The 60,948-nt window shown below is 39.8% G+C and overlaps 2 protein-coding genes and 1 long non-coding RNA gene across 3 annotated transcripts; 1 reads left to right on the forward strand and 2 right to left on the reverse strand.

Moving 5' to 3' along the window:
- Positions 1–4,175: 4,175 nt before the first annotated feature.
- On the reverse strand, positions 4,176–51,646 carry nrip2 (nuclear receptor interacting protein 2). Its single transcript, XM_040035657.1, has 6 exons — positions 50,574–51,646; positions 24,568–24,882; positions 14,852–14,934; positions 13,176–13,282; positions 9,605–9,657; positions 4,176–7,695 (listed from the first exon to the last, which is right to left on the reverse strand). The coding sequence occupies exons 1-6, from the start codon at positions 50,727–50,729 to the stop codon at positions 7,579–7,581; spliced, it is 831 nt and encodes a 276-aa protein (XP_039891591.1). The 5' UTR covers positions 50,730–51,646; the 3' UTR covers positions 4,176–7,578.
- LOC120735894 lies at positions 43,496–60,595 on the forward strand. Its single transcript, XR_005696369.1, has 3 exons — positions 43,496–43,507; positions 59,170–59,175; positions 60,380–60,595. It is a non-coding gene; the product is annotated as an uncharacterized LOC120735894 (long non-coding RNA).
- Positions 53,497–59,579, reverse strand: klhl42 (kelch-like family, member 42). Its single transcript, XM_040035655.1, has 3 exons — positions 58,399–59,579; positions 58,132–58,325; positions 53,497–56,001 (listed from the first exon to the last, which is right to left on the reverse strand). Exons 1-3 carry the CDS (start codon positions 59,160–59,162, stop codon positions 55,547–55,549), a joined length of 1,413 nt encoding a protein of 470 aa, XP_039891589.1. The 5' UTR covers positions 59,163–59,579; the 3' UTR covers positions 53,497–55,546.
- Positions 60,596–60,948: the final 353 nt, after the last annotated feature.

Consider the following 60,948-nt stretch of genomic DNA (forward strand, 5'->3'; position numbering starts at 1 on the left):
AATTCAGTTTTATTTATAGAGCGCCAAATCAAAACAACAGTTGCCTCAAGGCACTTTATATTGTAAAGTAAAGACCCTGCAATAATACAAAGAAAACAGAGAAAACCCAACAATCATATGACCCACTATGAGTAAGTGTTTTGGCCTTAGTGGGAAGAAAATTTGTTGAACTGATCATTTTCTGGTATTGCACAATGTTGCCCCTAGGCAACAAAAATATTTGGGGGAGGGGGTGTCTGAAATATAAAATTGTTTTTTGTAAATAAAATGGCCCAAAGCGAGTCAGTAAATGATGTTAAGTAATTTTTAGTACGTACTATTAAAATGTGTACAGTAGAGGGTTACATTCGATTCTAGGTTTAACAGGGAACGTGAACAATAAAGGGAGAATGAAGAAAAGACATTATTGGGAGAAATACGCTCTCTCTTTCCAGTGTTGTCAGTACTCTAACTGTCACGGGACCGAGTGGCCTGTACTGAACAGGACTCAGATGCAGAAACCCAGAGCAGAGACAGCAGATGATGTAACAATAATTTATTAGGCTTAAGTGCAAGAAACGTAGCAAGGACAAAAAAAACAATAAGACATGGAGTTTGAAGTGGCGTGGCCTGGGAAACGTGGCTAGGGCGAGGGAACGGGGCCTGAGATGCAGAGTGGAGCTGAGCAGGGAACAGTCACATTGCAGTTGGGGACATAGTGTTGAGAATCCAGAGGAGCTGAGTGGCGTGACAAGGCTGACCTGAGATCCGGGGTCTTCAGATGCAGTGTGATGGCAGGAGGGCAGGCAGGTGAGGCACAGAGTGATTTTCAAAATGGTTGCTTGGTATCCTGAGTCCAGAGGTAGAGAGTGAGCCAAAGTGAATCCAGCAACTGCAGCACAAGAAAGTCTTGTTAGTAAGCTAAATCACAGCGAGAACTTGAAGCATAAGGCCTGTTATCAACATGGGTTATGACAAACTGACAGTGAATGAACATCAACGTGTGGCTTAAATCCCTCTGGCTTGATTGCCTGCAATAGGCTCCAGGTGTGCAGGAGCTGGAGGAGTTGGCCCTGCCCAGGGGCGGATCCCAAGTAAGTTCAGGAGCTTTATGGAAATTCCAGCCACCCACCGCAGACCATGACACTAGCTGCAGCATTTTGGATCAACTGAAGGCTTTTCTGCGAGGTTTTAGGACATCCTAATAATAACGAATTACTATTTCATTTCATTTATTAATTCTAGTCCAGCCTATAAGTAATAAATGCATGAACAGGTTTTTAGTCATCACTCTGAGATAGGATGGTTCTCATTTTAGAGCTGTTGCACAAATGTGAAAAATCTGTCCTACATATTTGTTTAATATGGACACTGAAGGACATATGCTTGTCAAAAAAGACTCCCTCACAGTGCTACTGGAGGCCATCAGTCCCTACACCAGCCCTCAGCTGCTTGCCTGCAGCTGGCCGTGAGGCTCCCTCTGTAGCCTCTTTCTATCAATTCTCTTTCTGCATCTAGCTCTTTTTCTAGAGGAAGACAGAGCTAGTCCATATTTGGAACCCTGTGCTTCATCTGTAAGAAAAAGTATGTAAGGAGAGATTCATCAGGGCATGAATCAAAAGCTATTTAGTTAAAACCAAAAACTGTCATCGAAGACAAAGCTTTAGCTGCATTAACATTTAGGAAGTTTTTATTACACTCAGTTATGCAATGACTGTGAATGCTTCTCCTCTTCTGTTTGTGTGTGACTAAATAGGACGAGATGAACCCACAGGCACACCTTTGAAATAAAAAAAACCTCTGTGATATCTGACATGTTATCAGCTCTTTTAATTGTATCATCAGATGGAGGGACCAAGCTTTTTTTTCTTTTCTTTGGAGTAAGCTCCACTAGCATGTAGCTTGTCCCATGGCCTTATCAGATACTTTCACGCAGTCCAGAAAAGGGTTCGGCTCAGATTCAACAGTCTAAAGAGTAAGGCCAAGTTATATGAAACTTCCTGTACCACCATGTTAGCATGAGTACGTTCAGGCTGAGGGCCTTTAACAACAGTTTCTCTTCTCCTTACATGGTGGTCCATACTAGTTATGGTTTACTGTGCAACTGGGCAGCTGGTTACCTTAAACACAGGCTTTTAAGACATTTTTTTAGGATATAAAATTTGCCTCCATGTTGGTCAATGAGAGTCTTATTGTGTTGCAATAATAAATGCCAAGGCACATGTAGACCTGCCCCACAACACAACCTCATTAACATCCATCACCCATCCAACCATTATCTGCTGGTATCTGGTCTGGTCACAGTTCACCTTCCTGGTCATCTCCTCCAGCTCCTTCAGGGAACACCAAGGCATCCCCAAGCCAGCTGAGAGATATAATCTTCCCAGCATGTCCTGAGTATAGCCCTTCTCCCAGTAGTACGTGTTCGAAACACCCAGCAGGCTTCCTAGTCAGAGGCCTGAACCATCTTAGCTGGCTTCTTTCCATGTAGAGGAGTAGCGGCTCTACTACGAAGCCTTTCTGAATGATCGAGCTCCTCGTTTTATTCTTAAATGAAATAAAAGCCCAGCCTATCTGCTATCTCATAGGTGAGCTAAGGAATGTAAATAGTTTTTTTTCATGCTGAATATTAATTGCTTTTTGTGCTGCTGTACAGTGCAGTGAAACAGCATTTGCCCCCCTATTTTTTTACATATTTGTCACAGTTTTGTCACACAAATTTTGAATATTAGGCGAAGATAAGCTGAGTAAGTACTAAATGCAGTTTGTAAATTATGATTTCACTTAGTATAGAAACAAGTTATCCAAACCTCCTTGTTCTGCCATGCTTGGCAGCAAGAACTGCAATCAAGTGTTTGTGATCATTTACAATCACTGGGGAGAAAATTTGTCCCACTCTGCTTTAAAGAATTTTTTAGTTCAGCACTGGAGGATTTCCCAGCAAGAACCGCCTTTTTAATGTCATGCCAAAACATCTCAATCAGATTTACACTTGGTGTTGGTCACTCCAAAACCTTCATTTTGTTTTTGAGCCATTCTGACATGGACTTGGTCTACCCAAGTGAGCTTAATCTTCAGGATATATTTCTGGTAGAGAGCAGAATGGATGGTTCCATCAATTACAGCAAGTCGTCCTGAAGCAGCAAAGCAGCCCCAGACCATTACATTACAACCGTCATGTTTGAGATGACTGTGGATGAATTTTAGCCCACTCTTCAATGCATAACCTTTTTTAATTCAGCCACATTGGAGGGTTTATGAGCATAAACAGCCTTTTTAAGGTCATGCCAAAGCATCTCAATCAAACTCAAGTCCAGACCATGTTTGACTGTTCCTATGATGTTCATTTTATGAAGTGTTGTGTTAGTTTTACTCCTGATGTAGTAGGATCTTTTCAAAAGAGTCCAGCTTTTGTCTCGTCACTCCACAGAATATTTTCCCAAAAGTGTGACAAATGTGCCACAAATTAAGAAATGAGGAAGTGGCAAAAAAATTTTCCACTCCACGTTATATTACATATATATATCTGACTTGGCCTATGGTATACATTTGATAGCTACTGTATATAGCATATAAAAAACACCACATTAACATGTTAACACATTTAATCATTCTGTGATTTTAATCATGCTTAGACGTAATTTACTGTAAAAGATTGGTTATTGGTGTGTTCCTTTGAAAGAATTTCTAAAAGAAACAATTATCTATAAAACACCAGAGACACAGCTCTCAGTTCAGATATAAAGACTTCTGTCTTTCTTCTGGTTTTCTTTAAAAACACTTGAAATGTTTTGTCTCATGCTATAGAGCTAAAAGGACTTGATCTTACTACATATTCAATGGGAATTGGCTTGGGTCTCTGTCATGGAAAAAAAGGGCAGTGCAGCAAGATGGGAACCTTCAATGCTCAGGCCAATCAACTGTCAAAGGCCCCTGGTGCTGTGGGAACATCTGCTTCCTCTATTCTAACATGACATGCTTCTTTATATAGCAAGATGTAGCAGTGAAGGGCACATACATGGGTGTCTAGCTACTGCAGAACATGGGAATCAGTGTTCAGGCTGGTCTGTCTAGTGGAGTCCTCCCACAGCCAGTCTGCTGAGATTTTAAATTAATGCCCGATGCTCCATTTTTCCAAATAGGCTCATCACTCCTCTGTGTTGTGTCTCCTTGTCATAAAATTATGAATGCCAAGCTAGCCAGAATACATACTTTATTAGGCAGAGAAAATACTGTCCAGAAGAAGAAAAACACCAAAAATAAATTTCTGTCATACATCGATTCCTCTCACACGTCATAGGAAGGTCACTAATACAACAAAGAGAAACAAATATTTCCAATCTGACCACCAAGAATAGGCTAGATGGTTGCTGTAGCACGGTCAAAAAGCGTGGCGCAGCTCGAGTGTTGTTAAAGCAGAGCATGATGGTGCTTTCGGTGAGCACATCTGAGGCAGCTTCCTTACTCTCCACACTATGAAAACACATACAAGAGAGGCAGGTGGCACTGTAGTGGGGAGGCAAATCAGCAAACATGAGGCATCAAGAGTGAATAACATCAGCCAAAAAATGGTGGCAAATACACAAAGAAGATCAGTTGCCTAAATGAAGATAAGCTTGAAGAGGTGCCTTGGCACAAGTGCAGCCTTAGCCGAGTGGTTAAAATCTCCTGAAAGAGTCAGAAAAGGAAGGCAGCGGGGGTCGGCTTTTGGCAGCTTGTTCTGACCGGAGCTCGCTGTACCAGTTTGGGGATGATGGGACCTGTTCCACTTTTTTCCCACGTGAAACAGAAGCTGCTGTTATAAGATGGCAGAAAACCCTGCTGTGCTTATAACACACACATCCAGCCCCTTCAGACTTTCAACATGACACAATCAGACTAGTACATAAACATGCAGACTTATACAAAGGCAGAACTTTACAAAGTCATGCAGATGGAATGTTTTGATATTTCTGACTCTTGATATATTTAACCGGCTGGCCTTAAGTCTATTTTTATATGAGGGGATTTATAGGGAACTACCATAACTCAGTCTAGGCCATCGTGATGGGCTGGAAAGTGTGCTCTTGGAAAACATAACCAAATCATCAGTCTCTTTATGAGGGAAAAAAAGAATGAAGGGACTTTACAAAGCTAAATATATCTACTTAAGAAATGTTTCCTTGGATCTCTTGAAATTCTCTATGAGAACCGGTCCGTGTCTTTTAAGGAGGTAGCCTGATCCACACTTAATTACACTAGAATCCTAAGCTTCTCAACATTTTCTTTTAACACTCAGGAAATAGCTTGAAGACTCTCTTTGTTTTATATGAGGCGTGTCGTGTCTTAAATGTAGTTTGGGAAATGTGCTTAATACAGCTTCATACAGCATACTGATGACAGCGAGAAGTCTGACACCACTCTGTCTGATAAATATAAGGCAGGAAATGTTGATTTACAAAATCCAGCCTGGCTTGGTCCAAAGGTGAGAAAAAGAAGCCTTCCAGCACCAATTAAAGCCTCACTAATGAACATGTTAAGGCAATATGTTAAATCCACTGATTCCAGGGGTACGAGGTAAGATAGGAAAGGACGTTTGTTAGCTTGACGATCTTCTTACACACAGGACCATCTGAAAGAATAAAGCTATATCATCCAATAGAGTTTAAGGAGTGCAGATAAAGATTAAAAATAAGTGGAAATAAATGTGCACTTTGCTGAATACATGCGTAACTATTGGAAACTGTTAGTTAAAAATAATGAGCAAACAGATGGGTACAAGTTAGGGATAGATGGAGGAAAACTATGTAGCTACAGCTGTGGAATAACAGGTTAAAAAAATGGCTAAAGAGTGGAAATAAAGCGTTTATGTAATTATTACAGTTGAGGATAAATGTGACATAATATGCAAAATTCCCACATTTTCATTTTTTACTTTTGTTTCCTAAAATTTGAAAATTTCGAGATTAACATGCAATGATCAGTTTGTATTTCTCTGTTTTCCATGACTTTATCTCTTGAACATGTCAAACTCTTTGTGTCTTTTGAATGACTATGGTTCAGTAACCATTCAATTTAGGTAGATACACGGACATTATTATATCACTGAGGGAGCAGGGGTTTTCCCCTCGTAGGTGAAAGTTTTGCTGGAGGAGGATTTGGGGAAAAATATTATGCTGTTTAATTGCTGTTTATGCATCAGAAACTGTTCGGTATACTGTGTTTTTTGCATTTGCAGACAGTTAAGATAACAAACAATGGAAATACTGTTTTTGTGCACAACTGTGATTATTTGTTAGCAAAACTGATAAAATAAATTGATAATACCTGAAACAGATACATAGCAATTCAAAGCCAATAGCTTTAAGTTATACATAACCAGGTAAAGTTACTGATATTAAATCAAATATTTAGGTAAAGAATTGAACTTTAAAAAAAAAAACAACTTTAAAATAAACATTAACTTTATAAACTGAAAGTTAGGTTGGAAATAGCATGGAGTAAATATGATAACTTAAATCACGGACACGTGAATTAAAGTTGAAGCAACAGATAAATGTCTGGGAAAAAATTCAGCTGCTGGCCACAGCTATGAATGAACAGTTGACACTGATGGCTAAAGATCATAGCTAAAGAGTGAAAACAGAGTAGCTAAAAGCTGCCAGACAAAATAATCAAAATAGGAGAAAGTTATAAATAAAGAGCTCAAACTTGGAGTGGTTGAAAAACACAATCATTATTTTGCCAAATTTATTGGAAAATGAAAGAATGGTTTGATGTTTCTAGCTAAACGTCACAGATGGTGTAAGCGGTGGATGCCTGTCTAAGTGGATCAGTCTTAATAGCTTTTCAAATAAATGGTCAACACACATAGTTGATAAATACTAGAGTATGACTAATGTTTTGGATCAGTTGCTAAGGTATTTGCTAGAAGAAAGTTAGGTTGAATTAGCAATCTGGTTTCATCTATAAAAAGCTTTAAAAAACTTTAATATGCTTATATTAGTTTTTGTCAGCCTTTATATTACGTACAACTTTTATTTTGTACATTTAGTGTTCGTATGGTCTTCAGAAATTAGCTGTAATATGTTAAATGGTGAGTTTTAATGGTGCTGATAGGCTAATGTTGTTGCTAAACGTTTCGAAATATAAAATTATTCCTTTAAGAATATCTTAAGTGAAGTTGTTTAACTTCACAATGAACTTGTTTTTCATTCACTCTATGACTCAAAGTATTTTTACAGTTAAATCACAAAATATTCCACAAAAAATCACTTTAAGGATTATTATGGTTTTCCCTTTTAGTGCATTGGTGTATTTGAACAGCTCAGCAGACGAATTGGTTTGAATATATAGTCTAATCACAAAGAATGATTAAACTTACAAGACTGGATTTTCCTCTGTTTACTAGACTAGTTTTATATAAGAGATAATCATGGTGAATGTCTTAATTCTACCAACACAAAGATGTAAACTCAAGCACAACTGATGCGAATGCTCATCCATGTTCTGGCAGTGAGAGACACGGTGACCCCACAGCCCAGACATGAACAGCATCGTGCCGCATTGCTGCAACCGAATAGGCTTTAGGAGGACGTGGTCCCTGCTGCGGAGTCGATCTCACAGGTTCTCGTTGTTGTCATGTTGGCACTGGCTGTCGGTCAAGGGGTTCAGGAAGGGCAGATCCTCACCGCAGCCCTGCAGCTTCAGGACCCGACTGCTCAGATCCAAACAGCACTATGAGAGGAGTCACATGGGGAGACATAATTAGTACGCTAAATATTTAACCACAGGTGGCCAATCTTGTTTCACAACACACGTGAAAAGTTGGATAGTTTATTGCACTTAATACCTCCAGATATATTTCAATTTAATAATCTAAGATGGAAAATTGTGTGTATTCTTAAATTCTGCTAGAGTAGTTTTGCATGATTCATATCCAAAATAATCAGCTTCTGAAAAAAGCAGCTGTAGGTCCCTTCCCTCTCCCTATACGCCAGTTTTCTTCTGACCAGAAGCAAAGTCGGTGTTGTGGCTTCTGAACTCAAAGCCAGAGCTGTGAGTCTTAGAAACAAGTTTGGAACCCCATGGCAACCACTGGTCACTATGGAAACAATGCTTATTCCCCAACCAGTTGACAAGTCGTTGCTGGAGGTTGCCAGCAGTTGCTAGGTGAAACTGGTCACAAAGAGGTACAGAGTGCTGCATAAAAAGAAATCTCATTAATTGCTTTGGTTCCTAACAGAATGCTGCAGCCTGTAGGTCACATGGAAGATACAGGCTTGTCTGCAACTACTTGCCATCTCTAAAGTAAAAGTTGCACCTTTTTAAATGTCTTGGTTGCAGCAGCAGTAATCATAAGGTCTTCGACACAGCACTGTTTTTGCAACCACTCGCCAACTGGTCAGGGAATATACTTTTTTCTCTAGTGACCAAGGCACAAAAAGGCAAAGTGGCATCATGTGACACCCCTTCGATGAGAATGTATTGGCTATTACTGGGTTCAACAAATGAAATTCAGCTGAAAGTAAACCAGGAAGCTGCATTTTGGGCACAGATTTACTCCATCTTTGATATGACTTAAGTCAAAAATAGACCTGGAGGGCAACCTGTGGAACGTTTCTGAAACAGGCCCCCGTATTTTCGGCATGATTAGCTCCATTGAGTGGGTGGAGACAAATGTCAGGGGTGATTTGTGACATAAAGATAGCAGCAAGCGTGAAAGGAAAGGTTAACAAGCTGGTAGTGAGATCTGCATTAATCCAGTATCGAACTTTATACAGTGTAATGGGAATTATACCATAAATATCCATTCATTTTGTTGTGTTTTTATTGAGTAATTTGCTTCATTTTTCTGATTCTTCTGTTGTTGGTTGACCATAAAGCCTCCCTATCATTGAACTTGATTATGTCATAAAGGTTGAAAAATGAATGATAATGAATTGAAATTTAAAGCGCAGTCTAACACTTTCTCTATGAAAACAAAAAGACTTGGAACATTGATTTATGAAAGCAGGGATGTTTTATTCTTCGTCCTTCTGTTAAGCAGCTTTTATATTACATTTGTGCTGGTGCACATCATTAATCACAATTACTAACACTGCTTATGAATATTTGCAGGGAAAGCTAAACACCGGAATGAGCTCGGAGCTAAAATGTTCATCTTACCTCACACAGTCCTTCAGGGCTGATCTACAAAATAGGAGCTCATGTTCTTTTCACACCACTTTAATTAGATCTTCCAGGAGATAACTAGTTGCCTGATTATGTAAAGCTGAAATAAACGAAGGACTGCTCTCAAACTGCCAGCTTGTCTTGTGATTGGATTTAGATGTCATATTTCAAATGTGAATATTAAACATTTCACATCACAGAATGTCCAGAATCTCCTCATGTGGGATTTATCTGCACAGCGGGCGCCCGATTAAATGCTGTGCTATAAAAACAACACGACCCTTATGCAATAAGAACCGGCATATTTCCCCCTTACATGTTCAGTTCTATGAGAGTATTTCTTCTTCTCCGCTTTTTGGTTATTTAAAGCTTTGTGACCATTACAGCTTAGCTGAGTCTGTAAAAGGCCACGCACACATCAAAAGATGCGATAAGGCTCACAAAATATGAGAAAATGAAATGAGGATCTTACTTTAAGTTCCAAAAGAGTCTGCAGACCCAGGCACAGCTCGAACGCCTCGTCCTCTGAAAGGGAGGAAAAGGAGGGGAGAGATAAGGGCAGAGGGAAGAGAAATACATAAACTGCATTTCAGTGCATTTTGTAAGCTGCTTCCATTTCTTAACACCTCATCTGAAAATGCATTCATTAGCCTGAATCCAGGTTAAGTCATCAGCATGCTCCATATTCATCTGTGTTAATGAGCGCTGTTAAGCATATGTACTTGTGTGGGTGGTGGCAACGTGAGAATTTAATGCGCACTAAGGACCCTGGATGCAGGTATAAGGGATTTAGAGTCGGTGGAGAAAGTCCACAAAAAATACAACAATAACAGCAAGCGGTCTTTTTTTGTCTGTGTGAGGGCTGAATGTTTTCACAGCAAGGGAAAGGTAAGTAAAGTAAGGGCAATTGCATGACTTAAGGGCTCTAGATTAACTTTAAAGGAGCATTTCAACATTTACAAAACAGATTCTAGCTCCTTGCAGGGACTCAGATGAGAAGACTAATAGCTGCATGCTGGAAGCAGCGTTTTTAGTTTTAGATTTAGCGTAGCTCTGTCCAAAGGTAACAAAATCCACCTAAAACCACCTCTGAACCTTTTATAAATAAAAAAAAAAATGAAATAAAAGTAACTACTACTTAGTTACTACTTACTACTACTACTTAGCTGTAGGCTAAGCTTGTAACAGGGTTTATTTAAGGTTATCTTAGACCCCAGTCACAGGAAGCGACAGGTGTTTGCAGGCAAGTTTTCCACGCAAACTACTTTGCAACAACGGCAAAGTTAGGAACAAGGTTAGGATTCATGTCAGTCTGTATGTTATCTACAAAGCTACACCAAGGAAACTGTTGAAGCTGTTTTGAGAAGCTAATGCATTTACATAAGTGCTGCAGGAAATAACAAATTCGGTCTACCACTCATTTACACATTTGTCCTGACAAACTCAACCCACCATTGGAGTGGGGCTGCCACTCTCACTATGGTTTTCTTCAGATCATCAGGTAAGTAATCCAATAGCGGGCGCCATATATCCAAAGAAAATATCATCATTGCCACTTAATTTTGCACTCAGTCTTTCCATTGGTAAAACTATAAATATTTCTTTATACCACTGAGTTATTGTTGGTGGTTTTTCATTAATCCAATTGAAAAGAATACATTTTCTTGCCAAAAACAATAATTTACATAGTAGTATATATTTGTTTTTATCTGGAAATTTGTTCAGAATTGACAGCCCCAATAAATACTGAGATGGATCTTTGTGTATTCTGCTTTTAAATATACCATTTAATTCTTTTGTTACACAGAGCCAGAATTTTGAGCAAGTCCAAAGACAGTGCAAGTAGGACCCCGCCGCAGATTTACATTTAATACATTGTGCAGACCTGCTCGGATCAATTTTATTCAGAAAAATAGGCGTTCTATACTGTCTATGTAAAATTTTATATTGTATTTCTTTAAATCTGTTACTAAGAAATAAAGAATGCACAGATTGTATGTATGCACTCACTCCAGGCATGATCATCACAATGACACTGGAGGTCACCCTCTCAACTCCTAATCAGTTTTCCAATATTATGTTTGTTTAAACCAGAGATGGGCAGTACTGTAATCAGATTACTTTTTTCAAGTAACGAGTAAAGTAAGGGATTACTATTGCAAAAACGGTAATTAGATTACCGTTACTTTCCCGTAGGAACGCTGCGTTACTGCGTTACTAAAACCGTGATTTTTTTGCTAGAATGTCTCATGACAGTGACGTAAGCGAGTGCGCCGTTCGTGACAACAGCTGTGTGCAGATCAACAGTGGATCATATATCGAGTGCGGGAGAGAGTATGAGCATGCAGCGTTTAAAGCGTGGAAGTACTGACCTTACTTTAAGTTTGATTCCATAAAAAGTGACAAAAACATTAGTGTCCATTGTGCGTGGGAAGAAAACTTCTTTTTACAGCGAAAAAAAACCCTAAACTTCCAAGCAAGCACCGAGTGCGCTACCACGTAATGGGAAACTCACAGAGAAACTCGCGGATTCTTCCACTGACCGCGGCACACCTGCACCAGGGTAAACCTCCGCCTACCCTACTCCTGTAAAGCAGGAGTAGGGTAGGCGGAGGGGCTCTTAAAATAGAGCAACATGACCGCTAGTCTTTGATTTTATTTATTTTCTGCTGTGTTTTACTTGCATCTATTTGAAAGAGTGAGTGTAAACACACACAAAAAATATTTTATGTGCTGGAATGTGCAGAAAATAGGTTTAAATATTAAACAAATTTCTTCCAGTCAGAGAATGTTGCATATAATTAAATTTTTGCTTGATGCATAAAGTTAAAAGATTAAAACTAGTAAAACAAGTTTTAAAAACAGACTTTTCCATTTGATTACATTTTGTATGATGGATTATGTAGAAAAAGTAGAATTGGGCTGAAAGATCTATCGCTTTGTTACCTATTCAGGTTGTAAATCGTGTTTTTAAAAAGTAACTAAGTAACTAAGTAATTAATTACTTTTGAAAATAAGTAATCAGTAAAGTAACGGGATTACTTTTTTGGGGAAGTAATCAGTAATTAGTTACTGATTACTTTTTTCAAGTAACTTGACCAACACTGATTATAACCTTGTAGTGTATTGTAAAACTGTCTTATAGTACTATTATCTGCATTTAAGTGTAAAAAGAAATTTTCCGTGGGTCCTAGTTGCATTGTATTGTGCAAAGTATCAAAATGTGAAGTAATTAGGTGACAGCCTGTAAAAATGCAAAAAAAATCCATTTGATGTATTCCATATTTCTTTTGGACCTGCTCAAAAGACACAAACATTCCCATTAAACACATCACCCACCACACGTATTCCTGCACCAAACCATCTCTGAAATATTACACTTTTCATTCCCGGTGTAAAGTGCCGATTATTTATAAAAGGTGTTAGATAACTCAGTGTAGGATTACTTTCAGTGTATTTATTCATATCACGCCATGTGTTTAAGTAAGTATCAATCATTACTTTGTTATGTTTTTTAATATATTTACTCACTAGTTCGCTTAGGAGATTAAATGGCGAACATGTCCAGGCTTCAAGGGGATTCTCTGTCTCTTTTAGATATGCGTGGATCCATTCATGTATAACTCTACTATGACATGACCAGTTATACAGCACAATGTTAGGAAAGGCAAGACCCCCTTTATCTTTGGGCAGCTGCAACGTTTTCATACATAATCTGGGTTTCTTACCCCTCCAAATGAACTTTGACAGATCTTTTCAATTTCTTTTACAATTTTTTTGGTAAGAGTTATTGGGAGCATTTGTAAGGGATATAAAAGCCGTGGCAACACAGCATTTCTATTCCTTAAAAACCATCGTGTCAAAAGTTTAATAGATTTTGGTGAAATTTGCTCCACACTTACCTCCACCCACACACGTGAGACCTTCAGTTCTCATTTATTGGCATCAAGAGTTCATACACAGCTAATGTTATCCAGTTTAAGTCAGCGGTGCACTTTAAAAATCTTGAAATGGTATTCATGATTTCACTGTGATATTTTTACCTTTAATGTAAGCTGAACACTGGACTCTCTGTGTTCCCAGCTGCAGCTGCAGCTCCGTCACCGAGCTGTTCACGTCGCATGGTGAACTGGCCTGTCTGGGCACCAGTCTAGCAACACACACACAGAGACACGCACACACACGGCGACAATGAAGAATATCTTCATCAGTCCAAAAACAGCCTTCGTGGGTGTATCATGTCAGTACACCTACCTACAGCAGCTTCACCTCACAAAAACAAAGTGCATCTGATTTTTATTAAAATGTCAATCAAAGGTTGGTGCTGCTGGGATTTTATTAACTAGGATCATAAAAAGCAACAGAGGAGCAGATTTTCACATTCACGTACTCGCAGACAAACACTTGTTTACGATTTGGAAAATGAAGTTTAACGAATTAACGATCAAACGTTTTTTTTCCTGTGTAGCAGTGGAAGTACTGAAAACTATCACTGAAAAAAAATCTTCAAATCGAGAGGATTCAGAGGGAGGTTCTGTAGCCTCTGCACTCCTTCAGTACAATATCACATTTTAGCAGCAATACTTTTGACACAAATATAATTCCAATACATAAAATCAAGAGAAGCACTAACAGTTGCGTTTAAGAGTGAATGTAAGAGGATTTCCACATGTGTAATGCAAAGACAAGTCAGAGGATTGGGACTAAAATATGTAGCCTTAAGAAAACCGCTCATCAGTGAGGCTAATCAGAAAAAAAAGGCTTCAGATTCTTAGGGAACATAACTTTTACCCTGTTCCAGAGTGATTGGCTCATCAGGGAAAGAAGAGAAGTCGATGACATGATGCTCCCATCATGCCTGGTGCTTAATGAACAAGCCTGAATAAATGTATGACCATGTTCTTCCATCAACTGATTTTTTTTTTCTTCCCTTATTCCTATAACAATGCAAGAATTCACTTGGCTCCAATTATGAATGAGTAGTTCAGGGAGCACGGATTGAGTCTGGACCATAACCTCACTGAGTCTTTGGGATGTGATGGAGAAGTCTTTGCATTGAGGTCCAACTCTCCCATTATTAATGGCTTGGTAAAAAAAAAATTAATTAAACTCTGACAGAAATAAATGTTGCGACATTGAAAAGGCCCATTAAAGCAATGCCATGGAGAATTACGCCGTCGTTAAAGTTAAAGATGGCCCAACAAAAGAATCTGAGTATGTGCTTTTTGTTTTTTTAAACTGTCTCTCAGCGTTAACCACATTCTACACAGGCATGCGGGTATTAACCTGAACTTTATCCACATTTGGCAAACTCATGGTGTAAACAGCTGCACAATATTTGTAGGGATAAAATGTAACTTTGTCATAGAACTGACTCCTTACTTTAAAATGGAAATGATTTTCTTTTTCTTAAGGAAAATTACGAAATAGCCACCAGAAAAAAAAGATCTTTATTATATATTTGAAAGTTTAAAGACGACATTAAGATCACATCTTTAACAATCTGGAGAAACTTAAGAGCTTTATGTTGTCATTCAGATTTCTCTTTAAAGCTCATTTATTTAAATCCACTTCTTCTGTGAAGTGTCCTTTCTTCTATCCTTGGTTACTTTTTTGATCACTTCAGTATTTGTACTGAGCTGATGTGTTTCTCAGAATAAATTAAGATGCTAATATTAGGTGCATGTGCAGTGAGTGTTTAGAGCCAGGTGTTTCTTACCCCAGCCTCTGACAGCAGGAGGTGGAGATGTGGTTGTGTTGGCTGCCGGTGTTGATGGATGCCTTGACTTCAGTCTCGCAGCACTGTGGGGAGACAGAGGGGTGATTTTTGGTGTCACAGTGTTATTTTTTACTGCTTCATTTTGGGACCAGTGCATGCAAGGAAACCAGCCAGCATGAACAGCACATTAGCACATTAACTATGGAGAGCGTATAAAGAACGCTGATCTCTCCTGTTTTGAATAAATCTTTTTGGCTGCCATATGCTCACGACTGCCAAACTGAAAAAATACTTTCAACTCTCAATCAGGTTGGGTTGTGCAAACAAAACAAATATTCCAGTAGTGGAGTATTTCTAACTCCACTCTTGTTTTTTGCTATTTTGTCTGCTTAGCTTGATCTGTACTGACTCTCCGGTGCTGCAGGTGTTTAGCTTTTTCATACAGTTAAAAATAAACCACCCAGATTATTCTTCATTACCTCCATTACAGGTCTTGAGGTGTTAATCATTAGCTCTATATTAGACTCAAATTGCTGACAAAAGATCTCAGTTCCTCAGTTTGGACAATGATTTTTTAGAAACATGCATGGAGTGCAGATTTAACACATTGGCCAAGCAACTCTCTGTGTGGAGCGCAAAGTATGTGATGTGGGGGAAAATATACAGCTCACAAACTAATATCCTTCAAGTTAGAACAACAATATGAAAATTTAAAATAATTATTCATTTTAATATCATGTTCTCAGAATTCCAAAAAACAAGTCATGGCCCCCAGTTTTTTTTCCTAGGGGCCTTAATTTTTTTTTTCAGTACATATGCCACTTTGAAAGCACATGGACCCACCAAAGTCAGAAGGACAATTTCCCAATTTGGGAAATAGGATCATTTGATTAGAATTTGAACCTAACTGCTCCAGCTGTTGCGCCAATTCTTTAAGATGGTTAAAAAATATAGTGTTGTTCTATTGTTTGAGTTACTCTATATGGACAAAAGTACTGGGTCTCCTATACATTGCACCTGCATGCGCTGCCTTACAATGGAAACCTATGTCAAGACGCTGCCAGCACAATTCTTTATGCTGATATTAATGCCACAGAAAGTTTGCAGTTACTGAGTAGGCAGAATACGGGTGGCTTTTATACACTGTGTGCACCTCAACACTGTGAAACCCCTCACTGTACATGATCGACTGTTTAATTACTGAGGTGCTACTTTGCAACAATACCATTTAAAGTTGATGGTGGAATATCCAGGAGGGAAGAAATTTCACAGACTTACTTTTTGCAATGGTGTAATAAGCCAGCAGTTAAAAAGGCTACTGTAGCTTAACGGTAGCTAGCTTAGCAGCTTGGGTCAGCTAACACATCTGAAGCTTCTATGCATAAATGTTTATACATGCAAGAATAAAATAAGAAAAATATCATGTTATTATGTGCCCAACAAAAATGCAAATGAGTGAATTCCCAATGTATCAATATAGTCTTTTAATCATCAAACTTTTGTCCTGAAAGTACATGGTACATGCTAATGTGAGGTTTGCCCTAATTAACATTGACAGCCTGTTTTATCTCATATTTTCTCAGTTGCTTGTAGTCCACTTTAAGCGCTTTTTTGTATTTTCTTGTAGTATTTATGCTAACCTAACTCACCTGGCGATAGATTTATATTATTACATAGATTTATATGAACAAAGTTGCATCCTATACCCACCAAAAAGGGCATTTAAGTACATTTCCTTATCTGATTTTAAATCCAGAGTTTTACAGTAGCAATGCAAGCAGGCGTCTTTTGGCCCAATTTCCACTGATATTTGTACTTTTCTTTATCTCACGGGTGCTCTGCTGCCTGCAGGGCGCCTCATGTCACAAAGACATGTTTCATCCTTTGCCAGCAGATTGTAATGGTTTATTAGAACTGCAGTCTGCAAAGGCCTCTTCCCATTCAGCATCCTCTGAGGTGATTTCATGCAACATGTCCATGTTTGTGGAAAGAAAGCAAAGTACTGGAATAATGAGGTGCATACAGAACATATGGCAGCTCTGCATGCATGTCAGAAGCAGTGTGCTGGCACCACCCCCATAAGTGAGCATCAGGCTCTTTTTAGGTATTTTCCACCATAAGATGCAGATATATATCAAAGATTCTCAGTGTATTTATAAACAGATTTACTTTCAGATCAAGTAAAGCTTTAGTAGCAGAATCTTTGGGCAATTTCCAGTCATCAACAATCTGAAATATAGTCATCTGTTTCATCTCTCTTACAAATCTAGGACAGTTAGCTTGAGAAAATAAGGCATTTAAAAACACTCGAATGGTTAGTTTCTATAATTTGCTGATGTTTTAAATAAAAGTACAACTAAAAATACTCAGTACAAGTTCACAGGAACACAACATCCTGCATTTTTTAAATTGTATCTTGTAAATGAGGAGTCAGTATTTTAATGTCATGAAAAGAGAGTCTTTCTGTTTTAGATATTGGACATATTTTCAAACATCCAGTGTTCTCTTGTCCTTCTCTCCTCGTTATCTCCTTTATAAGTCAATACCTTATCTACTTGACCCGAGGATATTCCCCCATTTGGAAGTAAACACGTTGATTTTCCATTTACCTTGTTTTGATCCCTCTCAGTCTGTGCAGACTGAGCTGACTGAGCAAGGCTTCTTTGTCCTCACTGGCTTATCAGCAGACCCACAAACCTGCTCTTTTGTCTCAGGCCGGTAGTGCAATAATCCCTCCCCATCCCTGAGGTTTAAAAATAGCAGCCAAACAAGTAACTAAAGAACACTTTGCATTTAATAAGTTGATGATAAAACCCAGCAAATGCACACCTAGTAATGGGTGAAAACGCTGAATCCACTGAAAAAGTGGACTTAGAGAAACTGTGTGATATTCTCCCACAGGGATGAGAAGCTGTTTGATCTCTGTATTGATTTCTTTCAAAGGATATACAGTTATGTCCTTGGTGTTATGCATGGCCGCAATTCTCCAAAATTCAAATTCAAAAGGGCAAAATATTATAGTATCAAGCCAACGGCTATAGACAAAGTATGAAATATTCTGTGTTACTACAATTAAACTATAAAGAACAATAAATCCCGTAGTGTGTTACTGTGCCTTTCAGTTGTTTCCAGTCTATGATGGCTATGGCACTCAAGCTAGAAGACGCTGTAAAAGTTTTGACTTTCTTGTAATTTCTTTAAGTGGTCTTGAGCAACAGTTCTTCAGGCTTTCTCAGGGTCTTTCACTAATTTTCAGTCCAGTCCTTGTACCTGACCAGATTAATTTTACTTGGTCTAAAAAATAATTTTAAAAAATGTACCTAACTCAAGGGATAAACAAAAAACTTAGGAAAAAAATCTATTTTAAGTTTTGATCATTTTTCCACGTGACAAAGGATCCTAAACACACTGCCAATGCAGTAAAAACAAACATGGATAGAAAAAAACACAATGGAACAAAGTCATGGATTAGCCTCAATCAGAGCTTCGTCCTTGGTATTATTGAAGCAGTGTGGGATTGTCTGAAGTCATAGCCTGGAGAACTATAACTGAAGACTACTTAAAAATGAGAGTAAAGCTGCCTGAAAGAGTTCAGGCTGAAGAATAAAGGTGGTTTAACCAAAATATTGACTTTCAAACTCATTATAATGGCACTAACTCTGCGTTTGTCTTGTATTTTATGTTTCCATTTTTGTTTGCACATTTCAAAAAAATTGCTGCACGCATTTCCAATTTTTCTGGCAAAATACAAAGAAATGAGGGACGGCTCAAGACTAGTGTTAACTGCACAGTACACAGACTCATCTGTATCCAGATGTGAGTGATTCATAGTGGGAGGGTATTTTCTTATCCTGTCCTTTAGGCTTTTGGAAATTTCCAGTTTGCTGGTTTATTGTTCATCACTTAGTTTACATGTGAATTTTAAACACAAAGAAAGATGAGAGATGAGTTTTTGAATACACAGCAATGGGTTGTCAAGAACACCACCAAATCAATCATTGGGTATTAAACTGGATGAAATAGTTAAGTCCTGTAATTGCAATGAAACAACACCTAAAGGGTTTTGATGCAGTAATAAGGGGTGCAATTAAGCCGACTAAAGTCTCATTTGGTTTTTTTTATTAACTTACAGACTAAATGAATCATTTTGCCTGTGAAATGCCTGCACCTGCTTATCGTTTTTGTCTGCAGGGTCAGTTCAAGAAGATATTCTGAAAAGTCATTATTACTAATTCTATGAAACCTTTCTGCAGATATTTGTCCTTATATGTGATCAGTGACCCCAGTCTACCAGACTACAGTTAATCCCTAATATGTTTTAGAAAATATATCTAAGAAAAGTGTGGATACAAAGTTGTGCATGCAGATTTGTGTTGTTTCTACCATCTTCAGAGCTTTTCTCTTTCTGTAAGCTGCTTTTACCTGATCAGTGGTGAATACCTAACCTTAGTGGCAGTTCAGATCGGGGTTTATGCTTAGATTTTAAACACTTTCCAAGACATAAAGAGAGAAACTTTCACATGGTTTCATTCACCAGACATATCGACCGTAAGCTCTATGTCTTTTTTTACATGATGTCTCTATTTTTCTTTGGTTGACAAATCTACACTGAAAAAAAGGGATTGGCCAACTCTTGGATTTACGTAAGCATCTTGCGTGTATTTAACATAAGTGCCTCATGCTTTAAAGTTAAGTGTAACTATATAGTGTAGAAACTACATGATATGCAGAGAGGCTAGATTAAATTGTTCATATCATGTTCGAGTGAAGTAAGTCAATAATTTACTGCGACACCGCACGGGATTTCAGTCTCGCACGCTTTGGATCGTGGTTTCAGGAAGGCATCCATCTCAGTCAAATCGAGCAACCGCCTCTAAGTAAATTGGGTGGTTGTTGCATTAAAAAAGTCTAACTTGTAATTTAAACACAATAATTTCATGTTTCTATGAATGTAATTAAATCATGAAGAATCTGTACGAAATTCAACAACTTAATTTGTTCTTGTTGAGATGACCTGATACAATCTAGTAAGAGTGGTTAGTTGCTGAACTCATGAAATTCACAAGATCGCACGAGATGTCAAACTGCAGGAAAATCACTGGAGTTATAAGAGGCAGACAACTACACACACACCACATGTATGCTATTGCTATTTATTGTGGTTTAACCTGTCAAGGACAAAAATGTACAAAAGAATTCTGCATCAAGCCTTGAAATCATAGCTTTCCTGCTTTTGTTAAGTCTGGATTGGTGGCATGGTGGTTAGTGCTGTTGCTTCACATTAAGAAGGTCCTGGGTTCAAATCCACAATCTGGCTAGTTTGCACTGGGTTCTCTCTGGGTATTCTGGTTTCTTCCCACAGTTAAAAGTCAAGCAGTTGTTAGAGTTAGGTTAATTGGTGATTCTAAATTACCCGTGAATGTAAGTGCAAATGGTGGTTTGTGATAGACTTGTGAGTTGTCCTGCCTTGTAACCTATCACTTCAGGGTTATTTCCCTGCACCAGAATAAGGTTAGGAGGATGGTAGCTATTGTAGATCCATTCAATCGTTATGGTAACCAGACTCTAGACTTTGAACATTATGTAATATGAAGACAACATGTAGTATTTAAGTGACCAAGTAGTGCTAGGGTAAAAGTTATTGAATAGTGTTGAAATAAAATGACAAAATTGTGAAGGATTAAAATATTCCAAGAGCTCAACTTACTTCATCTAAACATGTTTCAGTCGTGTTTTATGAACACAAAATGCACATGTTTATTACATATGAAAAAGTTGTGTTGATTTAACTCAATTGTTTAAGTTTCTGCCAAAGCAAAACATTTGTGTGCAACCAATGTCCACTATTGAATCAAGTAAATCCAACATGGCCTTTTTTTCAGTGTATGGCAGTAACCCTGGAGAGTCTCTGGAGAGGCTGATGTAACTCAAGGACCATTGAATTCCTTTATGCAGTACTGGCTGTCTTGGCTTGATGTTACAAAGCTCCATTTAATGATCTACTTAGTTCATTGTATTTCAGACACAGAAGCCCAATAAACTACACAATAAGGGAGTTATTAAGACATGTCGATATACAGTTTTCAAGCTTGGAAGTAAATAAGATGTTAGGATTTATAGGGCCGAGTGCAGCAAACTCAGTTTTATCTGAATTCAGAAACAGGAAATTAGACGCCATCCAGCCCTTTATGTCTTTAAGACATTCCTGGAGTTTAACTAATCAGTGTGTGTCATCAGGCTCGATGGATAGATAAAGCTGGGTATCATCTGCATAGCAATGAAAATGTATGCTGTGCCTTCTAATAATCAAGGGCGTAGATTTGGCATGGACGGAAGGGACATGTCCCCACCAATATCCAGCGGTTATTGAATTGTCCCCACCAATAATTTGATCTCTCCGAGTAAAGAAAAACAAAACCGATAGAAATAAAATAAAAAAAAACCACGATATGTCAACGTCTCATTCACCCAGCGGTGCAGAACGTTCTCTACCGGAGTCCTACCTCATGTGACAAATATGGCCAATGTGATTGGCTGTGCCTTTCAGGGAGCTCTGTTTAGTTTTAGCAGTGGCAAACCTGCGCTGCCAGGACCTGCAAGGAGGAGAGCAGGATGGCAGCACAAAGGAAGAACCTGGATATAAGAAAGTATTTTTCAAAGAAACCTGTAAGTCACTTAAAGTCAAGTTCACTCATAAAATGTGTCCGTCATAAAACCGTTACAGGCTATGCTAGGCTTTGAATTAGAATAGAATAGAATAGAATAGAATTCAACTTTATTGTCATTGCACATGCACAGGTACAGGGCAACGAAATGCAGTTTGGCCCACATCAGTCTAAAATTGTATGTAACCATGAATAACGTGTTTTGTAAACTAACTGCACAGCAGGCAGCACTATTAGTTATCTCAGTCTCAGAGCAGCATTTCTAATTTTGTTTGAAACTGTCAGAGAAAACGGCAGCCTCAAGCAAGCCAGGATATTAGTTTACAGAGGCTGTTAAAATTATATGTCTAACGTTAAAATGTTGGTGACACAATAATTTCATCCTAATGTGCTGACATATTCATAGGGTTAATTTTTGAGACAAAATATCACAAAGTAGTCATGATTTTGCAAATATTCCACCTTGTAGTGCAGTTTGCACAAATGGTTTTAAAAATGCACTCATGCTACAAACATTACTGATGAGTCAAGATCTGCACAAATTGACAGAAACACTGAAGCAGCTACACATTTTATTCTTATTGTCATGTATGTCCTATTTGTCAGGTGACAGAAGAACCAACACAAAGCTCAGAGAGTAATGGTGATACAAGATCACAGGTGAAATTGGATGATGACTTGGCGGGTCATTATTGTATTTGAAGCTATTTTTATTTTTGTATGATACCTGATTTATATGGAATATAAACTAAAGTCTAAAATACTTCTTTAATTGTAATTTAACATTATATAAAACTATTAATTGTAATTTTAAATGGTTTAAAAGCATGTAGAATAGCATATGTAGGCAAGTATATTTATCCTTTTTTATCAAGAAGCAAAGACAAAAAGGAGGAAATAAAAGAAACGGGGCAGAGTTCGGTGGTTGAATCATCAGTCCCCACCAATGCCAAAACCAAATCTACGCCCTTGCTAATAATAATGTCCATGATGAGATGGTGCTAAATTCTGTCCACTGATTAGCACAGGCTTCTTGTCCAGTGAGTTAAAATCTAATAGTATATAGCTTATCCACTATGTTAATGTTGTAGGTAGTATCAACTAGAGATGGACCGATCCGATATTACGTATCGGTATCAGTCCGATACTGACCTAAATTACTGGATCGGATATCGGAGAAAAATAAAAAATGTAATCCGATCCATTAAATATCACGAAAGCACCTCACAAAACTTGCAACACGCCGTAACTCACCTCAGAACGTTAGCACGTCGGAGCAGTATGCATCACGTGATAGAGCGGCTGTGGCATGCGGGACCTGTCGGTGGTCTGGATAGCATTTGGAGCTTCGCTAGCAACCCGGCATTTCATCTCCGACAAAGTTATCCCGAGAGAAGTAAAGCAAGTGTGTAAGTCCATCTCTGAATGTTTGTAAAGCATTCCTGCGTTAAGCTTAACGAGCGACTGCCTCTCGCTCTCCGGCTGCTACTTCAATCATGAAACTGCTTAACGATCAGCTGATCGGCTTTTCTGTCGCGACTCCGTCTCTCTTGTTTGCTTTTGGCCCACTTTGCACCAGAAAGAGGAAACCAGCGGCTGAACAACAGCAGCACGTTTAAGCTTGATCAGCTGTTGTTAGAATTTATTTAATATTACTTTCTACACCAGGATCCTTTTCTATGCAGCTGACGGCTGTAACTGTGCAGGGGCGGATCTAGCAAAGTTTAGCCAGGGGGGCCGATAGGGCATTAACAGGGAAAAGGGGGCACAAAGACATACTTTTCTTTCTTATTCTCATTTAAAATGTCTCGCTTTTAATTATTTAATATTTATCTGAATCTTACACCCAAAGTTTTAATCTGATGTAAAATATATAGAAGTCCATTACTGCATATAGTAACTGTTAAGTCTAATATACCCTAGTAAGCTATAGTACTTTTTCCTTTGGGAAGGTACCATCTGTGCAGTCTGCAATTTTGTTGAAGAAAGATGTTGAATCTATTTAATATTTCTTGAAAAAGAATTGATTTCTGTGCATTTTTTTTTCACACTGCATCAAATTAAGGTTGATTACGTCGATTAAGCATCATGAGGTGGAGCGTGAGGGGTGGTTCCCTATTTTTTATTTATTTATTTTTGTTGTTGCTGGGAGTTGGAACCCTATTAGTTAGGTTGCTTAATATTTATGCTAAGTACTCTTTAAAATACCAGAATAGTGAGGATGGTGTAGGTTTAAGTTTATCAGATTGATCAGTATTGCTGAACTATGAAATATTTTTTTTTGCATACAGGTATAACAGAATAGCTTTAGTGTAGTTGTTGTTTTAAACTTGAGTATGAACTTATACAAAATGCAGCAAGATATTTAAAAAACAGTTTTGTTGATTAAAAAACACTATATCGGATTCATATTGGTATCGGCAGATATCCAAATTTATGATATCGGTATCGGTATCGGACATAAAAAAGTGGTATCGTGCCATCTCTAGTATCAACACAATGACCTCAGTTTTCCTCCTGAAAACACTGTAGACCCACCACTGAACCACTGAAAAATGAGAGTATAAATGAAACAGTGGCATAGGCTCTTTGATGACTCAACCTAGGACTACAAATTATGCTTTACAAGGGCCAGTGTTGGGTACAAGTGGAAAAACTAGCCCCCAGGTGGAGAGTTATCTGTTTCTTACCATGTTGTAACAAGTTTGGGTAACCTGCTGCTGAAGATTTTATACCATTTTTTGTGTTTCTCTCCATCATTTTATCCTCCAGTTTTAAGCCCCTGCACACTTTTTCTTTTATATGCTGAATCTGTTTTGGGCGCATACAGATGTGTTGACCCGGTTGGACTTATTTAATCACTGTGACTCAGTGGTGTCTGTGGGTCCTGCAGAGCTTTTGATATGTTGTAAAGAGAAAGTAAATGAAGGCTTTGAATGATGAGTCATGGGAGCAGAGTAGTGTGGTCTTTGTCTCCTCTTTTGTTTTCAGTTTGTTTCAGCAGAGCACCGAATGTGGGTGAGCGTAGATTGAGTACGCAGGGCTCAGTACCTTGCACTGAATGATGAGAGCAGTTAGGACAGGCGAGCTCTCCCCGCCCTCGGGCTTCTCAGCTGTCTGTCTGGCTCCGGCCTCGCTGCTGTCGTCCTCCTCATCCGACCGTAGGCTCCTTTCACTTTCCTCAAAAGACTCCCTCTCCTCTGTGGAGTCGTCAGCCGTGCTCTCGCTCCTCTCCTCGGTGTCAGCAGGTCCGTCCTTGGTGTCGGCCAGTGGGGAGCGAACCCTGGTGCTGAGGTCCCGGCCCTCACCTCTGAGTCGCGTGATGTTTCCCTCCAGCAGGCGACGCTGCACGATGCTGTGAGGTTGCTAGAAAGAAATGCAGAGGACAGATAGGTCTTAGACAGGAGTTTTTCTCAGTACAGACCTTTTGAAAATTGCACATAGTGTGTAGTGCGCATATAAGGAGAAAGAAAAACACCCTGTAACTCTACAAATAAATTAGTCAGACCACTGTGTACTGAGCGTTAGTGCAAACAGCTAGTATATAATGTATGTAGTTTAAAATATATGTGTTAGGAAAAAACAGGCCTGCTTCCTGTTTAGGCAAGAAGAAAAGAACAAGATGAGCCAGAGATGTACAGCTGCTGATGTGTGAATTAGTATATATATGAGGTGTTGTTCAGATCAGAAACTGAAACACGACTTCTTCTGATGCCTCCAGAAAAGAGCCAAGAAAGAGATCACTTGTGCATATGAAACAGGCTGCTTTTTAATATTTTGCATTGCAAATGAGTAATTTATGCTCATGAAATGAATCACTTTTGCCCACTGATAGTTCATCCAAATATTTCACATGCGTGTTTGCATACTGATGGTTCACACTCTGGAACCTTTGTTAAAACAGAGCTCAGATTTCATAGCCACAACCCAAAAAATCCCACAACGTACATCAGAATGCAGCATGCAAAAACAGTTTCATTTCTGGTTTATCAGTGCATGTCAATATCAAAACGAAATGAAAGTTATACTGTTGATATCTGACTTATTTTAACTTCCTTGAGAAGTGCACGCAGCTAATATCTACGTCATCTACAAGCATCACCGTTTACAGCTGACTGTCCTCATACTTCATAGTTAACAATGCAGAGGGACACGTGCTGAAACGAGCTATCTGTTTGAAAGCGAAACAGTCTTAAATCAAAGTGTCCTCACCTCTATCTTTAAGCTTTATATATATGAGTATATGAGCCCACGTGGATATAACATGAAGGGGTTTTGTTTCCAGTAGATGAGTCACAGGAATAATTTTTAAGTCCGGTATTATCAGACTTTACCTGTGGACTTTTATTGATCCACTATTTCTTTTGTTATGAATGTTGATTAAAAACAGCACCGCATTAAAAACAGTCATGGAAATGACTGCATGACCTCAAGAACACTTCCAGAAATCACTGTGCCATCCACAAAAAGGTTAACCCTCAGAGGCTTAAGAAGTCAACCCTAACCCAAATTTTAAAAAGGAAAAAAGACTTCATTTGGAAAATGAAGTCTTTTTGAATCTGGAGCTGTTAAAATGATTGTTTTCTTTGTGTCTGAGAGAACAGTTTAATAAAAACAAAAATGACATATTCTGTCTACCTGGAGTTAGAGTTATGGTTATGGTTAGGGTTGAGTTCTTAGACGTTTGAGAGTTAAAGGTTCAAGTTCAAGGTTCAAGGTTCTTTATTTGTCACATGCATAGTTATACAAGTATAACACACAGTGAAATGTAACCTGACACGCTCCTCGACTTGTGCAAAAATTCTCCTCACATGGCAGAATAAAACTTTATCTTCAGTGAAAAAGTGAAACGCTATCCCAACTAGCTGAGATGAAGGTCGTATTATTAAGACATGAAAGGCAATTCAAGGAGGATACTAATGCTTTCAAGTCATCACTGTCAGCGGACATAAAAGGCTTAATGCAAGAGGCTTTTATTTGATACACAAACCTAGTGGCCTTTTTTTTTTTTCGTCTAATAAACACTCTTTTAAGTAATCTTAATAAAAGAAAATGTTCTGAAAAAGTTCCTCATGTTTGAAACTGCATTTTAAAACACAGCCTCCACAGATGGATATTGAAAAGCCTGATTTCTGGTGCTTTAGAAACACAACATGTGGCTGTTTTTTCTGGATCACATGAGGAGAAAATTCTATTTAAGCTGCCTGTTACTCCATAATCACATTGTTCTTCCAGCAGTACAGAGCCTGGGTACAGACTTCCAGAAAGTACGCTTTTAAAAGAGCAGGTCACTTAACACCAGCAGAGTCACTGCATTAATAAAGCACAAATGATTCGAAGGAACAGTAAAATCAGCAGGATATTAAGAGATGTTCCAATAATGTTCTAATCACACTTAATGAAAAAAACAACAGCAACAAAAAAACAAACCTCTGGCCAGGCTGTCATAGAATAATTTGTTAATAATTTGGGTTTCATAGAAATGTTGCTAATGAAATGATGAGGAATAAGAGGAAAATACACAGACTTGTTGCTTTTACTGTATGTGGACTGTTTTTGCTGCTCGGCTAGGGAAAAAAAAACAAATAAGATAATATTATGTGACCAAAATAAAAAGAATGTTTGGCCTGCTAACATGCTATTAGCACCTAACAGCTGGGACTGTTGGGGATCCAGTCACTGGTATCGTAGGCATCCTGAAGCATTTGAAGTGGACATTTGGACCCGTGAAAAGTCATCAGATTGCCTCTGAAACAGACTGACTGGATAACTGTCTCGCCAACCAGCAGTGGCATCTGTCGAGCCGTAAAGTCGCAGTTTGAGCATTCTGGGTAAATGCCAAGCCTATAAAGCACATCGCCAGCTGTCTCCCTGCTGTTATCAAAAGCATTGTAATACTCTGTCAAACAACCTGGGACCTCTACAACCTGTCACACACACCATCTTGCATCTTGTATCTTGTACCTCATTCTTAATACGGTTAACAGACCTGCAGGCATTGAACCTTTATAGGAAGTGACGTTTGGCAACTTCAGTCACTCCTGCACAGGCGATTCATCTTGTGGGATGCGGTGTAATTTCTTAGCTCACATGTCCTGACAAATTAAGCAATTTTTTAAAAATCTAGAAGAAGGTTTGCAACAAATGCACATAAACACTGGTTATGCTCAAGGACAGAAAGGCCAGATTAGACTTTGCCAGAAAGCATTTAAAAGAGCCAGCGCAGCCCTGAAAAACATTCTTTGAAAACCTGAAACCAAGATTAACTTGTACCAGAATAATAGAGAGAGAAAAATGCGGAACGAGAGAAGCAGCTCATGATCTGAAGCCTACAACATTATCTGTCAAACGCGGTGGAGCCAACGTTATGACATCGCTGTCAGTGGAACCGACTCACGAGTGTTTATTAATGATGTGACTGCCGATACTCTCGGCTCAGATTCAGCCAAATGCTGCAAAACTGCAAAAGCAACCCGAGAGTTTCTCACGGCAAAGAAATGGGATATTCTTCAATGGCTAAGTCGGTCACCTGATCTCAGCCCAGCAGAGCAGCTTTTCAGCCACTGAAGACAAAACTGAAGGCAGAGACCCACAAACAAGCAGCAGCTGAACGTGGCTGAAACAAAGGCCTGGCAGAGCATCTCAAGGGAGGAGACACGGCATTTGGTGAAGTCCAGTCATTGAATCCAAGTATTTAAAAAAACGATCCTTATATTTAGAAAGCATATATGTTAGTTTGCCCAGTTATCTTGAAGTCTCAAAGAAAAAAATACAATGTCGTTGCCAAAAACGTAACTTCAAAATAACGTGACTACAAGTGGCAGATTAGGTTAACACAGCACATTAACTTCTCAAGTTCTCCGCTGCTCTTTAACAAAAATCCTCAGATTTAGTCGGTAACATCTAAATGACTGCGAGGTCAATATTAACAACTTTGTGTTCTACCAGTGAGAATTTATATAATCAGCCTCCTTTCTCTTGTGATCAATCAACGGCACGATCTATAAAACTCATCAACGTCTACGTAAGTGATTCAGTAACAGCCATCGAACAATGAGTCACTGACACATTTTCCTCTATTGCAAGTCATGTGTAGTCCACCTCCCAGATCCTTGGCAAGGAAAAACCCTGATAAGATGATCATATGTGACCATCCAACGGCTGGGGCTGTCAGAGATTCACTTGTTGGTATCGAAGGTATTCTGACGCATTGAAAGTGAACATTTTCACCTGTGATTGTCTCTGAAACAGACCGACTGGATAAATGAACAAAATGGACAAACGATCACCTAAACAATCAGCCATTCTTCTGTCTGGGACCCAACCCAGATTAAAGTTTAAATTTCAAACGAGGAGCTGGAGAATAAATTGACATGAACTATACAGTTCAAGAAAATAAACAAGAACTGGATGTATGATTTGTTTTGGAACATGTACGAGCGATCAGCAGCAAAAGCTGACCTTGTTTCTGTGAAGAAACGCCATCCAGCTGCTGCGATTGTCTCCGTTTCACTCCTGATATGACACAGGAGTTATGACGCTGCTATTCGCTTGCCTGTTTATTTTCCACATTACTGGGTATTATTTGATGTTCTGCTCTGATGAACATGCACACACCATCTCTGCTGTTAAAGTATTCCTGAGCACAATATAAATGAAGACAAGGACGATTTTCTGGATTGCAAAGCAAGAAGAGGACAGATGGAAACACGACAACTAAAAACAAATAAGAGGAGGCTTCGGGGCCCCGGAGAGGCGGCTGTCTAACCTTAACACAGCAGTAATAATGTCGTGTCATGTCTGGACATGTCTGTGGTCTCACTCTGTTTGATCTGCCATCACGTTTGAGTGGCACTTCAGTCCATCGCCTCTGCGGACCATCCAGGAGTCTGTTTGCCTGCCTGTCAGCTCAAAGAGCTCAGCGAGCATTTATTCACCTTTAAAAAAAATCAGCACATACTTTAAATAAAACAAGTTTTCTGCAGTGTTCTGTTGTGTCCATAGATTGGTCTCGGCCTGCTGGGCTTCACTGCCAAGCTGCAAAAACAGCACACTTCAAACTAGTAATCACTACTCGTGTCACCGAGTTCAATCTAGCCCATTCATTCCTCGCTGAGCTCCAGCTGTGGCTGAGCAGCTCCTCTTTAAATGTCTCCTCCTTGTTGTTCCCCCTTTCATTTCCTCTCATCTCCCCTTTTCCTTCCCTTATCTCTCCCATCCTTTCCTTTCTTTCTGTCCCCTCCCTCGTCTTATTGTTGTCCTTTTCTCTCTTTACTGTACATCTCCTGTTTCTTTTTATCCTTTTCCTTACATGTAATCATATCTTATACAGTATATTCCTTTCATTTTCCATTATCTTTCCATTTATCCCACTCTTTCTCCTCATCCCAGCTCCTGTTTTCTTCCATTACCTTTTTGACTATTTGCTTTCAATTTTCTTTTCTTCCCTAACCTCTTCTCTTTCCTCTTTCTGGGCATGACATAATCTCCCCACTCTTCTTTATGTCTCATAAAACAGGGTTATTCACATTGGACTTGCTCCGTAATTGTTTTTTGTTCTCCAATGCTAACTTTGGTTTTCTCTTTCTGTGTTTGTTGTTCCATAAATCATTAATTGTGGCAATTATACTCTTTGACAAATATGACACACGTAGCTTGTTAAATGGATAGAAATGGCATGTGGAGGATAACAAAAATTGTATTTTAATTAAATTTATTATTAGGTCTGGTGGCATACCAGAATATTTTTATTCAGCACACAAAGAAAAAGACTTAAATGTCAGACTCCAGCAGTTTGCAGAAGACAGTCTGAGTTTGATTAAAGGTTCATTTGTTGAGATCTTCGGCGCTCTCTTTGGACTGACTCACAGAAACACTGAACACAATCTAATTTTAGCGATTAGCTTCTCCATATGTCCTTTGATGGTTAAAGTCTGTTTCTGTTGACCCTCTAACTGCTCTGGGGTCAGCTGGTGTAAGTAAATCACATTTTGCAGCAGGATGCTACCAGCAATCTGCATTTGCTGTTTTACAGTTTAGGGTAAATGCTACATTTTACATTGCAGGACACACTTTCTACCACTCTAAAGTTTTGACACACTGTCTCATTGAATGATTTTTCTTTATGACTATTTACATTGTAGATTCTCCCTAAAGGCATCAAAACTATGAATGAACACATATGGAATTATTTAGCAAACAAAAAAGTGTGAAATAACTAAAAACATGTTTTATAATTTAGATTCTTTAAAATAGCCACCGTTTGCTTTCATTACTGCTTTGCACACTCTTGGCTTTCTCTCAATGAGCTTCGTGAGGTCGTCACCTGAAATGGTTTTCCACCAGTCTTGAAGGAGTTTGCAGAGATGCTGAGCACTTGTTGGCCCTTTTGCCTTCACTCTGTGGTTCACCTCATCCCAAATCATCTCGATTGAGTTTAGGTCAGGTGACTGTGGAGGCCAGGCCGTCTGGCGCAGCACTCCATCACTCTCTTTCTTGGTCAAACAGCCCTTACACAGCCTAGTGGTGTGTTCAGGGTCATTGTCCTGTTGAAAAATAAATGATGGTCTAACTAAACGCGAACCGGATGGGATGGCATGTCGCTGCAGGATGCTGTGGTAGCCGTGCTGGTTCAGTGTGCCTTCAATTTCGAATAAATCCTCAACAGTGTCATCAGCAAAGCACCCACACACCATCACACTTCTTCCTCCATGCTTCACGGTGGGAACCATGCATGTAGAGACCATCTGTTCACCTTTTCTGTGTTGCACAAAGACAGGGCGGGTGGAACCACAAATTTCAAATTTGGACTCATCAGACCAAAGCACAGACTTCCACTGGTCTAATGTTCATTCTTTGTGTTTCTTGGCCCAAACAAATTTCTTTTGCTTGTTGCTTTTTCTTAGTAGTGGTTTCTTAGTAGCTGTGTGACCATAAAGGCCTGATTTTTGCAGTCTCCACTGAACAGTTGATGCAGAGATGTGTCTTCTGCTGGATCTCTGTGTGCCATTTATCTGGGCTCTGATCTGAGGTGCTGTTAAGCTGTGATTTCTGAGGCTGGTGACTCAGATGAATTTAACCTCAGCAGCAGAGGTGACTCTTGGAATTCCTTCTTCCTTCTTTCCTCGTGTGAGCCAGTTTCATCGTAGCGCTTGATGGTTTTCGCAACTGCACTTGGGTTAAAGCTTTACTACAGCAGTGGTTAGTTAGCAGTGCCTTCAAAGCAAGTTCAACACATCAGGGATATCTTTTTCTTATCTGGCTTCACCAATCAGGCTCACCACAGACATGCTTATCAACTTAATAAGTTAACCCAGACTTTCCTAATCCACAGGTGTTTACAGCAAAGAGGTGACACTGGCAGCATCTTCCCAATCACAAGCACAGACAGGTCTGCTGCCAGCAAAGCACTGGAATTTACAAACTCAAGATAAAAGTAATAATAATAATATTAGGAAAATATGTGGAGGTTAAGCAGGTAATACAAACTAAAAGCAACACAGCTGCTGCAGAAAAAATGAAGTGTGAGTGTGTGCGATAAAGCGCTGTACGAATGTGTGTGAGCTTTGAACGCTTTAGTGAGTAAGACTCAAAAAACAAGAACGAAAGCCAGCAGTAAAACACTTCTATCATGAAGATTCAGGAGAATCAGACAGATAAGTACATGTCCCATTAAATAAATGTTTAGTTGTAGCCTATATATCCCATAATTACAAACGGGAGCTGCTAATTGAGTTGCAATGGCTTTATTTGGCCAAATATAGACTAAAAATACTGACTTATTACAATTAGTTCCTGGATTTCTGTTTACATTTGCCAAACATCAAGTCAAGTCAAGTCAAGTTTATTTATAAAGCACATTTAAAAACAACCGACGCTGACCAAAGTGCTGTACAATAAAATACAAGTACATAAAACACCTCACTGATAAAACAATAAAATAAAACAATAAGTTAAACCTTGCTAAAAGCCAATGAGAAGGGCAGCATCATCCAATGGATCATCATCCCAAAATAAAGTAACACTAATACCTTTTTTAACATTTCTATCATAAGGGCACGTTGTGTCAGACTTTGAACAGCTCATGAAATACACACTGTGTATTGCTGTGCTGTGCTATGTCTTCAAAAAAAATGCTACGTGAGCCAAATTTCCTCCGTTGTGCTCTCAGCACGCTTCTCATCTCGATCCACCGATTGCTTGTTAACAGACTGCGAGTATGTGAATTGGCATGTTTCTGGATTTAATGTAATCTAATCCAATGAAGACAGCAGGCTTCAGTATCCCATAAAGAGTCGGTCCATCATACACGATGCAGCCTGCTGCTCTGCCTCGTTTGACAGCGAGTGTTTTTCATTGCTAGAACAGCTGAAGTGAGGTCTGTTTGTTTTGTGGAGGGAGATTTTGGACAACGTGTTTGTGAACATTTTCTTAACTGTAAAATGTGTAATAGATATTGTGGCAACCGTAGGAAGTTTTTACTGTTTATTCTATCTTCCGATCATAATTAAAAGGCATTTATTGGCAGTGTTCTTATTTGGTTAGAAATTAGCCGTGAGGCAGATGCTTCATGAATCCCTCATCCATATAACTGTTTAAAAGCCATAATTAATCCCATGAGGATAATAAGTTTAAAATATCAGTCATAGATAAAAGAAACAGTACAGCTACAGTTGTGCTCAGAAATTTCAAACATGAATGTCGTGGCAGTCTTTTTAATGTGGAATGATTGCACAGCATCTTTAATAAGTTTTAAAAAACAAGTTAGGTACGTTTCGATTTATATTGGATTTTCTCTAATCCATACAGGGTCAAAAGTATGCATACAGGCTTAAATATATACATGCACTCACTTAAAAATTCTGTGGTGCTGAAGGTTCTACAAAGGACATAACCCATTAACCTTTTGTTAGTCTTGATGATCCAGACTACAATTGGTAGTTTCTCTTTGCCAACATAAAAAAGATTTGTTTGATAGCACTCAGTACTCAGAACAATGGTATTGATCAGTCCAAACAAGTACCAATTCTCCAGAGAGGATTGGTCAAATGTGAGCGAAAGTTATGCCAGAAGTTTGTTGATGGATACCAAAAATGTCTACTCAGTGTGCAACTCGCTAAAGGACATTTATCCAAATATTAGTGGAGATGTGAATTAGATCAAATCCATCCATCTTCCTCCGCTTATCCGGGGCTGGGTCGCGGGGGCAGCAGCCTAAGCAGAGAAGCCATGACCTCTCTCTCCCGGTATTCTCCTGGACAAGCTGGAGAATATAATCTCTCCAGCATGTCCTGGGTCTGCCTCCCATTACGGCTAAACTCCTCATCCTATCTCTAAGGGAGAGGCCAGCCACCCTTCGGAGGAAGCTCATTTCTGCCGCTTGTATCCGCAATCTCGTTCTTTCGGTCACTACAAACAGCTCATGGCCATAGGAGAGGATAGGGATGTAGATCAACTGGTAAACTGAAAGCTTCGCTTTTTCACTCAGCTCTCTCTTCACCACTGCACGTACAGCGTACAGCGTCCACATCACTGCAGCCACAGCACCAATCCATCTGTCTGTTTCCCCTCCCTTCTCCCGTCACTTGTGAAAAAGACCCCGAGATACTCAATCCCCCCTTAATTGGGGCAGAAACTCGTCCCTGACCTGGAGTCGGCACTCCACCCTTTTTCCGGCTGAGGACCATGGCCTCAGATTTGGAGGTGCTGATTCTCAGTCCCACCGCTTCACACTCGGCTGCGAACCGTTCCAAGGCAAGCTGGAGGCCATCACCCGATGAAGCCAACAGAACCACATCATCCACAAAAAGCAGAGATGAGATCCTGAGACCACCCAGGTGAAAGCCTTCTGCCACTTGGCTACGCCTAGAAATTCTGTCGGTAAAAGTTATGAATTGAATCGTGACAAAGGGCAGCCCTGGCAGAGTCCATCACCCACCGGAAACAAGTCCAGCTTATTGCCAGCTATGCAGACTAAGCCACTCATGAGTGGTTGTAACTTCTGACCACAGATTTATGAAAAACACAAAGAGTCATAAAACAGTTTCCTTTGGGGTTGTTAATGATCCTACTCAGTCACTTGAGGTTTACATTTAAACCTGCCATCATCTCAGCCAATATTAAAGGTTTATAATGTTGTACTTTTCTGTCTTATTGTCTAAAAACAAGATTTTTTTGTTTTTCACATGCAGCCAGAGGAATAACCAGGAGTGTTTTCGCAGCGTGGGCACAATTCAAGCCAAAACTGGTCAACTGTCCCGCAGGCATCATGTTCCTTTGTGCTCATTCATACGTGGCCTGTTGCTGATTTTGCTGATGTGGGTCCTGCGGTGACCCCTGAACACTAACCGGTCCAAACCAGTCTCCCTCCAGTAGGTCAGAAAGACAACTGTTCATGTTTGAATTTAGACCTCGACTCTCTGTTTTTCTCAGTTTCTCTTCCTTTGAGTTTCTCCCTCTGTGAGTCAGATTAGAGGCTGAATGCCATGTGGACTAATTATCTCTGCAAACAGGCTCGCCTCGCCCTCATCCAGCCAGTCACGTGACCTCACTAATGCCCTCTCCCTCACTCTGATGGACGTCTCCAGCTGCTGACTTCCTGTCGCAGCGACCAGGAGGCTCCAGCAGCTTCACATCTGCTGCCCACCCACCCGCCTCTACGCTTTCGCCTGTATTACACTACTCTCCTTCTCTTCATTAAGTCCAATAAACCTCAGTGGAGTCGCAGAAAAACCTCAGTGACTGAATGAAGTACAGATGTGGCGACTAATGGCGCTGCTGAGGGTCTATTTGATGATTTGATCTCATTTAGGAAGACACAATTGATCCACTGATCAGGATTAATGATGTAGCCGTGATTTAAACGGAGCTTTTCACAAAATGGACTTTTTAGAATTGTGGTTATTTGCTTTCTTGTAGAGTATTTCTGACTCATTTCCAGACCTGTGTCGGATATTTTATTGACCAAAAGTTGTTGTATTTCTTTGCCAGCTTTCTTTGCTCCCAGATTTTCTTTCTGCCCTCCGGCAGCTTGTTTCAGAAAAAAAATTATTTATGCCCTCCCACTCCGACTGGCTGCAGGTGTGGCAGTTAATGGCTGCAGCTGGAGATGTCAAACCGTGTCCAATGCTGAGTGAAGAGCCGAAGAACATGCTGCTGCACAGCAGAGACTCCAGCAGGATGGTTCAGGATGCTAATTTTGTGTCTAAGCTCACAAAATAAAAGCCTGAGTGAAGTGTGTGCTGAGGCTGAGCGCCACAGGCTAACAACACAGGGAAAATAACGAATTCAGCTACTCCTGATGTGAATTTTCCACTGTGAAACAGCTGGTAACGGTGTAGGTTTAATCCCAGCTTAATTGCTTTGTCACTGTAGCAAAAGCAAACAAAAGAAATTCATGTCTGTTTTTTTTAATAGAACAAGGATTAACTGACAGTGTGTTTGGCTGTGATCACACAGCAGTTGCCTTCCAGAGTTCGGACGTGCTTTTTAGTTTTCTATCTTTATTTATGTGTTAAGTATATTGTGTAGGCATTTCTTGGCTGGTTTCTTTTAAAATATAGTTTCTGTTAGTGTCTATAGATCATTTATATCTGATTCTTTGTATTTTGGTTAATGTTACTGCAGCCTCCACTAGTATTCTTGTACACATTTGCTGTGTAGGTCTGCTGTCTGTGCTGAGCTACTTCCTGTTTTACTTCTCATTAGCTTGTCTCCCTTGTATATTGTCTTGCTTTACTTACTGTATGTCATTTACCTTAATTATGTTCAGCTGTGTTTAGGTTCCCTCCTGTTTCCGCTTCCCTCGTTATCTCATGTGTATTTATAGTTTGCCTGGTTTCCTGCCTCATTAACTCTTACTATATTCCACATGGTTTCTCCAGTGTCTTTTGATTTTTTGGAGATTATATGCCACAATAAAGGCTTGTTTCTTTTGTTTTAAACTGCTAGCTTGTCTCTGCAGTCTGCATTTGTCCCCAGTCTTCCTGCACTTTATGACACATTCAGGTAGTACCGTGCACAACGTTCATTTAAGAACCATAACATGACATGTAGATGAATGAATGTTCAAATAACAGTTATTCAACTGTACAACAATTGCTGTCCTGCTTTGTCTGTCGTCTTCACATGAAAGCTAAAGTACATACAGTGGCTTCAGAAAGTATTCAGACTCCTCCTCACTTTTTTTAAACTGTAGTTTTTATGATTTTAGTAAAAGATTCTTGAAATTCTGTCATCATGGGAACTAATGAGAAAAAAAGAAGAATTTAAAAACGATGTAGCTAAATCGCAGTCAAAAGTTGTATACCTTTGAAAAAGTGATTTGATACCGAAATCCTAAAAAATTTGATACTGAAAAAGTAAAAAATGTTTTTTTAAAAACCCAAATGAATTATTTTGACCACATTTTTTTTTTTATGTAAAGGGGAGGGGCGATCGTGGCTCAAGAGTTGGGAGTTCGCCTTGTAATCGGAAGGTTGCCGGTTCGAGCCCCGGCTTGGACAGTCTCGGTCGTTGTGTCCTTGGGCAAGACACTTCACCCGTTTCCTACTGGTGGTGGTCAGAGGGCCCGGTGGCGCCAGTGTCCGGCAGCCTCGCCTCTGTCAGTGCGCCCCAGGGTGGCTGTTGCTACAATGTAGCTTGCCATCACCAGTGTGTGAATGTGTGGGTGGATGACTGGATATGTAAAGCACTTTGGGGTCCTTAGGGACTAGAAAAGCGCTATACAAATACAGACCATTTAAATCTTTTTTTCTTTTTTTTTTACAGTTTCAGTTTGGGGCTGTTGTTCATTCCTAGAAAACAACCAACTGAACATACAGCACTGGGCTCTGGGTGCCATGTTTAACTCTTTTGGGCATTTTATAGGCATAAATAACCAGTGAATTAACTAGTCATAAAGAAATGTCCTAAACATTTTTGTTTTTTTCTTCCAGTTGTAAAGATCACAAACACCAAAAGAAAAGTTTGATCAGGAGGTCGCGTTTTTCACACTGTGCCAACATCTCTGTCCCTTTCTCTTGCTTCCTCTGCTCTGCTGTGTGGGTTGTTGTGTCGTTTTTGTTTTTGTCTGGTATTTTTAGCCCCTCTATGGCATCGAGGGAGCAGCTGAGGCAGTGTTACCACCCATCCAAAGCTCTGGATGACAGAGAGAGAAGTGTTCACGCTAACCCCTCTCCAGCCCACCTAATTGTCCTGGAGCTAATAATAAAGCACTAACCGATGTGGCAGACAAACTCTCCAGAGATCCGGGAGATCTGTGACCTTGTCATTGTTGCTCTGAAGTGCTGCTTCACCCTCTGGGGAATACAAACAATTCAGTTCAGGGAGTGGATATGAATGAAAATTAAAACCTGATGGAGGATGAGGTGTGCACATCCCTACCCTGATGTTTTCCTGTCTTTAAAGGCAAAGTTTACTCAGTGCCATTTTATACATCAAGATTGTTTTGGAGTCAGCTGACCAGTTTTGGAGATACCTAGAGATAATAAAATGGAACCACTTGCCATTTGCCTGGCATAAACTCAGTGTACATCTCACTTTCCCAAAAATCAGTTGCTCAAGTAAAATCCACAAATCAAATGTAATTCTTCTAAACTACATTTGACATCAAAGAATGCCTCCATCTCCCAATAATGAGACACATTCTTGTGACAGCAGGACGGAATGCAAACTTTCATGGCATCCCTGCTTAGCTGCTCAGCTTGCAGGCTTTCAGCTTCAACGCCAGGGTTTTAATCAAATAGACAAATGCTGTTTGTTCACTTGAGATGTTCTGCCAGTTCTTTACTGCAATTTCCTTTCAGCTGCTACATGTTTGTGGGTCTCTCTGCCCTCAGTTTTGTTTTCAGTAACTGAAAAGTTGCTGTTGGATTAAGATGAGTTGACGCACTTGGCCACTGAAGAACTCTTGGGTTGCTTTTGCGCTGTGCTTTGGGTCATTATCTATTTGCACTGTGAACCATCATCTGATCAGTTTTCCAATATTTGGCTGAGTCTGAGCTGAGATCTTGCTTCGTCTATCAGTAATCACATCATCAAAAAAACAATAATGACACAGTTCCACTGGTAGCCATATATGCCCATGCCGTAACACTGTTTCTACCATGTTTGACAGATGATGTGATTTACTTTGGATCATGAGCTGTTTCACTTGTTTTCTGGTATAAGTTAATCTTGGTCTCATGTGTCCAAATAATGTTTTTAAGACCTGTGCAGGCTCTTTAGATGTTTTCTGGCAAAGTCTATTTTGGCCTTCTTGTTCTTAAGTGTAAACAGGGGTTCGCACCTTGCTGTAAACATCCGTATTTACATTCACGAAGACATCTCTTGTAAACTGTGGCAATGCTACACCTTCCTATTCGGGAGTTTTCGTGACTTGGTTAGATGTTGTAAAATTGTTTTATTAACCATGGAAATAATACCATGGTTAGTGCATTCATTCTTTTTTAATAATGTACCAGATTGCTGATTTGCCCACTGCATTGTGGTGGAGTACAGAGGCAAAACTACAAAAACTGTAATTTACAGACCTAACTGTATGTCCATATGACTGTTTTACTGTAGCAGTAGTCTGATCTGATGCACCTCACAAATACAACCACGGTATCTATATAACAGAGAAAACTAAATTTTGCACTAATGCAAAATATTTTTAAACAACAGTAGCTAAAAAGTAATGGACAGAGGGCACTACAGGCAAAAGTAAAGATATTTTTATTTTCAGGATGAACTGTACCTTTAAATAGATGATCGGGGTTTATTGGTTTAAATTGGACACAGTGCTTAGTTTTATTTAAAGTAAAGCTCACTTTTTCCACCCTCTATAAGCTCCTTCTGTGCCACCGTTTTACATCCAAGTCCAGTTCTGTAGCTTTTGATCATCCTCAGATGTACCTGGAGACTCCAGATCTCTTGATTAGACAGGCCTACAAACACACACACACACACACTCGGGCTTCTGACTCACTCGTCTGTAAGAGATCAAACCGACAGCTAAGCTGCAGGGTGAGGAATGAGCAAACTGTGCAGCAAAAGTAACACCAATAGGAGATTTCATTTCAAAGCTTAAGTAGTGCAATACTTTAGGAGAAAAGTTTTTTCAAAACTGTGAAATTTGTTCAAAATAGCTGATTTTATCATGTGGAAGTCCTTGATATTATGTACACAACAATCAGGTGTTTTGCATTCAATAAGATGCCACAAATTATTTGTGCCACTCCAAAAATTTCTGTCCACTATAAAGGAGAACATCACAGCCTGATACCTGCAGGTCTGACAGCAGCAGGTGTATCACTCCTGTTTTCTACCTGGAGACAGCAGTCGCCTCATTGTTCTGACACACAACACAAAACTATCCACAACACTACACACTAACTACACAAGACAACACATTAACTACACACTCCAAACACGCTAAATGTCACAAATCTCTCACATCTCGCTCTCTCTCTCTTTTTCTGCTCTCTCTCTCTCTCTCTCTCTCTCTCTCGCCGTCACTCCAAAAACTTCCCCCTCTTCCTAAACAACCAAATGTCATGTCGCCATATCATTTTTTGATTGGTTGACGTGGTGCATTTTTCCACCAACACGAAAGGGCAGTTTTTTGTTTTGTTTTTTTATTTTTTGGTCATAAGCAGAGAGTCCTTGCTAGCGCTGTCCTTAGACAGTAAAAGTGATGAAACTATTGAGGAAAAACACCGTGTATGTATTGTTTATCATGACTCTGGTTTTTGCGTGGCCTATCAACACAATTTAAAAACTGATATATATATCACCTTGTTGCTTTGTAATCTTGAAGTGGTCATGTGATTGGCTTACCACGACTACTTTATTCTTCCTCAGTCAAACTGCAGCACTCATGCGATTGTTTTGCCCCTTAGCTCCAGGTGTTGTGCCAAAAAGTGATCGCCGGGCAGAAAGTGACTGCCGTCCGCGGGAGCGCGCGCAGCTGCTTAAAGTTGTAGCGCCCAGATTACTTACAGCTACTTCCGTGCAACTGATATAAAACGCGTAAGCTGAAGACAGCTTCAACTGTCTATTTATTGAAAAATAGTAACGCGACCGCACCGCATTTTCTTGTTAGTAACGGTAACGGCGTTGTAACGATTAAAATAGTAATTAGTTAGATTACTCGTTACTGAAAAAAGTAACGCCGTTAGTAACACCGTTACTTGTAACGCCGTTATTCCCATCACTGCTACTGACAGATACAAATATTTAACATTTCACACACTGTGGACAAAGTAATGGTGAGTATATTTATAATAACTGAATGAACTCTGCTGATAAGGACCATTTCACATGTCTGAACGCTCAGGACAAACTTTTACGTACTAAACAGCCACTTTGTTAAGAACACCTGTTCAACTGCTCATTAATACAAATATCTATCACTTAATGACATGGTGGCAAATCAGTGAATTTAAGCATGCAGACATGACCAAGACGACCTGTTGAAGTTCAAAGAGGGCATCAGAATGTGGACAAATATGATTTTGAACATTTCGTGGTTGTGATTAAATGCTGGGATTACACGCCACAGCCTTTCTGAGTATCATTACTGGCCATGTCCATCCCTTTATGTCCACGGTGGCATCCTCTGACAGCTGCTTCCAGCAGCATCACACACCATGTCACAAAGCTCAAATCATCTCAAACTGAATTTTGGAACATGACAGTGAGCTCACTGTACTCAAATGAAGTCCATAATCACTAGATCACATTCTAATAGAGCTCCATTGGTATGTGGTGGAACGGGAGATTCACCTCACGCATGTTTCTTGCACCTTGTTCAACTTCTAACCCTAACCTAAAGCTGTGTGTGTGTGATTTTTGGCTTTTGAAAATTGTTCTTCTAAAAAAAACATCCTTCTGTCTAACTCGCATTAAAATATTTACAAATCTTATTTCCCATTGTCCAAACTACACTGGGTGTGGTTTATGCTTATGGGTTACCCCTGATTTTTAGGACTAGACTTAGACCTGGTGCTAATCCCATGATGGTTTAGACCTCACAGAGTCTTCTACATTTGTCATGTCTCTCAGGCTGCAGCAGCTTTGGTGAGCACGTATTGAGTGCGTACAGTGGAAAGCATCGCGGTTACACAGTGGTTACACAGTAACTCGCTCTATGCTGAGCTCAGGTGTTGATGTTTCCAGCCCAACACAAACACTCATCCTCTCCTGTTTACTCTTCTTACATTGTCATATGCCTGCTCAGAGGTTTGTATTGTGTTGCATAAAACGGCCCCACTAAACTGCGCCTCCTCCCTGACTCCACCTCCAGCTGTCTCTTTCCTTCCCCTCCGCCGCTCTTGTGTTCGAGAGGTGGATTTTGCCCTTTTCAAGCTCAATTCTCCCCTGACTCCACAGCCAAACATGGCTGGAGTGATGCTGCTGCTGCTGCTGCTGCTGAAAGTGAAATGACCTCAGGCAAAAGAGCAGCAAAACAAATTCACTCTTACATAACGGGCTCTGCTGTGCTGCTGAATTACTCACTGCACAGGACAGGCCAGCAAGTTGCTACAGCAAAAAATAAATAAATAAAAGCAAGCTTGTGAACATTTTTTTATTGATTTTAAGAAAGAGGATTGTGTAGCATCATATTTTTTCATTATCATAATTAACCTTCAAATGGCCAAGTTATGACCTCAAGATTAAATAGCTTGTGCAACAACCTTGAAGTAACTGTTTTCTGTATGTATCAGTCTCTCACATTGTTATGGGGGAGCTTTGGTCCACAGTTCTTTACAGTTTTTTGCATTCATGGGCTCATTGCAACACTTCAATTCTTTCATTTTTCAGCCTTTTTGCATATTGGCTGCTGTGTTTGACATCATTGTCCTGTTGCATGACCCACTTTCAGCCAAGCTTTAGCTGTCTCTAAACATCCTACTCCAGTATACTTTGGTATACAGAGCAGTTTATGGTGCCCAGGTGCTGTGGCTGCAGAACAAGCCCAAATCATCACCCCTCTACCCCCGTGCTACACTCTTTGTATGTTGTGTTTCTGCTGAAATGGAGATGTACGTTATGGCCAAATGTCTGATCATCTGTTGAAAGTCTTTTGGTTTGTTCGGATGTATTTTTGCAGACATAACCCATGCTACCATGTTTTTTTCCTTGAAACCTTTCCAAACAATTCATACTACATCAGTCTATTTCTAATTGTACTGTGAATGTGAACTCATGAATTTGAACATTTAACATGCTGAGGCCTGTAAAGTCTGAAATGTAGCTCTTGGGTTTTTTTGCAGTTTCTCTGGCCATTGCAATGTTTGACCTTCAAGTGGATTTGTGGGTCAGACCATGAAACTGTGCACTTGTTGGCTAAAGACTTGTGATTGACAAGTCTATAGCCAGCGAGCATGTTTCCTCCCAGAATTTTAGATTTCCAAAGACTTAAAATCGAATGACTGAGCCCATAAACTCTTCAAGAAAGTGTTTACAGAGGCCAAATCATAACGTTGTTTTCCCACAGAAGTGTAAAGGACCAAAAGTCTGGGATGAAATAATGACACAAACCCGACCCATTTTATAATCCTGCACTGCTAAAGTTCCGATGTAATAAATTTCCTGTTTGTTAAAGTCTCAGCTGTTCTGTTTTTTGCTATATGCACACGCAAACTCACCACTCAGCCTGAAATTTCATGAGGCTAAAACGTTCTCCTCATAGTCAAAAGCTTATTAGAGGTCTACACGGGTTATATCTTTAACCAACGTTGTCCTATTTTTGGAGCTCAGTTTCAGACACAGGGTGAAAGGACATCATGGAGCAAAGTACAGTATAAATATCTGTGTGTTTTAAGACAGAGTTATTCAAACAGACCCCCCAAAAAGAAAAGGATGGATCTGTAAAGGGGCATCAATCAGATGCCTCCTAAATCTTCCCTTTAAACTTTGTAAACGCAGTTGTGCAGCTGTTTATTTTCACCCTATAGACCACAGCTCACTGTGTTTTATCATGCAGGATTTATGCATCATCTGTCTGGTAATACTCACAAATCACCAGGAAATGCAACGGTTTCTGTCAGATAATGCAGCACAGACTCAGTGCTGATTGTGTTGTGTCCGAGCCGGGAAAAGCCCTGCAGATGTTGCGATACTTATAATTGTAAAAAAAAAAGAAGAAGAAGAAAAAGAAAGAAGAGCTTCCTACAATTAATTTGTCAAACTACATGTAACATTTCTTTTCTTTTCTGTTTTGTTTAACTGGCGTTAGACTCTTGGTGTAGCAAGAATAATGATAAGTTGTGTAAAATATGTGCATACATTTTTAAAAGTATGTAGTTTGTTGGTATACTTTCATGATATTTCTGTATCTTAAGTGTTTCTGCAAAAAATACTTTTTAAATTGCACCTGTGCATCCAGGATGCTTAGATTTAGCTTGAAACAGAAGCATGGACGATGAAAACCACCCTGCTTATGATGACGTCATTGTAATTTGCTGTTAAGTGTTAGAAAGCTAACAGTTCATCTTAATTGACATTTACATCTACATTAGCTTCCATCACACATCCCGTAAATATGCTGTAATGTGAGATGACCTATATGGCTGCAGCTTCAAATTCATCCCACAGATATGAGATTGGTATCCACCCACTCGTCTAATGATAAGACACAAAACAACGAGCAGGAATATCCTGAAATTTCATCTCGTGAGTAGCTTAAGCATTGCATAATATAGCAGAACCAAGAAAAGCAGGAGGATACGACCAGTGTCGCTCTGTCCAAAATTTTAAAAAAGGACCCCTGAAGGTCAAAAACAAATGTCTAAGAGTCAAAATAGCTTTACAGCTCTCAGTGTAGGGAACAGAAGAGGCCACAAGACAATACAGTAGCAAAACGTACTGCATATTTATTGTTATATTTATACGTGAAATGTGAAGATGTTGGAATAAGTTAGGAAATAAATAATAGATTGTTAACTGGTTACTATATATACAGTAAGTACATGAAAACTTGACAGTGTATAGTGTATAGACAAGTACAATGTTTCTATAACGATGTACAACAAAATCAAAACAGTGTATGCGGCGCAAAAAGCTAAATAAATAAAAGACAGCTAAGCTGTGGAATCTTGTTTCAATTTTTTCTGGGTAGAACTAATCAAACTTTCAAGTTATTGTTTCAGACATTTGAGTTTGCAGAACTTTTAAGAACTTGGAACTTGAAATTTTGACTCATGGATGGCAAAAAGGTGTTTTTTAGTGACAGAAACAAACTTCCTTTTCTTTATGTAGCGCTGTGGGGTTTATTAAGAAATAGCTCCCATATGAAATCTCAAACAAAATAACTGTTTTTCAGATTTCAGTAATTTCAATGATTTCTATCAATCTGCTGACCTAGAAATGTTAATAAAAGCATTTCCACACTGTCATAATATTAATTTAAACAACAGGAACATGGTTAGGGCTACAGGTAATGGCTGTTTTCATATTTCTCTGGGAATTGACTTGTTAGTTTACAAAATGTCTGAAAAAGGTGACACCTTCAAATTATACAAAATGAAAAAATAATTGTGAAAATGAGTAGAAACAGGATTTTTTCATAAATGTTCTGGTATTATCAAAACTATTCTCACTTCATGTTTAAGTCTAAATTTCTAAATTAACGGCATTGTGGCCTTTAGAAAAAAAAAAAAATTATTAGAATTTTCCAGAGAAGGAACAACATATATGTTAATTTGTTGTTACAATTATCCTTAAATTAGGTTAAAAATACCAGGATAAAAAGTCTGGAAAATAGAAAAGGCAGACAGCTTTGCAGACAAACAAGCAGATCTGACAGCTGAACCCACATGACCTCATCTTTTTGTCCTCAGAAACACATCATGCCTTCCTTTTAATTTATTTATAGTGCGTTCATTCGGAGCCTGAGTGAGTACACGGCCGACTGCGGGGAGGATGTACAAGCACGGTGGAGGACTGCTGGCAATTTCAGCTCCCTCCTCAGTTTTCCTGGAGCTACTCTCACATCAGAAATCACTTAGATGTCATGCTAATTGCAGCGTGGTCCCCCCTGGCCATGTCTGTGCTACAGATTGCATTTCGGATAAGTGTTGAGATGAGTTTGGTTCTGTCTTTAAGGAGAAGATAATTGGTATTGTGATAAGAGTGTTTTCAGGCCCCTGCAGATGTGGAATCGCAGGCTGCAAATGGATAACTTGCTCATTAAATTCTAATAGTGTTTTATAGAGTTTTTGTTTTTCTGATTTTATCTTTTATAATGTTCAGATGCATGTTTGTAATGGACTCTTTTCAGCTGCCAAAGAGGCTCTGGAACAATGAGCCTAGAAGCTCAGTGAAGCGCAGCGAGGCTTTGACCTGAATGCTAATGTCAGCATGTTCACAATGACAAAGTTAATATGTCAATGTTTGCTGTGTTCATCATCCTAGTTTACATGACAAATACTTGGTGATGTGGAGGGAAAAAATCATGCTCTTTAGTTAATATTTAATGTATATGATGAAGACAGCATTTATGAGGAACTCAGGATCTGGCTTTTTATAAGCAGATGAATTACTGTGGCCAAAGTGGGCACATGAATGTGAAAAACAGCTCACACAGCGACGGACCCCAATTTTGCCATTTTTGTTACAAAAACAAAACAGTAACATTTCGAGTGGGTCATCTAATAATCAGAAGGTTGGTGGTTCGAACCATCAGTCCACTATCATTGATGTGCAGAGTGTGCGTGAATGTTAGGCCAAGTGTTACGCAGAGAAACAAGCACCTGTGTGAATGATCCGAACCAGAAACCCAGTTAAATCTACACATGTACGGAAAAGCTTGTCACTGCTATAGTTTCAAAGGAATCATAGCTGATGTTGGATTAAAAATACTGAACTATTGCAGCATGACATTTGTGTTTACATCACTGTGGCGGGACACAGTTTGCGGTGCTGCTGCAGGTGCGATTGACCCACCTGAGCGGCATCTGCAATCACGCCTCGCCGGCTTAAAAGTTTAGAGTTTTTGGCGAATGTGGTTGTTGTTATGTTGAGCTGGCAGCGGGAGAGCTGCAGCTCTGTGTGTGTGTGTGTGTGTGTGTGTGTGTATGGCAACCGGTAAAATAAAGATGATCAAAATGCCACTGAGTCTGCCGTGTATGTTTACAATCACTATCAGAGAAATATACACTTCTCTTTGTTATATTTGTTACTGCTTCTATGAAGAAGTCATCTTTGATCTGACTATTAAACTTGAGTTCCTCTATGACCGCTCTCTTCACTTCTTTTTGGACTATGTTGACCACCTGGCAACCTCTAGTTGCTAGGGAAAATCTGAATTTCCTGACCATTAAGTGAGTGGTTGCTGGCTGGCTGATACACGGTGCCGCACTGAAAACCACCTTGTGATTACTTTGGTCACTAAAAGATTTCCGCAATCATCTGTCGTTTGCATGGGAGACGGCTGCGTTTCTGGTTTGCATCAAACCTTTTCAGGTTTTACTACCTCGTGGTGGCTACTCGTTAGCAAGTGTTTGCATGCTCATCTTCACGTCTTCTATGCAGACTACAGGGAACTTTTTAGGAACCAAAGCAATCACAAGGAGGTTTTTGGTGCAGCACGATCTTTGTGACCAATTTCACCCAGCAAACACTCACCGATTGGTTAGAGAAAACTATTTAATTACTATATCATTTTTTATGCTTTTTCTTAGCAATTGGAAGTTGTTGTGAAGTTGCCAACCAGTCTCTGAATTTGTGTGGCTGAGGCCTAAGCAGCAGTCGTGCAGGGTATATGATAAGGACAGGAAAAAGACCTTTTTATACATCTGTAAATAAAAGAGGAGTTTCATTACAGAAGTCTACATAGAAGTGCTTTAAGCTTGCTTTCTATTTTAAATATAGCTGTAGTTGCAAAAATATCTTATGCTCATATAGACATCTGCTGGTGAACACTTGATTAGTTTATGGGCTCAGTCACTCATTTTTTGGATCATAATGAATAATATATTTAGTCCACTTCGTAAATTTTGGTTATTCTAAATTTAAGAAATGAGAATTATCCATTCATTGTCACATCTGCCACTCATTACCACATCTGGGGGAAAAAAAAAGCTTATCTTGAGGCTTTAAAATGGGACCTTATAGACCACCACAGTATCTACAAACAGAGGTGATGATGCACACAGATTAGTCATCTGAGATCATACTATTAGTCATATGGTCCTGACACAGAATAAAATAAGTTGGAAACATGTCCAGCTGTCTTTAAGAGAGTTTTAGACCATCTGGGTGATTATATTTTGTAAAATCTAAAACATCTTGGATGGCTTTTTTCACTTTTGAAGGCCTGGTTGGAGGGTTAAAGGTGGAATTGGTTCTAGGTTAGAGTTTGGGACTTAAATGTGTGGTTAAGAAGATTGGGAATGCATTGATGTACATAAATATCCTCAAAAAGCCAAATTAACAAGACTCTGTCTGTATGTGTGCAGCACGCTCTACAAACAGAGTGGAGCAGGCAGCAGCCAGTGTAACAAAGAGCAATGTTTAGCCAAAATATGAGCACCATTTATGCAAATTAACTCAAACTTAACTATGCACTTACTCTAGTCCTTAGCTAAATATCCGCCAGGTTTGAAGCGAATCGGATCAACAGTTTTTGGACTAGCTGAAGAAAAGCTAAATGTTAGTTAATAAATAAAATCACAGCATGAGTCCTTCCAGTATTTGTTATTGTAGTTCATTGAAATGATGTGTATTTCTCAGACACTGGGTGAAGAAAGAAAGAAGGCCAGTGGAAACACATCTACATCACTGGATTGTAATGAAGCAGCTCAGTGGAGACAGAGGAGAAGGGGGGAGGAATGTTTTTCTAGCAGCAAATGTTGGTATTAAAATCTGGCAGACGTAAATGCATCGCAGCGTGATATCCGCAGATCACAGAGCGCTGCCAGAGCTGCTTTCCTGTGCCAGCGTGACTGTGCTCAGGTTCTCAGAGAGCTCTGGGGAATCTGCGAAGCTGCCACCATCAAACCAGAACTGTGTCAGAGGAGAGCTTGAGTAATAAATTGCTGAGATTATTACAGGGAGTTCCTCCAGAGTGTACATAACAACTTCAGTTTAGTGAGGTTTCTGGGGGAAGAGGAAGTGAGCAGGTCAGACTTGCCCCACTTTACTTGCAAGGCTGTCTTTCATCCTGTATGTCAACCCTTAAAGTGTGTGTCTGTTTCCAAGTGTGCACTAACTTCAGTCTCTATTTGAGAGGCCTGCTCGGTGAACTGTAAACTCCTTTGACAAGACGTTCCCCTCTCTGTATGCAGAGTGCACGACTGTGAATGTTTTATGAATCTTTATTTTAGAGGTTACACTTAATGGCCATGCAGTAACAAGAGGATTTGTAGCTTTTCTCCATTTTATATTGTTATAAAGTGGTTTTGGAGGCTGGTCTGATATTATAGAAAAGGATGTAATTTTGGACTCAGGGATGGAAATTTAACTTTTTTCACAGTTAATCCAAATAATTAATCAACAGTGGAGAGAATAATGGCTGTCAAAGTGGCAGAGAAGTGATTAGCTCCATCGGGTCTTAAGAAACACTGCTGCATACGTTAAAAATGTTAAATGCAGGCTTTAGTGTTTGCAGAGCGAGCAAAACGTGACCAAGGTGGCATACAAAGCCTGTAAATAAAAGATGGACATTAAGACCATGCCAAGACCGACTGGCCATGGACTCCAAATTGCAAAGCCTCAGTGAAGTATTGTTTTGAGTATTGTGTTTCACAGCCAGAAGATACTATATTTGGAAAAGAGTGTGGAGTGCTAGCATGGGTGCAGTCGTCAGAATACTAAAATTACTTCACCAAAACTCAAGCCCAAGTTTCTTAGACAGGTTATACCTCACTGCAAGCTATTATATTATTTAGATAATTCAATTAGGGATCCTCCGGAAGGCACAAACATGTGCATGTTCGATTCAGGATGACTGGATGAATCCATCCTGTATCTACAATGGTAAATTATATCTGATGTTTTCTGGCTGTTACTTTTTTGTCATTTAATTCTGATAAGTTAGAGTCCAGTTACAGTGCAGTTAAGGTGGTACCTAAGAATTAAAGCAGCAAAATTATCTTTGTTTTTTCCAGTAAAACCTCTTACTGTCATTTCATTTGGCTGTGAAATCACTGCGGTCAGAGAGCCTCACTGTCTTACATGGTGAGTGTAGCTGTACGTTCTACTTGACAGCAAACTCGATATCCATCCATCGTCTTCCATTGTGAGGCAGGAGGCTAAGCAGCCACACTTTCCACTTCCTACTGGGAGATCCTGAGTTGTTCCCAGGACAGACGAGACATAATCTCTCCGGCGCATTCTGATTCTACCCTGGGGTTTTCTTCCCAGTTGTGCATGCCCAGAAAACCTCCAAAGGGAGGAATCCTTCCTCTAACCAGATGCACCAACCACCTCAACTGGTTCCTTAACATAAAGGAGCAGGGACCTTATTCCGACTTCCTCACTGTACCCCTAAGGCTAAACAGAGCTGGGGGAGTCTCTCACCCCCAACCACGATGGAGCGTTCCACCGTTTCCCATCAGGGAACCACGTCTTCAGACCAGGGGGGTAGTTTAAGCCAATTTTTTGCTTGCTGTACAATTTTTTTGTGCAAAGCAAGGAATAGCCTAGCAACCTTCAAACGATTTCTTTATTTCGCCAGCTCTATCTACAACATCCTTAAACTTCCACTGACTCTTTCAGCTCTTGGGTGTCTCAGCACACCCTTCTACACCATATAGTGTTGTTGGTACAGCCATCGTAGGCCTGTAGGTTTGTTTCCAGCCAATGAAATGCCATCAAATTACACAACAATCATTGGCCATAACTGACAAGGGAAACTGTATTCAAGTCGAACACAGAACACAAACAACATAATCACATTACATCACAAAATCCCAACCCAAACTGTTGCAGCTGAGTCAAAGTGTGGGTTAGGTCATCAGCAGGTTATGGCAAAATAATCTGCTCGCTGCAGACCTTTGACAGCTGCCAAGCACCTGCATGCACATCACCACCTCTCCAATTGAGTTTAGACACTCATGCAGCTCACTCACCAAGTCTTTAGATGTGCCCAGTCTCTTCAGACCATCCAGGGGCAGGAGGTCAGCAGAGTCCTTGTGTGTGAACTGGGTGGCCTGCTTCAGACGCCTCTGCTGGTGCAGGATGGCTTTATCCCGGATTGCTATCTCTCCTTTTTTCGCCTCGCTCATTGTCTCAGGCTATTAAAACCAGTTCTTTCTGATGCTGTGCACGGGAGCACGGAGACTGTAACCTCACGGCGGCAGCAGAAGAGGAGAAACCCCTCCAAAGAACATAAAGCTCTTGTCCTCTTTAATGTCCTCAGCAGCAGAATAAACCTCTAAACGTTGCCTCTGTTGCTCTCTCTGAAATGCTGCTGTATAGTCCTGAGCATGTATTTCTCCCAGGAGCTATTGTCCTGCTCCTCTCATGTGCATCTTTCCTCACAACGTCAAGATCTGCTGAGTCTCTCACAGAGGCTGCGAGGCTGTGTGGAAGGTGTGACAGAGTCTGTGTAAGTGTTTCCTCCCCTCCCCTCAGAGCTGTCTGTCCTTGTATCGCGCTCTCTCTCTCACATATACATCTCTGCCTTCGGTAGTGCTTCTCTCTCTCTCCTCTCAGCCTTCCTCTTTCCCTCACCCCCAAACACTGAGCATATTTTCCCAGCTGACTCTTTGTACATCAGACCTCACCGCTCCCCTGCTAATCTGTAACCACATTCTTAACCATCACAGTAAGCATTTCTCTGCCTCGTCTAGTCTTTTAAACTGCCACAGCCACCCACACGCACAGTCTGTCACTCCTGTGTGTTGCTTCTGAGCCCGACACAGTTTGCAGCATCAGTCCCCCGCTGTGTAGGTGCAAGAGCTCGCTGTGGTCCGACCCCAAACAGGGGATCAATCTGCACCACCAATGGCAACAATTGATTTCCTTCCCGCCTGAATTAAAGAATCCATTTTCTCCTTTCCATCCATCCACACCACCAAAAGCTATAAATATCCCGTTCATCATGACCTCTACGCGATGACACATTTTTATACAGCAGTGGTGATTTGGTTGGCCTGGAGGTGTGGAGGGTTTCCTTGAAGTGTAGTATGGCTGCTCATTTATCAGTCACAGCGTTTAATGAGTGTATCCTTGCAGAGGGTGCGTGTTAATATATATATATATCTATATATATATATAGATATATATATAGATATATATATATAGATATATAAAGACTGCTTTTTTAAAGTGTATAATTTTCATCTGGCAGAGGGAGTCCTTGTGAAGGTGAAGTGGAAAATACTGCCGAGGGATTTGATGTTTGTGTGCTGCCACCTGCTGGTTGAGTTTTTCTGCCCAACGTGCATCTTTTCTATCAGTAAAGAAAGGTTTTGAAACCCCTAAATCATAAAACACGTAAGCCCTTCCACGTTATCTCTGGGTCAATTACAATGGCAATGCAAGACAAGCGCTGAGGCACAACCAGCCATTATTCAAAAGAATCTGTTTTTTTTCCTTTGTACTGTACATGTCCTGTGTTACAGTTGGACAACTTAGCGAAGGACCAATATTAATTTTGTATCTTAAGGCACAGCAGATGAACAGTAACTGAAAGTCATGTCCTTAAGCAAAATGAAAAAATAGATCAAAGACCTGACAATGAAATTAGAGTTGCATCTGACCCTTCAAGTGATTATCTACTGTTCACTGAAGCATCATCAGAAATGGCCTCGGTGGAAGGGTGGCTGCTGGGAGAAATGTCTGAGGTATAATTGGTTCAAATCATCATCAGTATGTACAGATGAGGTTAGGAGAGAGGTAACAATGAGTTTTTAGAGCCATCTGTAAAACATTGAGGCTCTGTCATGGTTTGGAGATGCATTTCAGCTGGTGGTGTTGGGGATCTTGTCAAGATTGATGGAATTATTAACACAGAAAAGTACCAACAGTGTTTGCACCACCAAATAAAACCATCGGGAAAGGTTTTGAGTGGCGCTGGCTTCATTTTTCAGCATGACAATGATCTAAAGCACGCTGCCAATACATTTAAAGCATACCTGGAAAGAGAAACACACATTGGAGCACTATCAGTCTTATACTAGCCTCCCCAGACCTCAACGTTATAAAGCAGTGTGGGATTATCTAAAGGCAGCCGACATAGGAAGAGTTTTGAATGTCTTTCAAGAAGCCAGGAGATTTATACTGAAATGCTATTGAAATAATTTAAAAGTTGCCAAGAAAGTTCAGGCTGTGCTGAAGAATATACCAAATATTAACTTTCTAGTTTGTTAGAATTGTAGAAACACTGTTGAATTAATTGAAAAAGCCAAAATAGGTGACTTGTGATAGTAGACATACTAGTAAAGGTGAGCTAAAAATGATCTTTCTGTTGATTTGAGGTTTAATATTTCACAAATGGGTAAACAAATTAATATAAGATGGAAATAATATCACAGAAACCCTTAATTCATGGACCATGAATGAAGCCTCAAATTAGGAGCAAATGCACTTGCAGGCCAGGCATTTGTGCCAACTTTTCCTGGGAAGGAATGGAGCAGGGTGACCCTCAGAGGCAGGACTTTCTCCAGGGTCATGTTCCCGGAAAGTGGAAAAGATATTTTGGTAGGATGTCACATCATAGATTAGCAGAGTTAAAAACAGTCAGTCCTTTCTGCTGGTTGAAAAGAAGCTACTTTTGGCTGTTCCCTAGTCACAATGGGTCACCACAGCGGGTAGCTCAGCATGTCTGAATTTTATAGCCAGATGAGGGATTTGTGTCTCTGGCTGAAATGGAACCAGTGTAATGAAACCAGTGAATGTGCAAACCACACTCTCCGTTGTTTGTTTGTTTGTGTGTGTGTGTGTGTGTGTGTGTGTGTGTGTGTGTGTGTGTGTGTGTGTGTGTGTGTGTGTGTGTGTGTGTGTATCTGATTACTAGGATAGCATTTAGCAAAGAGAAGACACTGGAACAGACCCCTGAACTTCACCTTTATTGGTCATGACTTAAATGTCCAAACTGTCAAACAACCACTGCAGCAGTTTCAGACTCACTTCTCAAACCTGCACCCGTCCCTCCATTCATCGCAGAAATGAAAACAAAACCTGCTTCAGCAAAAATCAGAAAGTAAACACAGCAATATTGGTCGGTTGCTGGAAATGTAACAGAGTCCTGCATCTTGTGCTTTTTTTCTGTTTTTATCCTTGCAGAAGGCACGTGTGCATCAGTTTATGGAATCGCGCTTTAAGCTTTTCTTAGTGTCTCTCTGAAGAGTAAGACTATGCAAGTGTTCATACAACACATGAAGCTCCCTCTGAAAGAACTTCTGCTCCTTGTACGACTGGCAGTGTAAAACCAAAGCCACGTTATGATTACCTGCCATGTGCAGAGCATTAATGCATGTTGTTTCTGAGATTTTTTTAAGGTTTGTAGTGTGTTGTGCTGTGTTATGTTAAACTTTGATGCCAATGGAGTGTAAACATCAGGAATAACGTGGCCGTTAGATTTGAAAGCATGCTGTTATGCAGCCCTCGTCAGTGCCTCTCATGTTTTGTATGGTCGTGGATGTAAAAGTGGAAAAGTGCGTTTTAAGTCTGCTTAAGACAAAACAGTGGCAGGCAGGAGATCTGCACAGAGCCTAACTCGGAGTGTCATGTCTCATTTCAAAGGCGGAGGGGTTTTCAAATCGCCTGAAAAGTCTGGGTGCTGAAATATTTTAGTTAAATGCAATAAAATAAACTAGACAGAAAGAAAATAAATAAAACGAATAAAAAGTTTCTCGTAAATTAAAAAAAATCAACTAAAATAAAAATATAAAGAAACTGTCAGTAGTTTTAGTGTTTGCGGTCTGTGCTTACTGAGTCAGCTGCTTCCAAAATATGTTTTTATTATAATGATTATTCTGAATTTTGTTAAGCCTGGGACCTGCTAAATATCCTCCATGTAGTAATAAATTAAAACATGAAAAACTGAAGAAAAAAAACAAAGAAACAAAAAAGAAACTTTAAACTAAAAAAAGAATTAAAACTAATTAGTATATTTTTTATTATTCTAGTTTTTAATTAAGCTGTATTTAATATTTTCTTTCAGTTTATTTTCTCAGTGTTTTTGTTAAATGATTTTTGGAAAGAGTGTGGACAGAAATGTCACGCTGTAAAGGTTAAAGAGTAACACAGCATGTGAAAAATATGCAGGATCCAGGCTGTGCGCAAAATTAATTTCCATCCATCCATCCATCTTCATCCGCTTTATCCGAGGCCGGGTCGCGGGGGCAGCAGCCTAAGCCTAAAAATTAATTTCCAATTTTTCAAAAATTCATTTTAACTTCACAGTCTACAAATAATAAGGAAAACTCATCCCCACAGTGATGCTGCAGACTTTTTAGTCTCTCTGAAAGAAATTCATAGAAACAAAAATGAATACTTTGCATGTTAAACTAGAAGTTTTGAAATTTGGACTTCAGATTGGTTTTCACATGCTGCGCCACACAAAGAGGTTATGTTGTTAAAGCTCCTTACGTGATATAATTTACACTATTTGAATTGGAAATGTTTTTCTCATCAAACATCATTTCCAGGAGCCTAAAAGACTCTTTTGACCATATGCATGCTGTTCCTCCACCTTTCAAATCTGCAATCCAACCATCATGTGCTCATCCAGATGGTCAGAGGAGACTTTTTGAGGGTTGTGGAAATGCCTTCAAAAGGCAAAACCAGCTGGTTCTGTGTTTTCTAAACTTCACCTGGTGATTATTTAATGGTGACTGCTGACTTTAACACATGAGAGGCACAAACTGGTGCTACCTCTGATGATGCTTTGGGCCACACTTGTGATTATAGCTTTTCCATTTGCATCCACAGCAGTATCTTTAGCGTAGTGCACGTTTTTCAAGTTTTTAAATCCGAGGCACGGCGGTCACGAGGCGTTCAAACTGCCAACCACACCCTGACGCCACAGATCCCCAATGAGTGCAACAATAATTGGTCTGTTAACAGTGCTCGAGCTTTCCCGCCGCTCTGCGTGTCACAGCACGTTAGGAAGGTAAAGTGAGCAGAGCAGCATGTTCTGTCCCAGAGCCGGGAAGCGCCTGAAGGCCTCCCAAGCGTCTGAGAAAATGTTATATTTGAGAAAAACGCGGTGTTCCAGGCTGGTGGGCAGGCTGACGTCCCGGCTCATAATGTAGATGCCGTCATTGTGCAGCGTGCACGTCAGGTTCAGTCCCGACTTGGACGTGTTCTCCTTCAGCTGGAGCCACTCCCCCGTGGTGACGTTGTACGACTGCACCGTCAGCACGTCCTCCGTTTGGCTGGGACGTCGCCGCCGCAGCCCCGTGTCCAGCTCATGGGTGTAGCCACCCACCAGGTAGATGGTGTCCTCCACAGAGAGCATCTGCTGCTTCCGGATGTGAGCCGGGCAGGATCGGAACGTCGTCCAGGTGTCAGAGATGGGGCAGTATCGGAGGATGTTTGTGTTCCTCTCTGTCCGGTGTAATGGGAAGAAGAAACAAAAAAAACTTTACGAGAGTAATTGTTACATATTTAATATTAGAAAGCCCAAAATAAAATAAAAAAAAACACAGAATGACTGAATAATTAACAAAGAGAAATGTAAGAATGTGCTCCAACATAAACAAACCGATAATAAAATAAAGAATAGTTTTTAAATCTTATAAAATCTCCTACAACCTGGGAGATGCATTGAAGTTGCTCATCTTATTTAAACAAAAACCCAAATATGGAAGCAATAACCGCTTTGATATCCTGTTCACCCAGCAGTGCTAAATCCCTTATAATTAAGGTTATATAAGAGATAATCCGGGACAAGGTGTCCTGATTATAAACGATATGTTGCTGACTGGTAAAGGGATAAATACACATTAAAATGAAGAGTTTATAGGATTATAAGAAGCAGGAGCAGCTAAGCAGACCCAAATATGAAGGATCCAAACTACCAAAATCTTAAATAAATAAATTACTCAATATAGAAATAATGAGTAATTCAGAGATCAGTCTGGGTGTGTAGTAACTACCTTAAGGTGCATGAGCAGTCCATGCTTTTACTGTAAAAGTTTAATAACTTTTTGTGTGATTTCTCATTTCAGTTATATTTTTGTCTTTTTGCTTATTGTATTTATTATTTTTTACTTCACTTAAAATTCTCATTGGGCACTAAAATGTGACATGGACATAATGGTTCTAACGAATGCCTTTAGAGTGGTTTTTTTAAAGGGGGTAACAAAGTGATCTAATTTTGTTTGAGAAAAGTAAACTGCAGCTCAAGAGGAACTGAATCTGAGAATATAAACAGCTGTAGGTAAGAAAGATCCAAAAACATCTGGTGGTGCAGCAAAGCCTGCGTCTCTAACAGCCAGCAGGGGGCAGATGGTTACATTGTACAGAAGTGCATGAGAAAAGGTCCTCGGCTTTATGGCTGCAAAGCACATGATGTTTGTTTTGTAAACTGTGGTCCCATTAGAGTCAAAGAGGAGGGTGAAGCTGGATGTTTCAGACTTTGTTATTAACAAATCACCAGAAGAAGCTGCAGTGTGGAAGCGCGATCAGATTTGGATAATCACAAATCCTTTATGGTGAGGAATGGAAAACAAAGAAAGGGATGGATGCACTTCTGCATTAACGGTATGTAAAACATCTACTTCAAACTGTCAACAGTGACAAATCAACACAACCAACTGAGAGGAAGTGCAACAATGCAACAACAAGAAAATCTGATTTCACACAAAGTCATTTTTAGTTTAACTCACTTTTACTTAGACACCTCACAGTATAAGGAAAAGACACTGTCCTGGGTATCTGTGTTCTGTTTGTTCCTCTTCTCTCGCTTCTCTTATTTTAAGCCTAATTTTTTCCCCTTGTGACGATTAAACTTAACAAAACAGACATCTTGATGTTTTCAGTAAAACGTATCAGGAAAATGTTTACTGTCTTTACACTATAAACTGCCTTGATATGAGCGTTACAGTTACCTGACACTAAAAGTAAAAAACAGATGTTCCCTTATGAGCAGCACATGGCGACAGCAGGGAGGAAGAACTCCGTTTAACAGGAAGTCTTCTCCAACAGAATCACCATGACATACAAACATCTGTTGAGACTAATCAGAGGCTGAAAATACCATACAGCCATTGGGGAAGTTTTTACTCTGTGGAATTAAGTTCTGTTTTTTCCCTTCATTTCTCAGAGGCTTTTTGGAGGAGTTATAACTACAGTTCCATGAAAAAGTAGTAGTCAGGATTGGGTGTGGCTAAAAAAATGTGGTTAATCACAATTAATCTATGAGTTAACAAGAGGAGTATTTACTTTTTCACACAGGGCAGGTAGATTTGGATAGCTTTTTTCTTATAATAAATGAAATTATCTTTTAAAGACCGCATTTTTTATTTTATTCAGGTTATCTTGCACTGTGGTTTCTGCTGTGAAATGATTCACGTCACCTTCAACCTCTAAATGTGGGCTTTTTTTGCTCCTTAAAAAAACGTTCATGTCAAGGAGAAAGAATCACTAGATGAAAATTCACAGTTACTCTCCAAACTGTTGTCGGACTGTGTTGGCGTGTTAGTGTATATGCTGCTGTAGCTCCTGTACACACACCTCTCGCAGTGTATCCACCCATGACGTAGATCATACCCTGGCACTCACAGGCAGAGAACTCAGCCAGCGGGTCGGGCATCGAGGAGACGCAGGTCCACCAGTCCTGCTCAGGGCTGTAACACTCCACTGTGCCCAGACACTGGCCTCCCACAGCGTACAGCTTTCCCTGTACGGCCAGCAGCTTGAAGTTGGACCTGCATGAGAAGAATCACTGATTGAAACGCGATGCAAGGCAACCAATGGGGACCAAGCGGGGACTCGTGTTACCTCTTCTGGTTGAGTGGCGCCACCTGGTTCCACTCGTTCCTGCAGGGGTTGTAGCAGTGCACAGCAGAGATCTCCTGACTCGTCATCCTGTATCCGCCAACTATGAACAAGTAGTTATCAAGGATAGCCGACCCATACCCCCTGACGTTGATCATATCTGGAGGGAGGTTGTTGGCAAGAGGCTTCCAGCGCTGCTCCACCTCTCCATACCTCAGCATGGACCAGGGCTCATCCTGATCCGGAACGTCCAGGGACAGGCTGGTAAAGTCTCCAATGGCCACCAGGGTGGCAGTGCCATTCATGCGCATCTCCTTGACTTGGTCCCTGACAGCAGAGGCCAGGCTGCTGAACTCGGGCCGCCTCAGCATGGGGTGGTAGTAGCAGGTCATGTATTTGAGGCAAGCAGTACGCAGGTCGTGAGTCCCATACACCTCGGAGAGGCTGTACAGCTCCACGCAGTTCTCCAGCCGGATCTCCGAAGTGAGGAGCTTAAGGATGGAGGTGACCTGGAGAAAGGAGGCGGTCTCGATCAGGTCCTCCAGAGTCTCGTTGACTACCTGGACTTTGGAGGTGTTGATGAACTCCAGGACCAGCTCCAAGCCCAGGACGCTGAGTCCTTGCAGCTGCACCGAGTCCTCCGTGGACTCCCTCATCCCCGAGCTGTACAGAGCTCGGAAGTAGTCGCTCTTCTCGATCAGCTTCTTTTTATTCACCTCGTAGGTTTTGTCATCCATGATGATGGCGATGATCTGCTCGGATGACATGGTGAAGATGGTGGTTTTGGTCTCTCAAGCTGAGTTTTGTCTTTGCTTTCCCTTTCTCAGTCTCCCGAGCCCGTCGCCGTTTACATTTCACCGGCCAGGGAGCTCCGTGCCCGGTCTATATATGGTAATGCTCAGCCCGTAGATCGCCATGGAGCTGGGAAGCTAATCAGCTAGCTGTAGAGGCGCTGCAACCGCTCCCGGATAAACCGGCCAAAATAAGCTTTTCCCCGTGATGGCATTCCTCCACAACTCGGCCCCACTTTCTGAAAATGTTGGTTGAATATCACGGTTTGTTTCTCAGCCTACCAGGAACGTTTTCATAACATTTTCCTTGTGAGGGACAATGTCGAGCTGTCAAATTTAACTGTTTTGATTCTGCATCCTACATCATGTGCGTCTTCTTCTTCCATTGGAATTATTGGCAGATTAGGCGTATCGAAGACACCTTACTGCCTCCAGCAGGTCGTTATTAGAATTACATAACATGGTTTGAATAAATGATAAGAGTATGTTAAATATTTGATCCCCTTTTTGATTAGTCTATTTATTTTTGTGATTGTTTATTTATTTATTTCTATTTACTTATTTTATTTGGTTTGGCTAATTTTGATTAGTTAGTTGTTATTATTTATTTAGGTTTTTTAATTAAATAAAATTTAATTTGGGGTTTTGTCAGAGATGCTATTGGCTGTGGTCACCTCAGCTTGACCATAATTTCTTCATATTTTGGTTCCAAGGAACCAGACTTTCTTGTCATTTTTAAAGTGGGCTTGAGCAGCAGTTCTCCAGGATTTCTGAATATCTTTCAAAGTTTTTCTTTGGACATTGGCTGCTTTTTTAATCATTTTCAGTCCAGTTCTTGTACATATTTACAGAAGAATGATTTCCACTTATTGGTCATTTAACACTAACCCTTGAGTCTATGAAGCACTAAAAAAACAATGTTGTGTCTTGCAATAATACATATATGACAAACATAAAATGTCAAATAAATATTATGAAGTATCTAAACAAAGTAACAGTACCCTGGAGTTGTGTCACTGGCGTTGCTGATTAAGAAAAGCCTTTTATTTTGAAGGAAAACACCGCGGTGCCGACATCTAATGACTTCCTGTAACATGTTTCGTGAAGCGCTGCAAAAAAATCGGTGTGGCGAGTCCAGTATCTCTTTTCATTTTTCAGACCTTTTCTTTTTTATATCATAATTTCATATGAAGCTTTTAGTTGAGTTTGTTTTGTTTGTTTTCTTATTTCGGATTATGTGATTGTTTCAATTGCTTCTATAGTTGTAAATATTCTCTCTTTATGACTCGGATGTAAATTAAAATACTATTTCGGTATCTAAGGCAGATAATCTAAGCAAGAAGTATGCTTACCTGATGTACATACTGTGAATGCCTGCTTTTGAAACCTTAATAAAAAAAATATAAATTAAAAAAAAAGAAGCTTTTAGTTGAAGTTGTTAGAGTAGGCTACTGAAAAAGAAAGAAGAAAGAAATTTTGTGAGAAAAACAAGACTGACAACATGTGGTTTGATGCCCTATAGGTTTAGAATTTTTTTATAGAAGTTGTCACTGGTGTCACCTTGATGATGAATCACAACAGAGCTGTTACAACTAACTAACACCACCGTTAACCATTAACAGAAAAAAAAAACTTTATCAAAAGCTTTTCATGAAGTTTTATAATAATTATTATTATTATTATTATTAGTAGTAGTAGTAGTAGTAGTAGTAGTAGTAGTAGTAGTAGTAGTAGTGCTATTAATCCTGTGTTTGTATGTCTA

The sequence above is a fragment of the Simochromis diagramma genome, unplaced genomic scaffold, assembly GCF_900408965.1.
Source record: "Simochromis diagramma unplaced genomic scaffold, fSimDia1.1 OVJJ01000816.1, whole genome shotgun sequence".
NCBI lineage: Eukaryota > Metazoa > Chordata > Actinopteri > Cichliformes > Cichlidae > Simochromis > Simochromis diagramma.

Excerpts from the sequence above, each read along its gene's own strand:
- klhl42 (XM_040035655.1), bottom strand. The coding sequence starts at position 59,162 with ATGTCATCCGAGCAGATCATCGCCATCATCATGGATGACAAAACCTAC. Across the intron at positions 58,326-58,398 it reads GCGCCACTCAACCAGAAGAG|GTCCAACTTCAAGCTGCTGG; the intron begins GTAACACGAGTC and ends CTTCTCATGCAG. Across the intron at positions 56,002-58,131 it reads GGGTGGATACACTGCGAGAG|AGAGGAACACAAACATCCTC; the intron begins GTGTGTGTACAG and ends TACACCGGACAG.
- nrip2 (XM_040035657.1), bottom strand. The coding sequence starts at position 50,729 with ATGAGCGAGGCGAAAAAAGGAGAGATAGCAATCCGGGATAAAGCCATC. Across the intron at positions 24,883-50,573 it reads TGGGCACATCTAAAGACTTG|CAACCTCACAGCATCGTGCA; the intron begins GTGAGTGAGCTG and ends ATTTCTTTCTAG. Across the intron at positions 9,658-13,175 it reads GTGTTCAGCTTACATTAAAG|AGGACGAGGCGTTCGAGCTG; the intron begins GTAAAAATATCA and ends CCTCCCTTTCAG.